Genomic DNA, 72,089 nt, shown 5'->3' on the forward strand with positions numbered 1-72,089 from the left:
GTGGTGCTAGTGGTAAAGAACCCACCCGCCAGTGCAGAAGACATGAGAGACACAGGTTTGATCCCGACTGGAGAAGGGCATGACAACCCACTCTGGTATTCTTGCCTGGAGAGTCCCATTGGACAGAGGAGCCTGGTGGGCTAAAGTCCATAGAGTCGCATAGAGTCGGACACAACTGAAGTGACTTAGCACGCACACACAGAACAAGCTATAACCTAAGAGATTAAAGGAAGTAACATGTGACAATGCTACAACAAAATGCAATACAAAGCATGTTTTAAGATTACAATCAGCTAGACACATTTTTACATATTTATGACATTCTTGAGCCAAAATATCACTGTATTTCTAGGTCTGCCTAAAATAGTGCCAAGTACAAAGTAAATGTAAATATTTGTTTTAATTGACCAATTTACAATTTTTACTTTTAACGTCAATAAAATTCTGAAAAGGTCCATTTCTACTTAATCGGGATATGCTATTGGAATTTGCATGACCAGATATTCATGCTGATTATTCTGCACAGAATTGTGTGAGAGGAGTGGAGGAGGACTTTCTTTGTATACATTTATAATATTTAGAGACCTGATTTCATTTCTAACTTTCACTTAAAAGCAGTTGAGTAAAGCAGGTTTTACTTTTTGGTCTCTTGAGCTAGTCTACTTGGTGCTGAGATTCACTGAATGTCTCCCAAGGTATGAAAATGAGCTCGCCCTTCACCAAAACACAGAGGCTGACATCAATGGGTTACGGCGAGTCCTGGATGAACTGACGCTCTGCAGGACTGACCAGGAACTGCAGTATGAATCCCTGAGTGAAGAGATGACCTATCTCAAGAAGAATCATGAAGAGGTAGGGGAAGATTTAGCTCTAGTTATTTTAAATACTTGGGGGTGAAGATTAAATGACAATAGTAACTCATGCTCCTTATAATAATTCAAACAGTGCCAAGGCATATAAAACAAAGAATTCCATGTCTCCCGCTCTGCCCTTCTAATCTCATCCCCCAAGATAATACAGGGTTAACACTTTGATCTGTATCCTTCAATTTTCTGGCTGTCACAGCCTAACCTTAGGAAATTAATACATTACTTTTCTCTACCATGTTCAAATCCAGGAATGTTCAAATCTCAGTCCTTTCAGGTATTAAGTATCTTGGGCAAATAGTTTAACCTCTCTGTGCTTCCATTTCCCAATCTGTAAATTAAGTCTGGTAATAGTACCTACCGGTTAGAGACGTTAATATCCCTAAACTGCTTTAGAACAATGTCTGGCATATAACAAGTGCTCAAGTGAGAGCTACTGTCCTTAAGGTGAGAGTTCCAAGAGGGCAGGGACTTTTATTTGTTTTCCACTGCTCTAGTCCCATCAACAAGCACTCTCACTGACATTTAATCGAGAATTATATGCTTGATGCAAACTACTATACATAACATAAACAACAAGATCCTACTGCACCGCACTGGAAACTATATTCAATATCTTTTTTTTTTTTTTTTGCTGCACTCCATGGTATGTGGGCTCTTAGTTTCCCAACCAGGGGGATCCAACTCATGCCTTCTGCAATGGAAGCTGGGTCCTAACCACTGGACTGCCAGGGAATTCCCTACATTCAGTATCTTGTAATAACATTATCCATAATGGAAAAGAATCTGAAAATGAATAGATATACATGGATCATTTTGCTGTACAGGTGAAACTAACACGACATTGTAAATCAAGTATAATAAAAAAAGTTTTTTAAATAAAGGAAAAAAGAATTTAAGAACTCTCTGATCTTTGTATCCACTTCTCACTCAAAAGGATAAAACACCTCTCTGTATGTTGTGGTGTTGGTTGTGGCTGTCTTAACAAATAACGAAGTAAATAGATGATTGGCATGACTACTGATCGAATAAGTCAACTTAAAAAAAAAATCATTCGTGCCTTAACTTAGACAACTCGAATTTAAGTCACAAACTGAGACCATCTAAAATAGGAACAAGAGCGCAGGTGAGCACACGCCGCCCTCAGGCCACAGTCAATGTTTCCCCGCAGGAGATGAAGGCTCTGCAGTGCGTGGCCGGAGGCAACGTGAACGTGGAGATGAACGCGGCGCCCGGCGTGGACCTCACGCTTCTGCTGAACAACATGCGGGCCGAGTACGAAGCCCTGGCCGAGCAGAACCGCAGGGACGCCGAGGCCTGGTTCAACGAAAAGGTGAGGGATGCCCAGCCCAGCCCGGCGGTACCCACCCCCACCACACCCTACCCCCACACCCATCAGCCTGCATCCCTCCACTCCACCCCCTCACCCCCCTGACCACACACCCCCCGACCCCGGCTACGCACCCACCCACCCCCTGGCAAGCTCAGACCCGCTAACTCCCGGGCTTTCGGCCTTGCAGAGCGCCAGCCTGCAGCAGCAGATCTCTGACGACGCGGGCGCTGCCTCCTCCGCCCGGGGCGAGCTCACAGAAATGAAGCGCACGGTGCAGACCCTGGACATAGAGCTGCAGTCCCTCCTGGCAACGGTAGGTGACAGCGCAGGTCGGCGACTCTAAAAAGTCTAACTAAACTTCTTTCCAGTCTCCCGGTTACAACTTCACCTCCAAATACTTAGTGGAGAGAGGAGAACAGACCCCGCCTAGACGCTCAGAGAGACAGACAGCACTGCTTCCTCCCTGAGGTCTCTGAAGTTTCCTTCCCGCCCGTGCTCAGTGCCCACTTCCCGAAATTGGTCCTTTCTTCAGCTGGATGCAAAGCAAACAGCAGCAGCATTGGTCCGCCTGACTAGTGGCAAACTTATGTCAGGCTGTCAGGCAAAGCAGAGCTGGTATCACCAGCATCTCCTAATATTGCTGAAATCCTGTTAAAGGCCACACTGTGCTTTCCACCAGGCAAAGAAGGGGACACATCTGATTCCATGTGAGGACTGTTAGCCTCTTCAGCCTCAGGGCATCCAGGGGAGACATCCCAACCCAACACACCCCAAAAGGCTTGGCATTCAGCCTTCTCTGGCACTTACTGCCAATTATTTCAAATATTTCCATGGACGTAGCCCAGGAGGAAAACGGCTTCTCTTCTCCAGTGTCTGCTGGCAGCATTCAACAGGCTTGGTTTTGAGAATTATGGCACATGTGGTGGTCTAGGGGTTCCTGTCCTCATCAGAGGTTTCATGCCCCCTGAGGACACCAGGTTGACACAAAGAGCCACTATTATACAAATGAGAACAGTAAGCAGAGAAGGAAAAGATTCTCAAAACAATAGGAAGACTGATTTGATATAGACACCCTAAAAAAGGCCAGGGCCTTCTTACCATATCATATTTAGATTAGAAACTTTACCACTCACTAACCCCATCTGAACAAGTGTGCCCCTCTCCTCCTTCACCTTCATCACCACTGCTGGCTGGTCCCCAAGACCCTCCTCCCTTCCACTTTGGGCCCCTGGAACCCTCCTCTCTTCCCCATTCCCTTCTTTCCTGCAACTAGAACCTGAGGACCTATCTTGCTGCTGTGCTCCTGAACACAAATCCTCCCTCTCGTTTTGGAGCTGCGCTGAAGGAAATAAATTCCTGAGTTCCCAGAGCAGAACTTTAAGCACTTTCACAGAGAAGTAATGATATTAGAAAGTAGCTAGATTCCATGCAGCCAGTAGTCCTGTAGTTTGGGCTCATGAAATAATCCATAAAAAAGCCCATCTTAACTTCCAACATAACCAAATAATAGAATAAGGGTGGCATGGAACCTATCTTCCATTCCTGAGATTCTTTTGTGGTCAGATGATTTCTATAGTTTGGAACACAAACTGTGAACACGCTGGGAGTTGTCTAAATATAATATCTCAATGCTTCACATGCTTCCTGTAATGTACAAACTTCTAAGTTCATCCTTACCTGTCTCCTCATTTACAAGCCAACCTTTACAGTAGGAAGATGTGAGATAGAGATGCTTATGGTCTGGTCTGATTTACAACAGTGTTAACAATGTTGACAAGGAGTATCATATGAGAACACTTTATCAGGGAAATTCAAGTTTTGAACACCTGAGCACACACCTCCCTGATATCTGCCACTTGTCGCCTCAGTGTCCTATTACCATCCTGTTCACCTTCCACTTCTTTTCCCTGGAAAGCCCAGCCCCACCCATGTGATGTACTGGTCAGCCTGTTTATCAAAGGCAGTGCTTCTTAGCTCCCTGAGACTCCTGTTTAATAATGAATCTTTTACAACTCCCTCTTTATAATCCTAAAAATGGAGTCAAGAGATAATGTATTTAACAACACACAAAAGACTTTTAAAACCAGTGTCATGCCGTAACAGCAATCAAGAGGAAAAATAGAAGTTTTAAAATAATATATATTTAATATGTAAACACTTGGGCCCAACTACCCTGTAATGAAACAGACTGAGGCTGACACCTTCTTTTCATGGATAAGTTTCATTTTAAACAACATAAGATTGGGAGTTGGTCCACACAAGAATACAGAGAAAATGAAAGAGTGGAAATAGGAGTGCACACTGAGGTAATAACTAATATCAAGAGACGTAATAACCACCCGGATGTGATACGATAATAGAAAGAGGAAAATTATATTAATTAAAGTAGAGATTACATGACAAGACAAATTACAGACTATGCAAGTGGAAATGAGGAGGTATAATATTCACAAGAGTAGAGTTGAAATAATGACCTGTCCTGGGTTAGGAAATATATCTCTTGGCTTGAAATCCCACCCATGTGAGGGCATTCATACAATCTCAAGTGCTTATTAAAAGGCCTTTGACTGATGACAGAAAATCAAGGATGAATTACAAAAAGAAATAGCAGCACAAAAAGCACTGGAACAGCGGTGGGGTAGATCTTTGGAGACAGTAGCAGAATAAGATTGAAAAACAATAGGCAACTCAATACGATCTCAAAATAAAATTGAAAGATTTCAAAATAAGATTGATTTCTTATTATGGTACCCCCCCAAACATGTTTTCATATAAAGATTGACTGTTATATGAAATAATATCTAAATATGTGAATGTCTGCTGGAACAATCAGAAATCCGTGGGCCAGGTATCTCATGCCAGGACATCCATCGGGCCTGGCCCCCCAACCCAGTAAACTCCACTCACTTCCCCTTTCTTTCCACCTCCTGTTTAACTGTGACAAGTGCCTCAGATTTCCAAAGCTCACCTAGGAAGCAGTACTGCCCTTTGCTGAGAAACACTAGTCCACGTGTCCTCCAAGTGGTCCTCCTTCATCCCTCGTTGTGACATCTTTTACGTTCTCAGAAACACTCCCTGGAGTGCTCCTTGACGGAGACGGAGGGCAACTACTGCGCCCAGCTGGCCCAGATCCAGGCTCAGATCGGAGCCCTGGAGGAGCAGCTGCACCAGGTCAGGACCGAGACCGAGGGCCAGAAACTGGAGTATGAACAGCTCCTGGACATCAAGGTCCACCTGGAAAAAGAAATCGAGACCTACTGCCGCCTGATAGATGGAGACAGAAAGTAAGTAATGCCATTAGAAAATTCAGTTTTACCATTTCAAGCCACAAGCATAGACAGTCATTCCCTTCCATGCCTCCAAGCCTCCCCACTTCCTTCCCATTGCAGAAAAGCATGGCCATCTGTTGCCTCAACTGTCCCCTCTTCCATACTTTGTACATCACAGCCGCATCTTCATCTGCTCTGGGTGATCCCAGTCATCCCTGCAGAAGTCTCCATTTGTTATCCTTTTAATCCTTGTGAGTTTCAAGCTTTATCCACCTTTCAGTTCATTCCTAACATCACTGCTGTCCTGAAATAAATGTACTCTTTACAACCCCCCAGGATCTATATGTAAAATGTATACTTTTTCCTTAAGTTTTAAATTCTTGGGTTTAAAACAAAAATCAAATGTAAACAAGATTGTTTTATATCCTCTCTTTAGATAACATTTAGTTATCTAAATGTTAGATTTAGATAACTAAAAATTGTAATATTTTCCTCTATAGAAAATGAAAATCTGTTTTAGGCCTACAAAGTTTGCTTGCATTCATTTTCATCCCTTGACTCAATGAATATTTATGAAGTGATGAACAAATATTAAAAAATAAATTGGATTTTTTTTAACAGCTCATGCTCTAAATCAAAGGGCTTTGGATCAGGAAGCCCGGGAAATTCATCTAAAGGTAATAAAATCTAGTTTTCCTTCTATTTCAGCACATATTTTTACATTAATGACAATCATACACTATGGCAACAGCCTGTCTATATTTAAGTAATTTTAATTAACGTGCTCTGAGCTTAAAGTATCCTGTTGAGTGGATACAACTATCCCAAACAATTATTATAAACCAATACTTAATTCCCTCAACAAAAACAGACATATTGTATTATGACAGTGGAATTCTTTGTCATGTAATATTTTAAGTTGAATATGTGTATTGCATATGTTTTATTTCTAGATTTATCCAGAACCACGCTGGTAAAGACGGTGGTTGAAGAGATAGATCAACGTGGTAAAGTTCTTTCATCAAGGGTTCAGTCCATTGAAGAAAAGACATCTAAAATGACCAATGGCAAGACAGAACAAAGAGTTCCTTTCTAGTTGTCACTTTTGAGAAAAGAATCATTTGGGGAAAGATCCTGCAAAACTTCATTATTCTAAATATCAAGGAGATAATAAAAACACTTTCTACCCTTAAAGATTACTTACCAAGAAAAAAATAATCCTGTTGTCTTAGTTACCTTTTTATAGGAAGTTGGGTGTTTGTTTTCAAATAAATAAAAAAGTAGATGTGTGCTTATGTCCATTCACTCATGACAAATAAATAATTGAGAGTTATTTTTTCCATGTCTAATTCATAGGGAAACATTTATGGAATATATTTTAACTTCCTTTTACCCTAGGTTTATATAATAGTCAATACCACATGGCATTTAAATATTAAACATTCACTAGGCATAATCTTTGTTGTTGCTGAGTCACTAAGTCACGTCCAACTCTTACGACCCCATGGACTGGACTATAACCTGCCAGGCTCCTCTGCCCATGGGATTTTCCAGGAAAGAATACCAGAGTGGGTTGCCATCTCCTTCTCCAGGGCATCTTCCTGATCCAGGGATAGAACTCACGTCTCCTGCATTGCAGGTCGACTCTTAATGCTGAGGTACTAGGGAAGCAGGCATAGTCGTTAAATCATTTTTACATAAGCAGGCAATCTGGAAGGAAATCAGTCCTGAATATGCATTGGAAGGACTGATGCTGAAGCTGAAACTCCAATACTTTGGCCACCTGATGCAAAGAAATGACTCATTGGAAAGGACCCTGATGCTGGGAAAGATTGAAGGCGGGAGAAGGGGACATCAGAGGATGAGATGAGATGGATGGCATCACCGACTCAATGGACATGAGTTTGAGTAAATTCCAGGAGCTGGTGATGGACAGGGAGGCCTGGTATGCTGCAGTCCATGGGGTCGCAAAGAGGCAAGCACAACTAAGCCAGCGACTGAACTGAAACTGAACTGAAGCAATCTGGAAAATTTTAGAAATTCTCCTGTGATTGAAAACTTCCACCTCTAGATGGCGCATGCGTGGTGTTTCACCTATGCTGCTGCTGCTGCCAAGTCGCTTCAGTCGTGTCTGACTCTGTACAACCCCATAGACGGCAGCCCACCAGGCCCCGCCATCCCTGGGATTCTCCAAGCAAGAACACTGGAGTGGGTTGCCATTTCCTTCTCCAATGCATGAAAGTGAAAAGTGAAAGTGGAGTCACTCAGTCGTGTCCGACTCTTTGCGACCCCATGGACTATAAAGCCTACCAGGCTCCTTGGTCCACGGGATTTTCCAGGCAAGAGTACTGGAGTGGGGTGCCATTGCCTTCTGAGCCTATCTCAAACTCATTTGGAGATCTGGATACTTATCAGGATACCATTCCCCATAATCAGGATAATCTCGAAAGATCTACGGCAAAGAATCTCATGCCAATGACTCTTTTCTAGAGTAGAAGTTGGCAAGCTTCTTCTTTAAAATATTTGGCCCAAATAGTAAATATTTTAAGCTTTGCAGGCCATAAGTTCTCTTTTTCAATGACTACTCAACTCATTCACTGAAGTAGAAAGCAGCCATGAACAATAGATAAGAAAATAAGCATGACTACCTTCCAATAAAACTTTAGTTATAGACACTGAAATTTGAATGGCCAATAATTTTGACATGTCAAAAAATATTTGTCCTTCTTTTGATTTTTTTCAACCATTTAAACATAAAAAACCATTCTTAGCTCATGGACTGTACAGAAACATATGGTGGGCCAGATTTAACCCACATGCAGCTCTTCTAGAACTTAAAATTTCATGAGGTTGATGAATACATTTTTCTATCTTTCTCGATCAAAGTGTATGATAGAGATTCCCAACAAATTTTAAACTCTGCAAAGGAAGAACAGCTCTCATATTTCTCAAATTTGTGATTGATTCTAATGAGAAGCTTTAATGAGGGCAGCAATTCTACCAAACAACCCAACAGTTATATGGGAGTTCAAAGAAGGGGCAAAAAGGATATTTATAAAACCTTGAGCCAAAGGTCACTAAATGAAGCAAATAGTAGAAATTGATGGGGAAATAATTCCCCAATGGTACAATGTATGGGCTTCTCAGGTGGCTCAGGAGTAAAGAATCTGCCTGCCAATGCAGGAGATGCAGAAGACGCAGGTTCAATGCCTGGATGGGGAGCTCCTCTGGAGGAGGAAATGGCAACTCGCTCCAGTATTCTTGTCTGGAAAATTCCATGGACAAAGGAGACTGGCGGGCAACAGTTCATGGGGTCACAAAGAGTCCGACATGACTAAGCAACTGAGCACACACAGCACAATGTATAGGGCCAGCTGCATAACTTGCAGGGCTCAGTGCAAAATGAAAGTGTAGGGTCCTATGTTCAAAAATCAGCGGAAAAAGTGTCACTAAAAGCACTAAAATAAGTGTTTTTTCCTTCTGCATTCATATGCTTGACATCATAATTTTGGAGTAGGATTTTTTGGCCATTTAATGTCATTAGGTGTGGTAAGTCACTCAGTCATGTCCGGCTCTTTGTGACCCTATGGACTGTAGCCCGCCAGGCTCCCTTGTCCATGGGATTTTCCAGGCAAGAATACTGAAGTGGATTGCATGCCCTCCTCCAGGGGATCTTCCCAACCCAGGGATTGAACCTGCATCTCTTAAGTGTCCTGCATTAGCAGGCAGGTTCTTTACCGCTAGCACCACCTGAGAAGCAATGTCATCCTAAGTACATAAAAATTAAAAATTTAAGCTATTGGCATGAATTTTACAGTTTCATATTGTGCAACGCCAGTTTTAAATCCAAATACAAGAACATTCAGTCAATGAAATTACACAATTCTTTCTCTTTTTTTGCTGATCCCCCCCACAGGACATGGGGGATCTCAGTTCCCTAACCAGGGATGGAACCCATGGCCACTGCAGTGGAAGCATAAGTCTCAGCCTCAAGACCACCAGGGAAGTCCACAACTCATATATTGTAGCTCATACATGCATATGCATTTTATTCTTATCAAAACAGTGGGAACACTGCATCAAACAAACTCAACTATTTTTTAAATTTCACTTTATAGGCTCACATTCTACCAACACTCTTCACCACTGGCTTTCTGATAAGTAAGACAAGACAGAAAAGGACACAGGGTCACCTTATCTTTCTATTTCACTGTTTTCAGGAAGTAGTTGGCTAATACAGGAATGTAATAGAAGTACATGATAGGGTTCCTTGATCATTCACGTATCTTAGAACACCACTGCCTCTGTCTACATTTAAGGCAAGTTCCATTTAAGTGGGAAGCCTGGCCTCTTGGGGTTGTTAGAGACCCTGCTTACTTGCTTATAGACATATATCATACTTACCTTGTACACACCATCAGGGAAATTTGTTCAATGCATTCTTGTATTGAAACCCCATTCTCTGGATCCTAAGCTTTCCTGTTTCTTGTTCATTTTTCCCTCTAGTGACTTCCTGACAAAGTTCAAGAGAGGTAAATTTTTTGAGATTTTTATGTCTGAAAATACTTTTATTCCATACTCACTCATGATTAATTGTCAAAGTAGAGAATTTTAGGTTTAATAGCATTTTCAGTTAGAATTTTGAAGGCTTTCTTCACTGGAATCATGGCTTCCAGGACCGTTTAGAAGTCCCGAACCATTCTGATTTCCTCATCCTTGGATACATGTTGTCTTTTCTTCCATGGTTCTTTGAAATAGTCTGTGCACGTGCCTGGCCGTGATTCTTTTTCATTTATTATTCATAGTTCTTGGTGGTGTCTTTCCATTTAGAAACTTGGTTCTTTATAAAATAGTTTCTTCATTCTTTCTCCCTTCTCTGTTTCAGGAAGGCCTCCTTAAGACTGTTCTTCTTAGACCAAGCATTTAATTTTCTAATCTTTTCGTTTATCTTTTTGTTCTACTGTTGGGGAGATTTTTAAAAGTTTATTTTCCAACCAATCTGTTGACATTTGGTTGTGGGAGTTAGCTTTTAATCCCAAGATCTCTTTCTTTTGCTCTCTAGTTCAACTTTGATGATATTCTATTCATATTTCAAATATGCAGTATTTTTGTTACTTCTAAGGATATTAATTATAATTATTTTCTTTTTAAAAGTTTTCTTCAGCTTCTTTGATTATCTGTTTCAAGAGTGCTATTTTTTGCTTCTTTCTTTGAATCTTTATCTTTCATATTGTGGTATTTTTCAGTATAAAGTAATCTTTGAAATTCTGTTCATTTTCAAGAGGAAAGCCTTAAGTATTTGAAAGTTCTGTGTGTACGTGTGTGTATTTCATTCCAGGACGGTTGTCAGGTGAGTTTCTTTTGTGGGAAACACTCAAATACCTGTATCTTGAGTTCTTTTCTCTAGGATTTTTCAGCTTCCCTAGAGAAGGCCCCAATAACCAGAGTTGGCTACATAATTTGCAGGGCCTAATGCAAAATGAAAATGTCATATTCCTTGCTCAAATTCAGGAAGAAGTTCAGCTAGAAGTACTAAAGCATCAATAGTTTTCTTTAAAAACATTTCATTACTTATATAGTAGAGGTAATAATGATACATGTTTAATGACAGAAACTTACAAGTCAAAAAAACATTTTTGATGTCCTAATTTTATGTAATACAATAAATTAATGCTTTATTAAAGTGATTTCTTGATTGATCAGCATGTTTTTGTGGCTTGCTTTTCTGAAAATTCACTTATTCGCTCATGAAAATGTATATTTTTATCAACTGCATTTTCAATCTATATAATTGAAAGGGATGTCAGTAATTCTTGGCAAATGCAAGATCTCTCAAGATCTTAAATAATCTCAAATGGAGAAGACAGCATGGAGCAAAGAACAAAATGGAGGAGAGGGAAAGGAGGAGTAAAATAAAAGAATGGACAAGTCAGGCAGGTAGAAGAAAAGTCTGAAATGTCAAGAGAAGAAGCTTCAGCTAGCCTATGGTTGATGGATTTAAACTGAAAGAGAGTAGAGGAAGGAAATAAATACTCATTGACTACCTATCATTGACAAGCATAGTTGCGTAACATATTTAGCTACCATTCAGTAGTCTCTGAATAATACAAGTAATGGCTCCATCTTAGTAATGAAAAACCAAGGCTCAGAAAGAATGAACTTTGCATTAGTACCACAGTTAGAAAAAATGGCAGAACTGATATGTGAATGCTGACATATCTGACTCAACAGCCCAAGTTCTTTCAATTACATGAATGGTGTGGTACTTCAGGACTGGTACTTTGGCCTCCTGACCATGATGGAAAGAAAAAAGACTTGAAACCAAAATTCCAATTAAGGTTCTAATAACTGAGCTGAAAGAAAATGACAGTGACAAAGACAAGGAAAAGAAAAATTCTTCAAGAGAAACTGCAGAAGTAGATTCAATAGTACATAGTGAATTACTGGAGACAGCTGGTATAAAATGAGAGCAATTATAATTTTTCTTAATAATCATGAGATGACTCAGGGTAATTCTACCAACAAATAACAGAGAAGGATGCCAAAGAACAAAGTGTGATGACAAGGTGACTGAGTTGAATGTCATGACAGAACGTCCAAGTAGGAATGTCTGATGGGCATAGTAAGGAATGTGTCCAGAGTGGGGAAGAAGCCATTGTTAGAGAATATGAAACCATTCACATAGAGCCAAAGCCACAAGAAGGGATGAGATCACTAAGGGAGAGAGGGTAGGAAAAAAAAAGCACGAGTATAAAACTGTAAAGAACGACACATTTTAGACCATTCTTTCAGAATCTATGAGTGGAAGAAAGAAAAGGAGCAGAGATGTAGCTATATTCTTGAAAGCAATCGTTTAAGGACTCAGTTAAGACTCAGGTGGTCAGTATCAAATGTGTCCAAGAGGGTATAGGAGAAGAAATATGAAACATGATGACTGGATTTGAGATGTAGGGTAATAAGTAATTTTTGTGGGATAAGTTTCAGTAAAATGATGAGATTAAAATTTAGGGGTGAGTAGGAAGTGAAAAGTGGAGGAAATGAATGCAGAAAATTTTTCTAGAAATAATGAAAGGAAGAAACATAAAAATACAAGAAATCCAGAAATAGAACAGGAATATCAGGTCATAGTCTAGTCCCTTCATTTAACAGATGAAGGAACTGAGGCCCATAGAGGTTAACCAGTACTGTTTGGGGGGTTTTTTTGTTTTTTTTTTTAAGCTTTAAAAATAGACTTCATTTTTTAGAGCAATTTTAGGTTTACATGGAAATTGAACAGAAAATACAGATAGTCTCCACATACCCACTCCTCCCAATCTCTCCCCCCACATTCCCCCACAGCTTCCCCTATTATTAACATCTTTCATTAAGTGAGGAGCACTGGTAACAACTGATGGACCAATACTGACATATGATTATTAACTAAGTCCATTATTATTAACTATGCTAAAGCCTTTGACTGTGTGGATCACAATAAACTGTGGGAAATTCTGAAAGAGATGGGAATACCAGACCACTTGACCTGCCTCTTGAGAAATCTGTATGCAGGTCAAGAAGCAACAGTTAGAACTGGACATGGAACAACAGACTGGTTCCAAATAGGAAAAGGAGTACATCAAGGCTGTATATTGTCACCCTGCTTATTTAACTTATATGCAGAGTACATCATGAGAAACGCTGGACTGGAAGAAACACAAGCTGGAATCAAGACTGCCGGGAGAAATCTCAATAACCTCAGATATGCAGATGATACCACCCTTATGGCAGAAAGTGAAGAGGAACTCAAAAGCCTCTTGATGAAAATGAAAGTGGAGAGTGAAAAAGTTGGCTTAAAGCTCAACACTCAGAAAATGAAGATCATGGCATCTGGTCCCATCACTTCATGGCAAATAGATGGGGAAACAGTGGAAACAGTGTCAGACTTTATTTTGGGGGGCTCCAAAATCACTGCAGATGGTGACTGCAGCCATGAAATTAAAAGACACTTACTCCTTGGAAGGAAAGTTATGTCCAACCTAGATAGCATATTCAAAAGCAAAGACATTACTTTGCCAACAAAGGTCAGTCTAGTCAAGGCTATGGTTTTTCCTTTGGTCATGTATGGATGTGAGAGTTGGACTGTGAAGAAGGCTGAGGGCCGAAGAATTGATGCTTTTGAACTGTGGTGTTGGAGAAGACTCTTGAGAGTCCCTTGGACTGCAAGGAGATCCAACCAGTCCATTCTGAAGGAGATCAGCCCTGGAATTTCTTTGGACGGAATGATGCTAAAGCTGAAACTCCAGTACTTTGGCCACCTCATGCAAAGAGTTGACTCATTGGAAAAACTCTGATGCTGGGAGGGGTTGGGGGCTGGAGGAGAAGGGGACGACAGAGGATGAGATCGCTGGATGGCATCACTGACTGGATGGACACGAGTCTGAGTGAACTCCGGGAGTTGGTGATGGGCAGGGAGGCCTGGCGTGCTGTGATTCATGGGGTCACAAAGAGTCGGACACGACTGAGCGACTGAACTGAACTGAAGTCCATTTCATTAAGGTTCATTCTTTGTGTTGTACATTCTATGGGTTTTGACGCACATATGATGACATGTATCCACCAACATAATACCACATAGAACAGTTTCACCGCCCTAAAAATGCCAATACTGTTATTTAACCTGGTTAGAAAAGAGCTTAGACAGAAAACCAATAAAGATGTAACTCAGGAGGGATAAGAATCAAGAGAAGACTATCTGTCTTCAAAGAAAAGCCCATTTAATTCCTTAATTTTCATTTTGTACCTGGCCTTCTTCCTCTGGTACCATGAACCCACTGGTTCTTGAAATTATTTTTGATCTATCCAAAAGGATCATTATTATCTATAGAAAACCATGACTATGATGGCTCACTTACTAGAGAAAAGGCAAAGTTCTTGCTTTGAGCAAGGGAAAAAGAAATTTGTGTGTCACACTATTTTATTCCTATAGGAACTTTATAGTCCTAAGGCCTGGAAGACAGGAAGGATTACTCATGCTAAATTTGAAATGCATCCCTATAATAATCTTGATAATACTCCTCCCTTTCTCATTTTGGAGATAACAAATAACCCCAAGGCAACTATCCACCTACAGAAATGGACACATTAGGGTAAAGGCATTCATTTAAGAAAAAAATACCTAATTATGAATACTTCAGATGAGCTGGCAAACACCATTTTGCTATGGGTAGCAGAGTTCACCAAGAAACACCCTGATAATGTGTATATAAAGGTACACGAAACTGTTTCAGTAGGACATTTGCCATCAGAGCTTACCTCCAGGAACAAGCAGGGCAGTCTAGACACCATGAGCGTGCGCTTTTCTTCTGCATCCAGACGCCTTGGCTCCTGCAGAGGACCTGGCTCTGTGCGGCTCTCCGGTGGTGGAGCCGGCTTTGGGGTCGGCAGCACAAGCAGTGTGCCAGGCTTTGGAAGCGGCTTCACCTGCGCCTTTGGAGGCAGCTCCTCTGCGGGAAGCTACAGCGGGGGGCTGGGCGGAGGAAGTGCTTCCTGCACAGCCTTCACTGGAAATGAACATGGCCTCCTCTCTGGCAATGAGAAGGTGACCATGCAGAACCTCAACGACCGCCTGGCCTCCTACCTGGACAACGTGCGTGCCCTGGAGGAGGCCAACTCCGACTTGGAGCAGAAGATCAAGGGCTGGTATGAGAAATTTGGGCCTGGTTCCTGCCGTGGTCTCGATCACGATTATAGCAGATACTTTACGGTGATTGACGACCTTAGGAACCAGGTAAGAAACACAGTGCCATGAGGTTTAGTACCTGTAAGGGTAATTAGCCGCACAGGCACAGATGCCTAAGTGATCACAGCAAGGCTTTGCTCTCAGCTGCTAATTTTCGGTAGTTTATTAATATTAAAACTAACTTATATTAAAATTCTGGTCTTCAAACTTGGCTTACTCATCATCTGGTATGTGGTATACATGTTTATGCTTTCAGAAATACTAAAATATCAAAAACTGCCCAATGTCTCCAGTTATATATTTACATAGAAAGTTTTCCATAGAAAGTTTTTTCTTTTTTAATGGGTAAGATAGAGAGTAAAAGAGGCTATACTTAAATTTTCCATTTTCAAGAATCATCTTCTTATTAGAGACAGGATGCCAAAAATATTGCTATAATTTTATAGTTGACTTTATTTCAAGGAAATCTGAATGTTTAAAAATATTTCCTCGTTCTTAACTAATTCTCCATTTATCAGATAATTTCTGCAACAACAAGCAATGCCAATATTGTCCTGCAAAATGACAATGCAAGGCTCACAGCTGATGACTTCAGACTAAAGTAAGTGGGGCTGAAAAGAAACCAAAACAGTTGCCTAAGCCTTTCCCTCTTTTATTTAGGCTATTTGAGGTCACCTCCATTCTTTGAGTTTATTTGTTTTAAACCAAATGCGTGTTCGAATGACTCACTGAATTATATATTTTATTGGAGGACTGACACAAATGAATGTCAAAGTCATACAAAAGGGAATTTTGAGTTTTCTCATTCTCTTGTGTCAAAGAAATTTATTTATTTTTATGATTATGAATAATCTACCTGAAGTTTGGAGTATATTTTAACAGTTGGACTCAAAAGCTTAGTTTGAAGGGTGTTTTGTTTTGTTTTATACAGTTTCTGCCTTAACCTTATTAATATCCTTTCTACTTTGAGTTTATTCTATTTTATTTTATTTGCCATGCCTTGTGGCATGTAAGATAATTAGTTCCTCCACCAGAGATGGAACCCTCTGCAGTGCAAGTGCAGAGTCTTAACCAGGAGACCAGCAGTGAAGTCCCTTAGCTTGAGTTTTATGATGACCTAAAAGGTGATGATGGGGCTTCCCTGGTGGCTCAGAGGGTAAAGAATCTGCCTGCAGTGCAGGAGACCCCAGGTTCAATCCCTGGATTGGGAAGATCCCCTGAAGAAGGAAATGGCTACCCACTCTAGTATTCTTGCCTGGGGAATTCCACGGACAGAGGAGCCTGGAGGGTTACAGTCCACGGGGTGGCAAATAGTGGGACACAACTGAGCGACTTAACACAAAAGGTGATGACTGACGTGATGACGCTTTCAAATATTTTTCCAAGGTTTGAAAATGAACAGGCCCTCCATCAGAGCGTGGACGCGGATGTCAGCAGTTTGCGCAGGGTCCTAGACGAACTGACTCTGTGCAGAACGGACTTAGAGATTCAGCTGGAGACACTCAGTGAGGAACTGGCTTACCTCAAGAAGAACCATGAGGAGGTAGGTGGTCTCTCCCCCCTGATTTCACAGCCTGCCTTCCTCCCAATGTTTAAAAATACATTTCATGGCATTGAAACATGTATAATATCATGTATGAAACGAGTTGCCAGTCCAGGTTCGATGCACGATACTGGATGCTTGGGGCTAGTGCACTGGGACGACCCAGAGGGAAGGTATGGGGAGGGAGGAGGGAGGAGGGTTCAGGATGGGGAACACATGTATACCTGTGGCGGATTCATTTTGATATTTGGCAAAACTAATACAATTTGTAAAGCTTAAAAATAAAATAAAATTTAAAAAAAAATACATTTCAGATGACAAATATAATATCTTGAATTCAAGAAAGAATTTGTTGATTTCTCCATATGGCTTATGGTCTGAAATGTTTCTGTTCATCTCCCTCCAAAGAAACCCTAACAGAAGTTTCTAACCATATGGATCTTGTCTGTCTGGCTCCTTCAGAAATATTCCGATCCCAACATGGTTTCTTTTAGGAGATGAAGGCTCTGCAGTGCGCGGCCGGAGGCAATGTGAACGTGGAAATGAATGCGGCGCCCGGCGTGGACCTCACGGTTCTGCTGAACAACATGCGGGCCGAGTACGAAGCCCTGGCGGAGCAGAACCGCAGGGACGCGGAGGCCTGGTTCAATGAAAAGGTAAAAAGCAATCTAGGGATGCGCTGACTTGGCACCCGGTGCTGATCCAAGCATCGCTCATAACAAGGCTCATAACGTTTCAGAGTGCTTCGCTGCAGCAGCAGATTTCTGATGATGCTGGCGCCACCACCTCAGCTCGGAATGAACTGACTGAGATGAAACGTAATCTTCAAACCCTGGAGATTGAACTTCAGTCTCTTTTAGCAACAGTAAGTAAAAATGACGCCAAAGAGTTGCTTTAGAAGTTGAGGGGAAAAGATCAGAGTTTTTCTGCCACCTGTTATTATTAATTTTCATTTCTATCCAGTCATCACTCTGCCTGAAATAAGATACATTTGCATTTTTCACAGTGGAATATCTTTGGCCTGAAAATTATACCAAGATGCTAATAATTGTGAAATGTTAGAATTAAAAAATACAATGATTTTTTAGGTACTCAAAAAGAAACAGGGGCTAAGTAAGACTCTGCACTCCCAATGCAGGGAGCCCAGGTTCCATCCCTGGTCAAGGGACTAGATCCCACATGCTGCACCTAAAGATCCCACATGTTACAACTAAGACTTGGCACAGCCAAATAAATAAATAAAAATAAATAGCAAAAAAAGAAGAAAACAGTTTTTACCCTGAGTCTTCTCTCCCACGTCAAAAGATCAAAAATCACTGTTCATGGAATGCAAAAACACACTTGCAACCATCCTAGTTTCTTTATCTAGCATTCCTTTGGGCCACTTAATTTTAATTGGAATACTCACAGGTTCCCTTTTAAGTGACATAAACAAGCAAAGTAGAGGCATGAAGGCTGCCCATAAAGCTCAACATGCATGACAATATTATTAATAATAACCGTTTTCATTAAGGGTTGCCCAGCACTTTCACCCACGTGAGTCCACAATAACCCTGGGGCTTGGGCAGACCAGACTTTATATTTCATGTTATTATTTCCAAGAGAAGAATCTGAGGTTCAAAGAAGTTAAGCAATCTTCCAAGAGTCCCACAGTCAGATACTAAGGTACCAGAACTTCTCTCCTAATTTTCTAATTCCTAAGTCTATTGTTTTTCTACTATGGCTAGTAAACTTCCAGAAGAGGTTGTAAATATATGTAAAATTCTTGCAGGTACAAGAATAAGACACGCTCATTGTCATCCCATGTAAAATTACAGCAAGCACCCATAAAGCCAATGAATCAAACTATTTAAAGCCTAGGAAGACCACTCTTTTCTTGGGATCATTCTACTTTCAGAAAATTTATGCAGAGGTTACCTTTTTTTATTTTTTTAAAGTATATTTTTAGCTGCCTTCAGTCTGCATTGCTGCACATGGGCTCTCTATATTTGTGGTGAGCAGGGGCCACTTTCTGGCTGCAGTGTGCAGGTTTCTCATTACAGCGGTTTCTCTTGTTGCAGAGCATGGGCTCCAGAGTGCAGGCTCTGTAGTTATGGCACATCCCCTGCATGTCAGGCAGATTCTTAACCACTGCACCACCAGGGAAATCCCAGGATTACTTATTTAATGTAAGAGCTATAATCCTCATGACACAAAGCTGCCACATGATTAGAAATGAGTTCACAAAGTGTAGGGGGACTTTAATTCCTGGAAACAGTGGCAAACTGTACCAAAGCACAGGGTAAGTGAGAGGGGACAGATCTTTAGACTGTGTCCTAGGAGAAAACAATTTTTCTAACACTCTTGGGGATATGAATAGCATTTACCACCAACTGTACTATTCTCCAATAGATTAAAAATAGTATAACATCTAATAAGGGCAACAGTTAGTATTAAACAAGAGGAATACGGTTATTATATAAGGATAACTCTCTCAATATCTCTTAAGTGCTTTGCCATATCCTAAAACAGTGACATCAACTACTAAATTATGTCTCACTGATCCTCAGAAACACTCCCTGGAGTGCTCCTTGACGGAAACAGAGGGCAACTACTGTGCCCAGCTGGCCCAGATCCAGGCTCAGATCGGAGCCCTGGAAGAGCAGCTGCACCAGGTCAGGACCGAGACCGAGGGCCAGAAACTGGAGTATGAACAGCTCCTGGACATCAAGGTCCACCTGGAAAAAGAAATCGAGACCTACTGCCGCCTGATAGATGGAGAGGATGGGTAAGTACTATTTACACTGAAAAAACTATTTTAAGGTTATTAAAGACTTCTTTGAAATCCAAAGTATCTATGATCTAGGTCATGTGTACATAAACTCTTAGTGTTAAGAGTTCAGTTATCTCCCATCTTAAATCATTCATCTTAAATCAGTTTCTTGCAAAACAGTGTCAAATATTTAATACATTATATTTTTATTTACATTTTATATACATTATATACATTATATACAATTTATATACATTATATAATATATATTATATATAATATATATATTATATAATATATACATTATATACAATTTATATACATTATATAATATATATTATACAATATATAAATAACATTTATATATTATATAAAAATACTTTATATTTTTACAGCTCTTGTGCTAAATCAAAAGGCTATGGTGGGCCAGGAAATCAGATAAAAGGTAAACAAAAGCTGGGTTGAACATTCAACATTTGTATTTGTTTCAAGGAATGAGTTATTTCCCCTTTATGAATTTGATAAGTTCTAACAATTTATATCTCATTTTACTTTTTTCCTTTTTAAAAGTGAAGTATAGTTGATTTCCAATGTTGTATTAAGTTCTGCTGTACAGCAAAGTGATTCAATTATATATATATACATATACATATTCTTTTTTAATATTCTTTTCCACTATGGTTTATCATAGATTATTGAATATAATTCTCCATGCTATACAGTAGGAACTGGTTTATCCATTCTCCATATAAAGGTTTACATATGCCAAGCCCAGCCTTCCAATCCACCCATCCAAACGCCTCCCCCTAGGTGACCACCAGTCTGTTCTCTGTATCCCTGATTCTGTTTCTATTTCACAGAGAGGTTCATTTGTGTCATCTTTTAGATTCCACACATAAGTGATATCATATGCATTGTCCTTGTTATTTTGACTTACTTCACTTAGTATGATAATCTCTTGTTGCATCCATATTACTGCAGTATATATGTCATTTTAGATCCATCTAAAGCCACCGTGGTTAAAACAATTGTTGAAGAAATAGATCCTCGTGGCAAAGTTCTGTCCTCTAGAGTTCACACTGTGGAAGAGAAGTCCACCAAAATCAACAACATGAAGAGTGAACAGAGGATGCCTTCCTGAGCCCAAAAGGATGCCCCTAAATCAAAATATCAAATCAAAGCTAGGTTCCTAAATAAGAGCCCTCATTTCTCTGCTTTTCTTCCAATGAACTTTTAAAAAAAAAATTATTTTTAGAATAGTAACATTTCTTTGACTTTCTCTGTGGTGGTGTTTCAATAAAAGTTCTTCCTGTTGCAAGTCATCTTCACTGGTTCTGGTCATTCTTTGCATTTTAAATATACCCCTCCTCCAACAGAAACTGAATTTGTTTTTAATTTCTTCTCTTTAAGGCAATGGTCTTCACAAATTAGTTGTTCAGTTTAATAGGCAAAAAACTAGTTGGTGTCTTTTTCACATCTTTGTCAAATTTTAAACCTTCCTTCCTTCAGTAAATACTTGTTAACCATATACCAACAGTAAGACTAAAACAGTTAATAAAATCCAATCACTGAGTGCAACACGCTCATAGAAGTAGAAATATAAGGAATTGAACAATCAGAAATAAATGACATAAAGACTAGAATGACATTAGAAAAGGTCAACAAAACTGAGTTGGTTTTTTTGAAAAGATAAAATTGACAAATCTTTAACTAGACTAACCAGGAAAAAAGAGAGAGGACTCAAATAAATAAAAGTATCAGTGAAAAAGGAGACATTACAACAGATGCCTGAAATACAAAGGCTCATAAGAAAACACTAGAGGGACTTCCCTTGTGGTCCAGTGGCTAATACGTCATGCTTCCAATGCAGAATGCCCAGGTTCTATCCCTGCTCAAGGATCCCACATGCTTCAACTAAGAGTTTCCATGCTGCAACTAAGACCCAGTACAGACAAATAAAATAAATATAAAAAAAGAAAATACTAGAATATTTATATACCAACAAAATGGATAATTTAGAAGAAACAAATTCTTAGAAACATACAATTTACCTAGACTGAATCATGAAGAAATAGAAACTTTGAACAGACCAATAATGAATAAAGAGATTGAACTGGTAATCATAACCTCTCAGCAAAGAAAAGCCCAGGACCAGGTGGTTTCCTGGTGAATTCTACCACTTAAAGAATCAATGCCTATCTTTCTTAAACTCTTCCAAAAAATTTAATAAGAGGAAAATTTTATAAACTCATTTTACAAGGCCAGCATTACCCTGATACCAAAGACAAAAACACTACAAGATAATAAAATTATAGATCAATATCTCTGATGAACATAAGTGCAAAAGTCTTCAACAAAATATTAGCAAACAAATTCAAGAGTGCATTAAGAAGATCATAAACCAAGATCAAGTGAGATTTATCCCTGGGATGCAAGATGGTTCAATACATAAAATCAATAAATATGATACATCACATTAACAGAAAGAAGGATAAAAATCATATGATCATCTCAATAGAGGCCGAAAAACCATATGACAAAATTCAAACACTTTCACGTTAAAAATACTCAAAAAATTTGATATATAAGGATGTATTCCAACACAACAAAGACCATATATGACAGTCCCACAGCTAACATCAAACTCAATGGTGAAGAGCTTAAAGCTTTTCTCTAAGATCAGGAACAAAAATCTTTTCTTCTAAGATCATGTGCACTCTTGCCACTTTTATTCAATACAGTACTGGAAGTCCTAGCCAGAGCAATTAGGTATGAAAAAGAAGTAAAAGGCATCCAAATCCAAAAGGAAGAAGCAAAATTGTCTCAGCTTGCAGATGACATGATCTTAAATATAGAAAACACTAAAAACTTCCTCAAAAAACTATTAGAACTAATAAATTCAGCAAAGTTGCAGGATACAACTCAACATTTTTTAAAAATCAGCTATAGTTTTATATACAAATTATCCAAAAAAATTAAACAATCTTATAAAAAAGAATAAAATATCTAGCAATAAATTTAATCAAAGAGCTAAAATATTTGTACACTGAAAACTATAAAACACTGATGAAAGTAATTATAGCAGAGGCAAATAAATGGAGAGACATTCAAGTTCACAGACTGGAAGAATTAATATTGTTAAAATGTTTCTACTACCAACATGATCTATAAATTCAAACAATCCCTATCAAAATCCCAACTGTTATTTTTTTACAGAAATAGAAAAAAATGCTAAAATTCATAGAGAAACACAAAAGACTCTTGATAACCAAAGCAATTCTGGGAAAGAACAAAGCTGAAGGTATCACACTTCCTAATTTCAAAATATATTACAAAGTTACTGTAATTAAAACACTAGTCCAGGTTCGATGCACGATACTGGATGCTTGGGGCTGGTGCACTGGGACGACCCAGAGGGATGGAATGGGGAGGGAGGAGGGAGGAGGGTTCAGGATGGGGAACACATGTATACCTGTGGCGGATTCATTTTGATATTTGGCAAAACTAATACAGTTATGTAAAGTTTAAAAATAAAATAAAATTTTTAAAAAAATAAATAAATAAATAAAAATAAATTAAAAAAAAAAAAAAAAACACTAGGGTAGATATATGCTGCTGCTAAGTCGCTTCAGTTGTGTCCGACTCTGTGCGACCCCACAGACGGCAGCCTACCAGGCTCACCTGTCCCTGGGATTCTCCAGGCAAGAACACTGGAGTGGGTTGCCATTTCCTTCTCCAGTGCATGAAAATGAAAAGTGAAAGTGAAGCTGCTCAGTCATATCTGACTCTTAGCGACCCCATGGACTACAGCCCACCAGGCTCCTCTGTCCATGGGATTTTCCAGGCAAGAGTACTGGAGTGGGGTGCCATTGCCTTCTCCCAGGGTAGATATATAAGTAGCCAATAAACACACAAAAGGAGGCTCAACTTTACTAATCATTAGGGAATGCAAATCAAAACTGAAAGGAGATACCACCTCATACGCAAGTGAATGACTACTGTCAAAAAAAAAAAAGAAAATAACAAGTGCTAGTAAGGATGTGGTTGCCAGGTGCTGGGAAGAGGAGGGAATGGGAGTTATTGTTTAATAGGTATGAGTTTCAGTTTTATAATACGAAAACAGTTTTGGAGATGGATGTTGGTTGCAAACATTGTGAATGAATGTATTTAATATCACTGAACTATACACATAAAATGATTAAGTGGTAATTTTATGTTTTGTGTATTTTACTGCAATTAGGGGCGGCGGGGGGGGCAGTATGGTGGGAGGGGAGAAAACAGACTTAAACCATTGAAACAGAATAGAGAGCTCAGAACTAAACTCACATGTATACAGTCAACTGATTTTTGACAAGGGAGCCAAGGATACATAATCAGGAAAGGACAGTTTTTTCAACAAATGGTATTGGGAAAACTGAATGTCCACATGTAAAAAGAATCAAATTGGACCCCTATCGTACACTTTTCATACTGTTCATAGAAGATGAGATGGTTGGATGGCATCACCGACTCGATGGACATGAGTTTGAGCAAGCTCTGGGAGTTGGTGATGGACAGGGAAGCCTGGCATGTTGCAGTCCATAGGATCACAGAGTCAGACATGACTGAGCGAATGAACTAAACTGATCATACACTATTCACAAAATCAACTCAACATGGATTAAAGACATAAATATCAAGACCTGAAACTATAAAACTCTTCAAAGAAAACATAAGGAAAAGCTTCTTGACACGGTCTTGGCAATGGTTTCTCAGATTTGATACCAAAAGCAACAGGCAATGAAACCAAACATATATCCAGGACTTTTTAACATAACTTCCAGGGGAAAAAAAATCAAAATAATGATAATGAACACTTGCTATGTGCTAGGGTCTATTCTGCGCATGCATGAAGCTCAGTCGCTTCAGTCGTGTCTGACTCTTTATGACACTATGGACCATAGCCCACCAGGCTCCACTGTCCATAGGATTCTCCAGGCAAGAATACTAGAATGGGTTGCTGTGCCCTCCTCCAGGGAATCTTTCCAACCCAAGGATCAAACCCAAGCCTCCTATGTCTCCTGCATTGGCAGGTGGGTTCTTCATCACTGGCACCACCCGGGAAGTCCATGGTCTGTTCTAAGCATCATTTAATTCTCAAAACAACACTATGAGGTAGATTCTATTAACACCCTCTTTTTACAGATGAGAACACTGAAGCAGAGAGTGGTTAGATAATTTGCCCAAGGTCACACAGCTAATAACTGGAGTTGCTGGAATGCTAACCCAGGCAGTCCAGCTCAGAGTCTGTTTGCTTAATTACAACATAACACCATGCTAGTGAGAACGTCATGCTTCCACCTTCCAGCAAGGAAAGGAATTAAAAAAAAAAAAAAAAACTACTAAATCATCCTAACTCCAATCAGTCTGAGATTAAGCAGTCATCAGAATCTCCTTCCCAAACAAATCAGGGAAGCCATTTTGTGAGAGGAATTAGCACACCAGAGTCTGATTCTCAGAAAAAAAAAACAAGAATCTGGTGACAAAACAAACTTTATCTGTGTTCAAGAAACACACTTTTCTAAACTTGGCTAGGAGAAATGTAGAATGTTAATTTTAAACAACAGCAAAAGATGCCAAAGCATATTTGAAATTAAATGCTAAATTTATCAGGGAAAAAATTAGCATCCAATCATTAGAATAAGATAATGTAAGGAATAACTTTATCCTGAAATAAGCAGACATTAAAACTGCCTAACTTAAAGTTTGTGTGTTCAATTATTTATGAGTACCTACACTGTTGTTCTTCAGTTGCTAAGTCGTGTTCAACTCTTCATGACCCAATGGACTGCAGCACGCTGAGCCTTCCAATCCTTCACTCTCTCCCGAAGTTTGACCAAGTTCATGTCCATTGAATCGGTGATGCTATCCAACCATCTCATACTGTTCATTGGATTCTACCTACACTATGTGTATTATATAACCCAATAGATTCTCAAGAAATGATAATGATATGCAGCTGAATACATGTTTCTTATCGTTAATAAAATAACCACTGTCAGGGAGAAATATATAGATAGAACTAGCCTAGAATATTTAACTCTGTCCCCCTCTTCTAGAAAGGACTAAAGCATGTCTAAACTTTTGTAGTAATTGTTAGTTTGGAGAAAATCTATGATTAAAAAATTCAAGAGGTTTGCCCTTGTGAGTAAATAGATAACAATGTTTCACTGAGTTTGGCATCATACATTCCAGTCCTGCTTTGATATAGAAATGCTTTATAATCTGTGTTGCCTCTTAGCTTCACAGCCAACTTGTCTTCAAAATGATTTTAATAATATATGCTTACCTTATTACACAAAAGATTATCACTTAATTAGTATTTATAAAAGATCTAGAGATAAGCAGATTATGCTAATAACACTTTGCAGTCTCATAATACCTCTTATCCACGAAACTCAAGACTTATCAACTCTTACACTGACAACATACTCTGTTTTTCTTTTCTTTTTTTTTTTTTCTTTACATGTTTTTAATTGAGTTGTTGAGTTGTTCTGGATACTCATGGGAAACATGGACAAAAAGGTTGAAATTTTGACCAGGTCACTACAAAATCCGTACCAAGTTTCTAAATATGAGCTGAATCTCTTATCACACATTGTTCTAAATGTGTCCCAATGGTCTCAGTTAGTTTTACCTTAATTATCTTTAAATACTTTGGGTCAAAAAATATGGATTTTTATGGATTCTGGTATACCAAATATCATTTAAAAACAATAATGTTGGATGTTTTTCAAAGGTATTCACTATCCGCAACATTGACAACTCTTATTCAGAAAAACTACTGTTTCAAAATTATCTGGACACATAATCAGTTAACCAATCAATTTGCACCATTTTAAGTGATGGACAGCTGACCCTGTCTGACATGTCTACTTTATTATAATAATTTAAATAATTAACACTTACAAAATGTTTGTGCCCATCCAACTGTGTTGTAATCATTAATTATTGGAGCTGCTCAACATTCATTTGAGACTTTTCAACGTTATTATTTTCATTTGCCCAACAGGGAAAAGAAGAACAACCAGACAGGATGACTTCCCATGGGCATCAAAGCAGAAGGAGGAAGACTCTGCTCACCAATGACAACTAATCTTTTATCTCGAGTACCATGATTATTGGTTTTCTAAGTAGTGATGAAAATCCCCCTCTTTTTCATATATTTTACTCCCTCTGCACCAACATGAAGCTCATTTCTCAAAAAAATTCATAATGTCTTAAATACATACATTTAAACTATAAAACATTAAACAATATTTTTGAATTAGAAAAATGAGCAATTTGGAGGCTCAGAAGTTACTTGAATAGACATTCTGTTCCTGGACTAAACCGAGAAATCTCAATACAAGTAATTTTTCTGTCAATGCCACATACTCACTAATTTTTAGTTAAATTGATAAGCAAAGTTCTGCAGGACTTTTATTTCTGTTTTTTTTTTTAAATCAATTAGAGAGCTCCCACTACCAAAGGATCACTATATATTGCGAGCGCCTGATTTGAATAAGAAAGAAAACATTCAATAACACATGAATAATAAAAATACTTCATAAGTATTTACAGAACAAAAGCGTTAGACATTGTCCATTTGAATTATGAATCTTTTGTTATATTGGAGGGAAAAAACAACTAAAATATATGTCAGAGGTCAAAAAGATGTACATTGACTCATACATAATATTGACTTTTAAAACTATGATTTGGTATTACTCTATCTGGCACCTTTTTTGTATACAAAGATATCCTTGGACCAGCTTTCCACCTACAGACTGGACACTGTTAAAAAATCACCCAATTATGAAAAACAACAATTAGCATGCAAGTAATATTTCATTACAGATCGGCATAGTTAAGGCTGAAATGACCTACTGAATCCTATAAAAGGCCAGCAGAGCCAGCTTCCATGGATGGTGTCTTTTGACTTTGCCCCTCTCTAAGAAAGGGTCGTTTGGTGCTGTCGCCATGTCTTTTCGACTTTCTAGTGGATCCAGGCGGCTCTGCTCTCCAGCTGGCACTGGTCGGCTAACTGGTGGAAGGACAGGCTTCAGGGCTGGAAATGCATGCGGTGGGTTGGGGGCAGGAAGCAGCTTCTCTGGCCCTCTTGGAAGCGTTTCTTCTAGAGGAAGTTTCTCTCATGGTGGTGGAGGGTTGGGAAGTGGTGTCTGTACTGGTTTTCTTGAAAATGAGCATGGCCTCCTCCCTGGGAATGAAAAGGTGACGCTACAGAACCTCAATGACCGCCTGGCATCCTATCTGGACCACGTGCGTACTCTGGAGGAGGCCAACGCTGACCTCGAGCAGAAAATCAAGGGCTGGTATGAGAGATATGGACCTGGTTCTGGCCGGCAACTTGCTTATGACTATAGTAAATATTTCTCAGTCACTGAAGATCTCAAAAGGCAGGTAAGAAAGATGCATACTACAGGCTTTGGGTGTGCATAACCTTAAAAACGAAGAATTGATTCATTGGAAAAGACTCTGATGCTGGGAGGGATTGGGGGCAGGAGTAAAAAGGATGACAGAGGATGAGATGGCTGGATGGCATCATGGACTCAATGGACGTGAGTTTGTGTGAACTCTGAGAGATGGTGATGGACAGGGAGGCCTGGCGTGCTGTGATTCATGGGGTTGCAAAGAGTCAGACACGACTGAGCAACTGAACTGAACTGAACTGAACCTTAAAAAAAAAAAAAAAAGATGTAATAGAAAACATGCTCAGCAAATTTGTGTGAATTTGCTAACTCTACATTCCCAATGCTTGGCACACTGCCTGGCAATAAGAATTTGCAGAATTAATTGATGAAAGAGAAATTGTTTCCAAATAGATAGAATTGCTTCATTGATCTTTTATTACCTCATACTTTTTGATGAAGAGTAATAAAACTGTCTGTGATTGGAAAAGTTTACATTTGGCTCTTAAACTCTGCAGAAAATCCAGATTTCTTTAAAATAGGAAAAAATGATACAAAATAGATGTTTTATGGATTAAGAAGAGAAGAATCACAATGAGATCTGAAATCTCCCTTGACTTTTGGACCTAACATTTTGCACCATTTATCCTATTTAGATTATTTCTGTGACTACCTGTAATGCCAGCATTGCTCTACAAAATGAAAATGCCAGACTGACTGCTGATGACTTCAGGCTGAAGTAGGTAAACATAAAGTAATTAATTATAATAAAAGTAAAAATACTACACTGGAGTAGAGAACATAATTTTTGCTTTAAAAAGCAACATGGTTTTATAAAGTCAGACTAGATCACTGAAGAGATTAAATGTGCCCTGATATGAAGCTAGCATAAATTTTATTTTTTTAACTTTTTAAAAACTTTTTTATTTTATATTGGAGTATAACCAGTTAACAATGCTGTGATAGTTTCAGGTGGACATCAGATGGACTCAGCCATACATATACATGTATCCACTCTCCCTCAAACCCCCTCCTATCCATGCTGCCACATAACACTGAGCAGAGTTCCCTGTGCTATACAGTAGGTTCTTATTGGTTATCCATTTTAAATATAGTGGTATGTATATGTCGATCCAAAACTCCCTAACTATCCCTTCCTCCCATCATTCCCCCCCGACAACCATAAGTTTGTTCTCTAAGTAGGTGAATCTGTTTCTGTTTTGTAAATAAGTTCATTTGTAACATTCCTTTTTAGATTCCACATATGAAGGATGGCATACAATATTTCTCCTTCTCTGCCTGACTTACTTTACTCAAGATGATAATCTCTAGGTCCTTCCATGTTGCTACAAATGGCATTATTTCATTCTTTTTAATGGCTGTATAATATTCCATCATATATATGTACCACATCTTCTTTATCTATTTCTTTGCTGTGGACATTGAGGTTAAAGCTAGCATAAATTTTAAAGAGTAGCTTTCTTCTACTGTTAAGCACATGGGATGCCAAAAGTCAACTCTGAAGAAACAGCTCCAAAATAATATTCATAAATCAATAGGTGCTCCAAAGTGTTTCATCATTTTGCTATCATCATCTGCTTCAGGGGTATGTACTGAACATTGGTATCTTTTAGTATATGAAACGTCTAGAAAAGTCATGCTTTGCACCTACCTATGATTATAGTTATCAAACATTTTAATAACCTTCCAGGTATGAAAATGAGCTTGCTCTGCACCAGAGTGTTGAGGCTGACATCAACGGTCTTCACAGAGTTATGGAGGAGCTGACTCTTTGTACAAGTGACCTGGAGATACAGTGTGAAGCACTCAGTGAGGAACTGACATGCCTCAAAAAAAATCACCAGGAGGTAAGGAACCCTGGCTTCCTGTGGTATCTGATGCCCTTCCTCAAGTCCACTGTGGATCTCAATCAAAAGTCTACCTTGAACAGATTTGTGATTGCCAGGAGGGAAGGGGGAGAAGGCAGGGATGGACTGGGAGTTTGAGATTAGCAGAGGCAAACTATTATATATAGGAGAGATAAACAGCAAAGTCCTACTGTATAGCACAGGCAACAATATTCAATACCTTGTGATAAACCATAATGGAAAAGAATATGAAAAAGAATCTGTAGGTATGTACGTATAACTGAGTTACTTTGTTGTATAGAAGAAATTAACATAACATTGTAAATCAACTCATGTGTATGTGTGTGTGAGCTCAGTCATGCCTGACTTTTTGCGACCCCATGGACTATAGCCTGCCAAGCTCCTCTGTCCATGGAATTTTCCAGGCGAGAATACTGAAGGCGATTGCCATTTCCCTCTCCAGGGATCCTCCTGTGCCAGGGATCGAACCCATGTTTCTTACATCTCCTGCACTGGCAGACAGGTTCTTTACCACTAGCGCCACCTGGGAAGCCCAAAATCAACTATACTCTGATAATTTTCTTTAAGTCTACCTTGATGATTAATACAGATAGCTTTTCCAGGAAATGAAAGTCATGCAGGGTGCAGCTGGGGGGAACGTGACTGTGGAGATAAATGCAGCCCCAGGAGTGGACCTCACTGCTCTGTTGTCCAACATGAGGGCTGAGTACGAGGACTTGGCGGAACAAAACCGTGAAGATGCCGAGGCCTGGTTTAATGAGAAGGTACATGTAGCAAATCACAGGCCAAGTGTTTGTTCAGGAGACCACCAAGCGGGTCACTAACCCATCTGACAATTATGCTTCAGAGCACATCGCTGCATCAGCAGATTTCTGACGATGCAGGAGCTGCTACGGCAGCCAGAAATGAGCTGATGGAACTGAAGCGCAACCTGCAAACCTTGGAAATAGAACTTCAGTCCCTCATGGCCATGGTTCGTAGGCATCATCTTGACTTGAATGTGTGTGTGTATTAAGTAAATACATACATATATATATATATGTGTGTGTGTGTGTTGTTGTTTAGTTGCTAAGTCATGTCTGACTCTTGCAACCCCATGGACTGTAGCCCGCCAAACTGTCCATGGGATTCTACAGGCAAGGATACTGAAGTGGGCTGCCATTTCCTTCTCCAAGGGATCTTCCCAACCCAGGGATCAAACCAGCATCTCCTGCATTGACAGGTGGATGCTTTACCACTGAGCTACCTGGGAACCCATATATATATATATATGTATATATATTAACATATAACTGAATATATATAACTAATTATATATCTGAATATACATAACTAATTATATTTCACTAAAATGTATTAAATAGACATGGACATATTATATATCAAGCATTTTTTCTATAAATATTACTTCTGATTCACCAATCCCAAAACTTGAAGAAGGAAAAACAAGAAGCTTTTTCAATGGAGAGCAAAAATTTTTTTTAATTTGGCTAATGTTGATTTTCAAGGGGAAAGATTTAGCCCTTGTACAAAATATTTCTTTCCACCTTGAGAATGTTTTTAAAGCATGAACATGTGGTTTATCTGTTACACGTGCAAGCTGTGCTTTGTTCTTATTTCAGAAACATTCCTACGAATGCTCCTTGGCTGAGACTGAAAGCAATTACTGCCATCAGCTCCAGCAAATCCAAGAGCAGATTGGTGCAACGGAGGATCAACTCCAGCAGATTCGGATGGAAACAGAAGGCCAGAAGCTTGAGCACGAAAGGCTTCTCGATGTCAAAATATTTTTAGAAAAAGAAATTGAAATGTATTGCAAACTAATAGATGGGGAAGGAAGGTAAATATCAACTTGTGAAAAACATGAATCACACATAGGCTAGGTTTTCTCAGTGTACATGTAAACCAATACTGTATCCTAGAATTTCCTGCTCTGAAGAACATCACTTAGCAATTTGTTACTGCATCTAAACAACATGAAAACAGGCAGCAAAACTCAATCTCTTAGTATGTAAAGTATCTATACCTAGTAATGTAGAGAACATTTAAATATGGAATACTGAGCAATGCCTAGACTCCAATCCAGGAGGAAAACTGCTTTCTTAGACTGAGCATTGAAGCATATTTCTTATAATAACACACTCTTGTGGCTTCACTGGTTAACACCCCGTTGTGTTGTTGTTTAGTCGCTAAGTCATGTCTGACTCTGAGACCCCATGAACTATAACCTGCCAGGCTCCTCTGTCCATGGGATTTCCCAGGCAAGACTACTGGAGTGGGTTGCCATTTCCTTCTCCAGGGGATCTTGGAGATCTTGGAGATCTTGTAGATCTCATTTCCTTCAACTAATGTTGAAGCCATATTTGAAACTAGAACTTCAGTTGAAACTAGCACTCCAAAACTTTTATTCCCCATTCATAGTTATTTATGAGCTCCCTAATGAAAGAAAACTGCAGTAATTTTCTTTTCTCTTCACAGAAAAAGCAAGTCCACATATTACAAATCAGAAGGGCGTGGGCCCAAAAATTCTGAAAATCAAGTCAAAGGTACAAGAGGGTTGTTTTTTTTTAACTTGGAATAACTCTTTTAAACTCCAGCAGTCGTATTAAATAAGTCACTTATTTGGAAACTAAGTAAAACTGTATATAAGTTTAGTTCTAGTGAATGAAGGGATAAGGTATCAGCGTTTAACATTCATATTTCATGTTCCTGTAGAACAGATGTGGTCAAATTATGAAATTACTGAAATGGGAAATCAATTCCCCCAACATTTTTCTTACTTAGAACCTATTATTTTCCCAGTTTCAATGTTTTTCTAGAAAAGCAACTTTATTTTAAACCACAAAAACAGGGCAAGTTGGTGTTTAAAAGAAGACATTATTTGCTCCAGGCCTCTACCTGCCTGATACTTCTTAATGCATGTTTCACTTATGTTTTCAAATACCCATTGTTCTAAAAGATAAGAAAGATTGTCTCAGGCCTTGCTAAGCACAGGTATTGAGTATTACATCTCAATTTTCAGCAAACTCGCAAACACTGTTTGTTTGGGTTTTTTAATATTTTTATTCATTTATTTACTTGGCCATGCTGGGTCTTAACTGCAGCATGTGGGATGTAGCTCCCTGACCAGGGATCAAATCCAGGCCCCCTGCACTGAGAGCAGCAGTCTTAGCCATTTGACCACCAGGGAAGTTCTGCAAACTGTTTTATACGAGCATACCCGTTATGACTAAATACCTTTCCACCTGTTAAGAATGAGTACTAAGCTTGCATTTATTTTATTTTAGACTCAAAAGAAGAAGCTGTTATCAAAACAGTGGTTGGGGAACTTGATCAGCTTGGCAGTGTCCTCTCACTAAGGGTCCACTCAGTTGAAGAAAAATCCTCAAAAATAAGCAATATTACAATGGAGCAACGATTGCCTTCTAAAGTCCCTCAATGAGGGGAAATGCTCTTAAAAAAAAAAAAAAAAAGTCTGCTTTTGTAAAATCCTATTGACCAAAACCCCAAGGAAACCATTCATTTCTGTTCTTCAAAATAAAAGGGTTAGAAGATGTTTTCCTTCTCTTCCCTTTCTCAGGTTCTTTGTATGTCATCCTTCCCAGGAATAGGGAAAAAAATCTTGCTTTGTCTCTGGTTTTTGCTCACATTTGGTGGAATCTTTATCGCCTCTTCATTAACAATTTTCTGTCCCAAGTTATTTTTGATAAATTCTGTGCTTTTGAATTTCCACAGTTGGTCTCAATGTCACAGTACTAAGGATATGCTAATAAAACTAAGTGCTTCACTTGTAGTCGTATTTACTCCAGTTCATGACAGGATGAATTGCAAAGAATGCCAGTCCTAATCTCTGGTCCCAAATCTGTCCCTCATTAACTTTGTAAATGACTGGTTCTCTTTGAGTTTGAGCTGCTGTGGATGTAATACAAAATGATACTGATTGAGCTTTAGACAGTAAAGCGTCTGCGTACAATGCGGGAGACCCGGGTTCAGATCCCTGGGTTGGGAAGATCCCCTGGAGAAGGAAATGGCAATCCACTCCAGGACTATTGCCTGGAAAATCCCATGGACAGAGGAGCCTGGTAGGCTACAGCCCATGGGGTCTCAAAGAGTCGGACACAACTGAGCCACTTTACTTTCACTGTCTTTTCTTTAGAATGCAGGGGTGATCGGCTAATGTTAGTTTTTTACTCTCGATAGCTGTTTTCCATTTTGCACTTAGTTACTTATTGACTGGGGTGGTTCTCAATCTTACTCATATCCTCCTACACACAAGATCCTGCCTGATAGACTAACCAAGTTATTTCAGACAGTGCAGCTGGGTGTAGACAGCAACAAAGTTCTAGGATATAAAAGTTTATTTCATACGAGTGATGAGGCAGAGAGCTCTGCAATAACCTAGATTTCCAATGTGAATGACAAAGTATCAATAAAGGGCTGTTTTGGCTTTTTTTTGAGGGGGGAGGGGGAGGATTGGTTTGTTTGACTGCACTGTGTTAGTCGCAGCACATGGGATCCAGTTCCCCAATCAGGGATCAAACCCAGGCCCCCTGCACTGGGAGCTTAGAGTCTTGGCCCCTGGATCACCAGGGAAGTCTCTCACTAAAGGGTTTTAACCAACTGGTATATACACCATGTGGAATTTAAAGTGGCTCACATTCAGTTTAGTTCAGTCGCTCAGTCGTGTCTGACTCTTCGCGACCCCATGAATCGCAGCACACCAGACCTCCCTGGTCATCACCAACTCCCGGAGTTCACTCAGACTCATGTCCATCGAGTCAGTGATGCCATCCAGCCATCTCATCCTCTGTCGTCCCCTTCTCCTCCTGCCCCCAATCCCTCCCAGCATCAGAGTCTTTTCCAATGAGTCAACTCTTCGCATGAGGTGGCCAAAGTACTGGAGTTTCAGCTTCAGCATCCTTCCCTCCAAAGAAATCCCAGGGCTGATCTCCTTCAGAATGGACTGGTTGGGTCTCTTTGCAGTCCAAGGGACTCTCAAGAGTCTTCTCCAACACCACAGTTCAAAAGCATCAATTCTTCGGCGCTCAGCCTTCTTCACAGTCCAACTCTCACATCCATACATGACCACAGGAAAAACCATAGCCTTGACTAGACGGACCTTTGTTGGCAAAGTAATGTCTCTGCTTTTGAATATGCTATCTAGGTTGGTCATAACTTTCCTTCCAAGGAGTAAGCGTCTTTTAATTTCATGGCTGCAGTCACCATCTGCAGTGATTTTGGAGCCCAAAAAATAAAGTCTGACACTGTTTCCACTGTTTCCCCATCTATTTCCCATGAAGTGATGGGACTGGATGCCATGATCTTCGTTTTCTGAGTGTTGAGCTTTAAGCCAACTTTTTCACTCTCCTCTTTCACTTTCATCAAGAGGCTCTTTAGTTCCTCTTCACTTTCTGCCATAAGGGTGGTGTCATCTGCATGTTTGATGTTATTGATATTTCTCAACTGCAACATATCTAGGTGCTAAGCCACACTAAGGTTGCATCTCCAGGTCTCAAAGATCATTTTGATTGCTATGTTTCCTACTCCCACATAAGTAGTTGACCTCTGCCCCAGCATAGTTTCTTGAACTGTAGCTACAGCTAGACGTTACCTTTTTCATGATCTTCTTCTGATAAAGGGCTCCAATTTTGGTAATGGAAGTCATAAGTTCAATGGTGGTGGATTGGGTTAGGTTAAAAGTACTTTCATGGTACGGGAAAGGAGGTGGGAGGGGGGTTCAGGATGGGGAACACATGTATACCCGTGGCGGATTCATGTTGATGTATGGCAAAACCAATACAATATTGTAAAGTAATTAGCCTCCAATTAAAATAAATAAATTTATATTTAAAAAATAAATAAATAAAAGTACTTTCAATTGCAGGACCATAATACTGCTTACTCCTTGGAAGGAAAGTTATGACCAACCTAGATAGCATATTAAATAGCAGAGATATTACTTTGCCAACAAAGGTCCATCTAGTCAAGGCTATGGTTTTTCCAGTGGTCATGTATGGATGTGAGAGTTGGACTGTGAAGAAAGCTGAGCGTGGAAGAATTGATGCTTTTGAACTGTGGTGTTGGAGAAGACTCTTGAGAGTCCCTTGGACTGAAAGGAGATCCAACCAGTCCATCCTAAAGGAGACCAGTCCTGGGTATTCATTGGAAGGACTGATGCTGAGGCTGAAACTCCAATACTTTGGCCACCTCATGTGAAGAGTTGACTGGAAAAGACTCTGATGCTGGGAGGGATTGGGGGCAGGAGGAGAAGGGGACGACAGAGGATGAGATGGCTGGATGGCATCACCGACTCAATGCACATGAGTTTGGGTGAACTCAGGGAGTTGGTGATGGACAGGGAAGCCTGGCATGCTGCGATTCATGGGGTCGCAAAGAGTCGGACACGACTGAGCGACTGAACTGAACTGAACTGAATACCAATGTCTTACATTTACGGACTGTGCTTTAATCTTTCTTTCTGTGAATTCACCATTTTGATCTTCATAAAGGCTTATAAGGTAAGTGTTTTTATTATTTTTATTTACATAAAAGGCATAAACATTCAAATAGATTAAGCGATTTCCCCAGAATTACACAGATGATGGGCGGTGGGGGATAGATTCAAATTCAGATCTCCCTTTCTTCCTCGCTGACCAGAGTCTTAATTGACCAGGAAAAAATCAATAACTTCCCCCAAGCACATTCTATTTCACCTAAGTTTCCATTGCCATCCAGGAATGTCCATCATCAACAGATTCTTGTGTGCATAGATGTATTCTTTTCCTCTCTGTTCACCACCCATCTCCAGCTCCTCTCCAGCAGCAACCTTCTCTGTCTCCATATGTATTAAGTCCTGGTCACTAGATATCCTCTCTCTTAGGCTGCAAGCTACTTCATTATGTCTTGTTACCATCTCACTCTGACTAGCAGGGTCATCCAGAGGCTCCATCTCCTGGGAACTGGAGGACCAGAGCCATGACTACAGCTCTCTCAGGACACCTGGCTAATCCACCATCTTAATACCACAATGCTGGGCCCTCTCTGTCTGCGACCACCAGTGCTAGTCCCTCCTGTTCCAAAGAGTGTTCTTATTCTTTCCAAAAACAAAATCTAACTCAAACTCACGTCCATTGAGTCGGTGATGCCATGCAGCCATCTCATCCTCTGCCCTTCCCCTTCTCCTCCTGCCTTCAATCTTTCCCAGCATCAGGGTCTTTTCAAAAGAGTCAGTTCTTTACATCAGGTGGCCAAAGTATTGGAGTTTCAGCTTCAGCATCAGTCCTTCCAGTGAATATTCAGGACTGATTTCCTTCAGGATGGACTGGTTGGATCTCCTTGCAGTCCAAGGGACTCTCAAGAGTCTTCTCCCACACCACAGTTCAAAAGCATCAGTTCTTCAGTGCTCAGCTTTCTTTATAGCCCATCTCTCACATCCATACATGACCACTGGAAAAACCAGAGCTTTGAGCAGATGGCCTTTGTTGGCAAAATAACATCTTGCTTTTTAATAAGCTGTCTAGGTTTGTCATAATTTTCTTTCAAGGAGCAAGCGTCTTTTAATTTCATGGCTGCAGTCACCGACTGCAGTGATTTTGGAGCCCAAGAAAATAAAGTCTCTCACTGTTTCCATTGTTTTCCCATCTATTTGCCATGAAGTGATGGGACTGGATGCCATGATCTTAGTTTTCTGAATGTTGAGTTTTAAGCCAACTTTTTCCCTCTCCTCTTTCACTTTCATCAAGAGGCTCTTTAGTTCTTATTTACTTTCTGCCATAAGGGTTGTATCATCTGCATATCTGAGGTTATCATATTTATCCCAGCAATCTTGATTCCAGCTTGTGCTTCATCCAGCCCAGTGTTTCTCATGATGTACTCTGCATAAAAGTTAAATAAGCAGGGTGACAATATACAGCCTTGACGTACTCCTTTCCCAATTCGGAACCAGTCTGTTATTCAATGTCCAGTTCTAAAAATGTCAATGGGCACTCTTAATTGTTAACTACCAAACCTTGTCCAGCATCCATCATTCAGACCTTGGCTAACAGAATATGTCCTAGACATTTCACCATCAGGCCCTTGGAGACAAATATTTTACAGAACAGGCTGAAAAGGTACTGCCCTGAAAAATCAGGACCAGTAAGAGCTCATGGCCTCTGGAGTAAAACACAGCATGGAGGAACCAGGCAGAATCTCCCTCCTCAGTCCTACAAGGACAGCAAAAACACAGACAGGCAAGATACAAACAGTTTTGTGCTATATTAGAACTTTCTAAGGACATCTGAAAGGCCCTATTTTGTCTCCAATTCAGATATTTCAGATGTTCCCTGAGCCCCAAGGGCTGATGCAAGAGTCATAGTCTTGAATGTGACCAATTTGAGGCTACACCCAATCATGGTACAGCCAGAGTACTGCCATCTTCTTTCCGAAAACACACCATACTGAACATGTATGGTTCTTCTTCCTTCCCACACCCCATTTAAACATGAAAAATGTATAAAACCAAAAAGATAGAAAAAAAATAAGAGAAGAAACAAAGATGGATTTTTTTTTTAATTTGGAAGAAAGAAAGAAAGAAAGTGGCAGAAGAAGCCTCAATAACAACAACAAAATGCATGTTCCTGGAACTAGTCAACATCATAAAATCCAACAGAGATTCAAGGCTTAGAAGAACCAGGTTATGATGGAGGACTGGGCTGAAGGATGAAGCTGAGGGCACGGTGACTGACAGAGGAGAAAGTACCATGATAATAATGACACATACCCTTCAAGAGCCCTCATTAGCACAAGGGCACAAAGGGGGCCCTAGAATTAGGTTCATATGGCCACTTTTTGTAAAATTTGCAAAACTAAAATAATTTACCCCAATTGGTGAAATCTGCTGTCTGTTTCCATGCCAACGTCCCTTCCATCATCAGTTTCCCTCAGATCTGGTGGTATTTGGATATCCACAAGCATTCTGAGGGCCGTTCTAAGATAAAGGGACCATTGTTATTATCCAAATGTAACATCTGAGAGGGAGCAAAAGCTACTATTAATCAGGCGCACTAGTAGGCATGAACTGATCTGTTGTAGGCATATGAATATAGAGTCACTGTAAGTGGAGAAAAAATTGAGTTGCACATGGTGGGATATATTTATGAGGTTTTCATCATTTCCATGGGAGGCTTCTAGCAGAATCCCACTGCCCTGATGCACTCAAACGTGAATGCATTTCAGTTGTCTTATGCTAAAAGTGAAAGAAGTCAGACTTAGGGATACATACTGTATGATTCCATTCACATGACATTCTGGAATAGGCAAAACTATAGACATAGAAAATTGATCAGTGTCTGTCTGGAGCTGGGGCTGTGGGGATAGGCTGATGACAAAGGGGTACAAAGGAATTGGGGGATGAGTAACAGAACTTTCTATATCTTGATTGTAGTGAGTGTTACATGACTATGAATTTGTCAAAACTCATAGAGTATGCTTAAAGAATGAATTTTATTATACATACATTAAACCTCAACAAATCTGGCTAAAATGAACTAACAAAAAGCTTTAAGAATTCTACCTTAAAGAAAAATGAAAACATGTCTGGCATTATTAATAACAGCAAAAAGTAGGAAACAATCTGAAAGTTCCTAAATAAGATAGTGGTTAAACAAATTACTTAATATTAGGTTTGGCCCTGAGTAACAATAACAAAATAACATGACTTTACACAGATAGAAGTTTGTTTCTCTCATACATAAAAATGCAAAAGTAGGCTAATCAGGGCTGTGGATGGTAGCTTCGTGCCTCAGGGCATCCTCTGGGGCCCACATTCCTTTCAGTTTTCCACTCTGCCATACCCAGGATATGGTGCCAGCTCATAGTCCAAGACGACCCTCCAACCCTCATACGCAGCCATCACACCCTGAACCAGGATGGAGGAAATGGAGAAGACAGGACAAAAGATGCGTGTCTGCTTTCTCATAAAGTTTTCTAGAACTTGCCACATATACTGCTTACATCATCAGTTCAGTCGCTGAGTCGTGTCCAACTCTTTGAGACCCCATGAATTGCAGCACACCAGGCCTCCCTGTCCATCATATCAGCTACTTAATTACATTGCCACAGCTGGCTGCAAAGAAAGCTAGAGATAGTAGTCTTTCTTGTGGCGAGCTATTGCCCAGCTAAAATTGAGGGTCAGCCAACGGTTTCATCCTCATTGGGCACCCATCTGTGCACTAAAGTGTATTATGCAATGTGAACAAAACAAGTTACAGAACAACACATTTAACACATAAGACTCACAGATAGCGTGTGTATTTTTACATGCTGTGTATGTGTGCAAATGAATAGAAATCGATTTGGAAGGGTGAAAACATCTGAATGGGTAAACTGCAGTTTCCTGAGAAAGCAGGGAAGACAAAAGAGAGGGGAAAGTAAAGAAGGACTTTAACATTTTATTCTATAGATATTGCTATGTGTGTTTCTATCAAGAATATTTTCCTGTTGTTTTATGGCAGAAACTAACACAACGTCGAAAAGCAATTAACCTCCAATTTAAAAAAAAAATCATATATTTGTGCAGAGAGTAGAATGGTGTTGCCAGGGACTGGAGAATGGAGGAAAAAGGGTACATAATTTTACTTAAAAGATGAATTAATTCTGAGGATCTAATGTGTAGCATAATGACTAAAGTTAATTATACTGAATACTTGAAATTTGCCAAGAGAGCAGATATTACATGTTCTCACCAAAAAGAAAAAAAAGGTAACCATATGAGGTGATAAATGCATTTACTAACTTGATTGTGAGAATAATTTCTCACAATTTTATTACAATTCTGTAATACTGTATTGCAATTTATGCATTACAATTTTGTCAGTTGGATCTCAATAAAACTGGGAAAATGCAAAAAAGCAAAATGGCTGTCTGGGGACGCCTTACAAATAGCTGTGAAAAGAAGAGAAGTGAAAAGCAAAGGAGAAAAGGAAAGATATAAACATCTGAATGCAGAGTTCCAAAGAATAGCAAGAAGAGATAAGAAAGCCTTCTTCAGTGATCAATGCAAAGAAATAGAGGAAAACAACAGAATGGGAAAGACTAGGGATCTCTTCAAGAAAATCAGAGATACCAAAGGAACATTTCATGCAAAGATGAGCTCGATAAAGGACAGAAATGGTATGGACCTAACAGAAGCAGAAGATATTAAGAAGAGATGGCAAGAATACACAGAAGCACTGTACAAAAAAGATCTTCACGACCCAGATAATCACGATGGTGTGATCACTGACCTAGAGCCAGACATCCTGGAATGTGAAGTCAAGTGGGCCTTAGAAAGCATCACTACGAACAAAGCTAGTGGAGGTGATGGAATTCCAGTTGAGCTATTCCAAATCCTGAAAGATGATGCTGTGAAAGTGCTGCACTCAATATACCAACAAATTTGGAAAACTCAGCAGTGGCCACAGGACTGGGAAAGGTCAGTTTTCATTCCAATCCCAAAGAAAGGCAATGCCAAAGAATGCTCAAACTACCGCACAATTGCACTCATCTCACATGCTAGTAAAGTAATGCTCAAAATTCTCCAAGCCAGGCTTCAGCAATATGTGAACCGTGAACTTCCTGATGGTCAAGCTGGTTTTAGAAAAGGCAGAGGAACCAGAGATCAAATTGCCAACATCCGCTGGATCATCAAAAAAGCAAGAGAGTTCCAGAAAAACATCTATTTCTGCTTTATTGACTATGCCAAAGCCTTTGACTGTGTGGATCACAATAAACTGTGGAAAATTCTGAAAGAGACGGGAATACCAGACCACCTGATCTGCCTCTTGAGAAATCTGTATGCAGGTCAGGAAGCAAGAGTTAGAACTGGACATGGAACAACAGACTGGTTCCAAATAGGAAAAGGAGTTCGTCAAGGCTGTATATTGTCACCCTGCTTATTTAACTTATATACAAAGTACATCATGAGAAACGCTGGACTGGAAGAAACACAAACTGGAATCAAGACTGCCAGGAGAAATATCAATAACCTCAGATATGCAGATGATATCACCCTTATGGCAGAAAGTGAAGAGGAACTCAAAAGCCTCTTGGTGAAAGTGAAAGTGGAGAGTGAAAAAGTTGGCTTAAAGCTCAACATTCAGAAAACGAAGATCATGGCATCTGGTCCCACCACTTCATGGGAAATAGATGGGGAAACAGTGGAAACAGTGTCAGACTTTATTTTTCTGGGCTCCAAAATCACTACAGATGGTGACTGCAGCCATGAAATTAAAAGATGCTTACTCCTTGGAAGGAAAGTTATGACCAACCTAGATAGCATATTCAAAAGCAGAGACATTACTTTGCCAACAAAGGTTCGTCTAGTCAAGGCTATGGTTTTTCCTGTGGTCATGTATGGATGTGAGAGTTGGACTGTGAAGAAGGCTGAGCGCCAAAGAATTGATGCTTTTGAACTGTGGTGTTGGAGAAGACTCTTGAGAGTCCCTTGGACTGCAAGGAGATCCAACCAGTCCATTCTGAAGGAGATCAGCCCTGGGATTTCTTTGGAAGGAATGATGCTAAAGCTGAAACTCCAGTACTTTGGCCACCTCATGCAAAGAGTTGACTCATTGGAAAAGACTCTGATGCTGGGAGGGATTGGGGGCAGGAGGAGAAGGGGACGCCAGAGGATGAGATGGCTGGATGGCATCACTGACTCGATGGACATGAGTCTGAGTGAACTCCGGGAGTTGGTGAGGGACAGGGAGGCCTGGCATGCTGTGATTCATGGGGTTGCAAAGAGTCAGACACGACTGAGCAACTGATCTGATCTGGGGGATGGGAATTTCCTGGAGATCCAATGGCTATGACTCCATGCTTCCGTGATCAAAGGTCCAGGTTCAATTCCTGGTCAGGGAACTAAGATCCTGCTTACTGCACAGCCAAAAAAATAAATAAAATAAAATTTTTAAACTGGGGTGGGGAGGAACAGACCGTAGTAAAGTTGATCAAGCCCACTACACAGATATCAATTGCATTTCTTAGTACAATTTGTCCAGAAAGTATGATTTCTAAAAGATATCTTTAGCAATATTAGATAAGTATCTGGAAATAGTTCTTTAAAAAGGATGCAAAAGCATACTATGAAGAAATCTGTACCTTTTCACTGAAGAACATTAAGGAAGACCTAAATAAATGGAAAGAATATTCAACTTTTTGGATAGACATACACAATATCACAGAGATGTCAATTTTCTTCAAATAGCTTTATGGATTTCAGGCAAATTTGGGCTATTATTGCATTTGAGAATCAGGTTTTAAATTTTATATGAAAGAGCAATACAGAAGGAATATTTGACTTGATGGCAAATAAGAACAAAGGAATACTTGCCTTACCAGATACCAAGTTATATTATGGAGCAATGGTAACCAAAACGGTATGTTTCTGCACCAGGCCAAAAAATAGTAACAGTTGAATCCCCACCTAAGTGAAAGTGAAGTCGCTCAGTCGTGTCTGACTCTTTGCCTACCAGGCTCCTCTGTCCATGGGATTTTCCAGGCAATAGTCCTGGAGTGGATTGCCATTTCCTTCTCCAGGGGATCTTCCCAACCCAGGGATCTGAACCCGGGTCTCCCGCATTGTACACAGACGCTTTACCGTCTGAGCCACCAGGGAAGTCAACAATCCCCACCTAAATGAAGCTTTATTGAGGACTTTGATTTCCTGACTTACTGAGGCACTGGACAGTCTCTTTATGACAATATGGCATGGCGTTGCAGGCAGAGGGTGACACTATTCTGCACACAGTGCTGAAATCATTATCCATCTTGGAAAAGTGAAATTTGATTACATACCACAGAATATACAAAAATTATTCCAAACTACCAAAGCCTTAAATGTGAAAGGCAAAATATTTCGAGTATATTACCGGAAGACACTTTTAGGACATCGTAGAGTTAATCACTTCCTTAAGTTAGATAAAATAATCCCAATCGAAAAATGAAGAGTGATGTGTGTGTGTGTGTGCTTAGTCACTCGGTCATGTCCAACTCTTAATTCAACCTATTTAAAAATAAGATGATAATGAGTCAATATCCAGAATATAAAACAAACTCCTACAACTTAACCAAAAAAAAAAAATCCAACATGGTATTTTAAGTGGGCAAGGACTTAAGTAGACATTTCTCCAGAGAAGATATGTAAATGGCCAACAAGGACATGAAAAGCTGCCCAACATCACTAATCATTAGGGAAATGCAAATCAAAATTACAATAAGATACCACCTGATATGGTTACTATCAAAAAAAGGAAATAACAAATGTTTGTGATGATGTGGAGAAATTAAAATCCTTGTGCACTATGTATGGGAATATAAAATAGTGCAGCACTATGGAAAATAGTACAGTATTTCTTCAAAAAATTAAAAATAAAATTTCCATATGATATAGTAATTCTATTTTGGGGTATGTTTCCATGAAAAGGGTACACAAAGACTGGAACAGATATTTATATATCCATGTTCATAGTTGCATTATACACTATTTAAAATAGCTAAAAAGTGGATGCAACCCAAGTGGCCACTGACTGATGAATGCATAAACAAAATACATGCGATGGAACATTATTCAGGCTTAGAAAGAGAGGAAAATCTGATATATGCTGCCACGTGGATGAACTCTGAAGACATTTTGCTAAGTGAAACAAGCCAGTCACAAAAGGACAAATAATGTAGGATTCTACTTATCACAATGTCAGAACAATAACTGGCACATAGTAGGTTCTAAATGAATGAAGGAATTAACCCATATTTTCACAACAGCCTCACATAATAAATATTCATGGAAATTTTGTCCATAAGCCAATTTCCAGATTTTTTTCCCCCAAATTGCCATTATATTTAGAGTTTTCAATGAATATGTGGGAATCCACATCTAGAAAGTAGCTTACTGATGACTTCCACCTAAGCGAAACCACCACGAAGTAGAAACAGGTGAAATATTTCTTTCCAGATTTTTGCTTCAAATTTTGCAAGGTCAGGAAATAAGTTAATGTCCTTCCAAACTCCCACAACCCATAACAGCAATTAGGGGTGTGTTCCTAATTACCAAAATGGATGTGAGAAGACAACTATACCCAGACATAAGTACATGTCAGCAAAACACCCTGCATGTCAGCCAAAATGGAAATTAACTTCCCACCAGAAACAGCAGCAACAGTTGAGGAGAAAAGTCAGTGGTTGAAGATCCAAGCTGCGGAAATAATGATTGCTGTCCTGTCCTCTATTTATGTGGAAAGAACTGTAAAAACAGAAGCAGTAAAAGTCTCAGAAACATCAAAATCTACCTTGGCCTAACAGCCCAAAACCATGACACCAAACTTTTATTCAGTGGTGGACTGGTGAGTTTTTATCTTCTAAGGAGGGAAGTGAGGAATGACTCACTCACAATTTTAAAATGTAATAAGGAACCTGAAATTGCTCCACCCAGACCCATTTCTCAGATAACCACCAACCTGGGGGCAACTGCCCTCCTACAGAAATGAGCCAGGCAAAGTTAGATACTAATTAGGAAAATTCATCTAATTAAGCTGACTTGCTGAGGCTGGCAAGCGGTGTTTAACTCTATGTAGGCAGAATTTCATCCAGACACACTTGAGCATTGTCTATAAAAAGGGCAACAGACGAGCTGGGATGGGCAGTCTCTCCACTCCGGCTTTCATAAGCACATCTCTGATACCATGTCTCTTCGACTTCCCAGTGGATCCAGGAGGGCCAGTCCCCGTCCCACCACGGGCTCACTCAGGCTCTCCGGTGGGGGAGCCAGCTTTGGAGCTGGAAACGCTTGCAGCATGCCTGGAATTGGAAGCAGTTTCTCATGTGCCTTTGGGGGCAGCTTGTCAGGAGGAAACGCCTTGGGGGGCAATCCCTGTGCTGGCTTTACTGTGAATGAGGGGGGCCTCCTTTCTGGCAATGAGAAGGTGACCATGCAGAATCTCAATGACCGCCTCGCATCCTACCTGGAGAATGTTCATGCCCTGGAGGAGGCCAATGCTGACCTGGAGCAGAAGATCAAGGGCTGGTATGAGAAATTTGGGCCCGGATCTTGCCGTGGTCTTGATCATGACTATAGTAGATACTTCCCGATAATCGAGGATCTTAAAAACCAGGTAAGAAATTATACTTTGCCATCCTTTTTATGTACTTTTATTTCCAAATGTTCTTTTTCTTTCTTCACTGAATACTAAAAACATTTCTCATTCCTACTTGTGACTTCTTAAAGGGAATTTCAATTTAGCGTTGGAAATAAGCACTAAGTAGATTCAGTAGTTATGATGAAAATGTCACTAACTATCTAGTAACTATATTTAACTTGGATTATTTCCATTTCCTAATCTTAAACACACACACGCTTTTTGGTTTTTACCAGTTATGATAAATTGCCTCTAAAAAGTCAAACTCCCTGCTTCCAGATCATTGCTTCCACCACCAGCAATGCCAATGCCGTTCTGCAGATCGATAACGCCAGGCTGACTGCTGATGATTTCAGACTCAAGTAAGTAGCCTCACAGAGTGAAAAAAAAAAAAATCACAAGGTCAATGAGAAGCATTTCATTAAATTTATTTTTTGATCCCTCATTAAATATTACCAACTCTGGTTCCAACACTGTAAAACGCTTGGACTTAAAACAAACAGAATGTTATTCTTTTTTTATTCTTTGGCTATGAAATATAAAGTATGAACTGCTATCAAAGCAGTGTGCAAAACCGTAGTTCTTTTTCTGCCAAGGAAATATCTCAAAATAATTATGATACAACAAATTTTGAAAATGTCTCTTGTGACCAAATGTGTCACTTTATATTTTTTTAACCTTTTATTTTGTATTGGGTTATAGCCGATTAACAATGCTGTGATAGATTCAGGTGAATAGCAAAGGGACTCAGCCATATATATACATGTATCCATTCTCCTCCAAACTCCCCTCCCATCTAGGCCAAATGTGTCACTCCATAATTCCAGAATTCTAGCATTTGATCATTGATCAGTGACTACTTCTCCAATCATGAAATAAACTGGAAAATCATTAACCCTCTTTAAGGTATGAAAATGAGCTGGCTCTTCATCAGAGCGTAGAGAGCGATGTTAATGGGCTTCGCAGAGTTCTGGATGAAATCACCCTCTGCAGAACAGACCTGGAGATTCAGTATGAAACCCTGAGTGAAGAGCTGACTTACCTCAAAAAGAACCATAAAGAGGTAAGAGCTGACTGCCCACATATTGCCATCCCTCTGCAGACACTATCCATCTAACAGGAGATAATGGACTTGACTTCTTAAGTAAGAAACTGGCACTAAAGATCCATGATCAGACAGACATGAGGCCTGAGTGGTTCGTAGCAGTGGTGAAGTATTAGTCCAGATTCACCTCTGATCTTGCATCAAATTTCCCAAGGCAGGGAGGGGGAAAGAATCTTCTTTTCCATACCAATCAGAATTACAAAAGCAATGTTTCAGCTAGGCAATTATGGCTAAGTTAAAACAGCATACTTAGGAGATTACATCTAATTAGATAAAATAAATATACTTTAAGGATATCTTAAGGAAACCAGATTTAGATTTCTATAAAACAGTGGCAGATTTAAAACACATAAATACTTACTTTGTACACATTTAAGCATATGTCCTTAATGTATAATCTTAATATATGTAATAGATATAAACTTAACATATATAAAAATAAGAAAACTGAAACTAAACATATAAAAATGTACACTTCCAAATAAACATACATTTCCAAAGTGGTCACTATTGGAAGTTAGATTAAAAAATCAGACCATATAGCCATAACTCTGGACACATTTGGGGGAATGCTTTCAGAACCACTGTTTTCTGAGAAATCTTTATTCTTTGAAATTGAATTTATTTTAAAATAGTCAAGAAAGTTCTAAGAGTCATGCCAAACCTCAAAGCAGGATATCAAGCTAAAAATGCAATTTGATTATCCATGAGGCTGTCTTGAAACAGTATCTAAAGAACCTTAATATGAACATACAGGTTCAGGAATGTTTATAGCCCATGGTAGCTACGTAATAATTTTTTTTTTTTAATCTTTGCATGCACCACTCAGCATGTGGTATCTCAGTTCCCCAACCAGAGATTGAACCCGTGCCCCCTGCAGTGGAAGCTCAGAGTCTTAACCACTGGACCACCAGGGAAGTCCCTATAACAAATTTTTGATGTATGCAATTGATTTTTTAAATGATTCACTCACAGACAGACCCACCTGCATCTTTTTTTATCTTTTTCTTTTTCTGCTTGAACTGAGGAAGTTTTCACTAAATCCTCAGAAGTAAAAACCCCACCTGGAGAAAGAGAAGGTATACAGATCACCAAGAAAAAAGAAAGCCTCATTATTGTCATTAGGTCCGATTCAGGGCCCCGGACATGGGCAGGCAGGACGGTTTCTGCAGTAGAGACCTAAGCTGATCCCTACTGTTTCAATGTACACAGTCTTAGCAGGGATGTCTGCTATCCACAACCTTAGAACTGAGTGCATCCCAACAGCCCACACCTCGGATGGGATAATAAGTAGACTTTGGCTGCAAAATTGATTCCAGCTTCTTTGATGATGACAATGATCATAATAACTAGCATTTGTTTAGCATTTATACACCAGATAGTATTACTAGGTCTTATCACTAATAATTCTGTCACATCTTTCAACCACCCAGAGAAGGATATTTTTTTATTCTTATTTTATCTGAAAATCAAGACTAAAAAATTAAGGATTTTCCCAAGTTCACTTAACCACTATAGGGCAGAACCAGAGTTCATGCAAATATCTGTCTGACACTCAAGTCCATCATGACACTAGTCTTTGTGTAAGCTTAATAGCCTAACCAACAGCTAGGATTCTTTACAGGAGTAGGTTCTCCCTTTATTAACTGCAAATAAACAAATATGTTTAAATTGTAAATATAAATATATAACAAATATTTGTTTATAATTATTCAGAATTCTTTAGACTCAGCTCTTGGATCATGTTCCTACTGTCTTAGGTCAAGAGAACTGATTAGAGAACACTTCAAAGCTGGTCTCTTAAGTAAAATGCAGACCAGTGCATCAAGGTGGAGACATTTCAGCCATAAATAAATAGAATAAGAGATAAGAATAACTAACTTTAAATATCTTAGGGATTTTCATTTAGGAAAGGAAGAAAGACTCTTTTCTGTGCAGCAGAACTAAAATCGATGAATTGGAGTTATAGGAGCAGGAATTAAATTGACCAGAAGGAAGAGCTTTGGAGCAATTAAAACTTTACAAGAATAAAACACATTACTTCATGAGACAGGAAATACGAAATGTAGAGGCAGCTGCACAGCCTGGGAGGTAGACCAGGAAAACTCTTAAGAGCCCTACCAAATCGAAGCCTGTAGACTTTCTAGACATCCCTACACAGCTGGGCTGAACGCTCTTCCGCCTCCAGGAAATGCAGGTTCTGCAGTGCGCGGCCGGAGGCAACGTGAACGTGGAGATGAACGCAGCGCCCGGCGTGGACCTCACGGTTCTGCTGAACAACATGCGAGCCGAGTACGAAGCCCTGGCCGAGCAGAACCGCAGGGACGCTGAGGCTTGGTTCAACGAAAAGGTGAGCCTTAACCGGAAAACACCCCCACTGCTTTTGAGTACTGTTCACAAAACTAAGATGTGCTCCCTCCTTTACACCTTGATAGAGCGCTTCGCTGCAACAGCAGATCACTGAGGATGTGGGAGCCACCACCTCAGCCAGGAATGAGCTGACAGAGATGAAGCGCAACCTCCAAACACTAGAAATTGAACTTCAGTCTCTCCTAGCCACGGTATGAAAAGGCTGATCTCTTATCATCTCCTAGGTTATCTTTTTCCTTCTTTTTTTAAATTGATGCATGCTGTGTTAGTTTGAGGTATAGAGCAAAGTGATTCAGATATATACATAGACTAGCTGCAAAACTAATTCCAACTTCTATGATGATATAATGATCATAATAACTAACATTTAATATGTGAATATTACATATATATATCTTTTCCTGATTCTTTTTCATTATAGATTATTACAAAATATTGAATATAGTTCCCTGTGCTGTACAGTAGGAACTTGTTGTTTATCTATTTTCTATAAGGTAGTGTATATCTCGGAGAAGGCAATGGCAACCCACTCCAGTACTCTTGCCTGGGAAATCCCATGGACGGAGGAGCCTGGTAGGCTGCAGTCCATGGGGTCACTAGGAGTCGGACACGACTGAGCGACTTCACTTTCACTTTTCACTTTCATGCATTGGAGAAGGAAATGGCAACCCACTCAAGTATTCTTGCCTGGAGAATCCCAGGGACAGGGGAGCTTGGTGGGCTGCCGTCTATGGGGTCGCACAGAGTCGGACACGACTGAAGTGACTTAGCAGCAGCAGCAGCAGTGTATATCTGTTAAGCCCAAGATCCTAATTTATCACTCTTCCCCCTTCCCGCTTTGGTAACCATAAATTTGTTTTCTATGCCTGTGAGTCTGTTTCTGTTTTGTAAATAAGTTCATTTGCATCACTTTTTAGGTTCTACATATAAGTAATATATATTTGTCTTTCTCTGACTTACTTCACATATATGATAATCTCTAGTGGCGTCCATGTTGCTGCAAATGGCATTATTTCATTCTCTTTTATGGCTGAGTAGTATTCCATTGTGTATATACACACCACATTTTCTTTATCCATTCATCTCTTGATGGGTACTTAGGTTCCTTCCATGTCTTGGCTACTGTAAATAGTATTGCTATGAACATTTGTGTGCACGTATCTTTTCAAGTTAATATTTTCTCTGAATATATGCCCAGGAATGGGATTGCTGGATCATATAGTAACTCTATTTTTAGTTTTTTAAGGAACCTCCATACTCTTTTTCCACAGTGGCTATACCAGTTTACATTCTGACCAACAGTGTAGGAGGGTTCCTTTTTCTTCACACATTCTCCAGTTTATTTGTAGACTTTTTGAGGATGGCCATTATGATCGGTACAAGCTGATACTTCGTTGTAGTTTTGATTTGCATTTCTCTAATAATTAGTGATGTTGAGCATCTTTTCATATGCCTATTGGCCATCTGTATTTCTTATTTGGACAAACGTTTACTTGGGTCTTCTGTCCATTTTTTGACTGGGTTTTTTGTTTTATATCGAGCTATAGGAGCTGTTTATATATTTTGGGAATTAAGCTCCTATGTTCCCATTTTAAATGTGTGCCAGTTGATGTTAAAAGCCTTAACTGTGTTGAGAATATATCCATATATCAAAAAATATATATTTTTATGTAGTTAACTTAGAACATAAGAAAAGAATGGTATTTTATGTAACAGCTGAAACAGCATCATCGATATCTTTTGGCATATTCTACCAAAAAAGAAAAATTTGCTGATTTTTAAGAGTGTCTTCTTAACTATGTGTCAGTGTGAAATCTGAAACAATTATAGGGAGAGGTAACAAAAGGAAACAGTCATCTATTAAAGCAAATGTCTGCATATCTGTATATCTATCCCAGCTTCTTTACTGTTTCCTAACAGAAACACTCCCTGGAGTGCTCCTTGACGGAGACGGAGGGCAACTACTGCGCCCAGCTGGCCCAGATCCAGGCTCAGATCGGAGCCCTGGAGGAGCAGCTGCACCAGGTCAGGACCGAGACCGAGGGCCAGAAACTGGAGTATGAACAGCTCCTGGACATCAAGGTCCACCTGGAAAAAGAAATCGAGACCTACTGTCTCCTCATTGGTGGAGATGATGGGTAAGTGGAATTCTTTACAGAGAAAATGCAATATACCAAAATCTGCTTGAACTTAGATACCTGGAAAGTGAACATAAATTGAAATGACCATATTTATGATCATAAATGCAAAATATTAAGCATGATACATGACTGCCAAGATACAAATTAGCCACATCTTACAAAACCAAGGTGCCACAAGCCCTGTTATTTAAGGTGAGAAGATTTTAAAAACCACCTCGTGTGGTTTTTAGCTACCTAAAGCAAAGTAGCTTCAACTGTGTGACCCACTGAAACTCTTCTCACCAAACAGCTAAAGAAAACAAGAGTAAAAAAAAGAGGGGGACTTCCCTGGCAGTCCAGTGTTAAGACTCTATGCTTCCACTTTAGGGGGTGCAGGTCGCTCTCTGGTCAGGATACTATTAATAAGAAAACAAAAGAGTGACTCTACAGTGAAAGTATTTCTTTCTAAGTCACTCTCCTATGTGACATTTTCAACAATTTGTGTCCACAGGGCTTGCAAATCTGGAGGTTACAAGACTAAGGACTATGGAGTCGGAAATATGGGAAACCAAATGAAAGGTAATTAAAATGGAATTCTGGTTTTGTGTTATTCTACTTCATTTTCAGTGCACAGCTTGACTGTTTTCATATTTCCAGGCCTCAGCAAGAACAGATGTAACAAAGGACTGTAGTAGATACCAGTGTGTGCTGGATGTCTAACTTTAGTGATGTATGCTAATTTTAATCAAAGTGTTTTGTCATCACGTTTTTAGTTAACCAAGAAATCAAAATTCCCCAAAAATGAGTCTGATTATTTGTGCTTCCTGCATAGTCCTTTCTATATAAAAATTCTATTATTCCTTTAATTAATATAACTTATTATTATTTTTCCACTTTTTACTGTGGTAAAATACACAGAACATAAAATTTACTATCTTAACTATTTTAAGTGTATAGTTCAGTGGCATTAAGTACATTCATATTCTTGTGCAGCCACCATTACCGTCTATCTCTTTTCATCTTGAAAAAATGAAACTCTATTCCTGTTTAAAAAAAAAACAAAACTCCCCTTTCCTCCTCCTCCCTCCAGTTTCTTCAACTCCCATTCTACTTTCTCTTGCTATGAATTTGACTACTCTAGGTACCTCATATAAGTGGAATCATACCATATTTGTCTTTTTGTGGTTGATTTATTTCTCTTAGCATACTATCCTCAAGACTCATCCACATTTTAGCTATTGTGATTTTATTCATCTTGTTTCAACGCTCTAAAAAGTTCCTTTTAAATTTTGAATTTTAGATCCGGTCAAAGCCATTGTGGTTAAGAAAGTCCTTGAGGAGGTAGACCAGCGCAGCAAAATACTTACCCCCAGGCTCCACTCCCTGGAAGAGAAATCTCAAAGCAATTAATCCGATACACAAGAGACAGCATATGCCAAAAACTCTCTGAGAAGAGAAGGCATAATATATCTGTCTTGGAAAATGAGCAAGTCTTAAAAAAAAGGTCTGTCCTCTTATCTTCCTATTACTGAAATATAATCTCTGTCTGGGCAATCATTAGCATTATCAATAGTATCTTCCTATTTACCTGGAAGAACATCACATATAAATATGATGACTCATTTGATTACCCTACAGAAAATGTTGTCAGTTCTTTTTAGTCAATAAACCTTCTTCCTTTAGCAAGTTATCACTGGTGGTATTGTCTTATCTTTAAAATGTTCATGTCTGTGGTACAGATGTGCGAACATCTAACAGCTCTTGATCTGCATGAAAACTTTAAAAAATAATTTAAGATTTCTCCCTGGATTTTCATGAGGCTTTCCCAATAACTCAATATGAGATAAACTCAAAAGGAATAAAAATTCTTCCACTGAACCCCCCGTCTGCCATCCTTTGACATATAGCAAGTCTATTCCTTTTCACAGTAGTACATTTCAGGTTCATCTATAAAACAATAACAGTACTTCTCTCTAGTGGTTATTATAAAGATTAAACAAATAAATTATCATAAAGTACACTTAGGGGTAAGCACTCAATAAATGTTAACTCATTTTTTAATACTCAATATTTATAGGGATTAATTTTCAGATCCTTTTTGAATAAATATTTAAACAATATTTCAAATGTAAAGGAGGTTAATCAAAAATTCTGGCTTAGAATTTAAGTTCTTTTAATGGAGTACTTCATTTGTATTACAACGTACACTTAATGTTTGTAACTCTCTTGATCAATATCTCCAAGAAAGGGAAATAAATTAGATAAACTGAAAACATAATTTCCTCAGATCAAATATTACATTCAGCTGGCTCTTAATACTCTATAGATACCCATGTTGTAATATATTCATAAAAATTTGATTTCAAGATCCATCTGAAAGTGTTAAGCAGATAATAATAATTATTATTAAGCAGATAATAAGCACTAGAGTTATCCTTGAATTATTTTTATTGTATTCTTCTAATGAATCCTAGGCAGAGGACACTGGAGCCATAATGCCTAATTATGTTCCCTATTAGATTATAAGAAATACAAATATTACAATATTAACTAGTTTGGAAGCATTTGAGAGGAGGAGAGCTTACTTTACACATTTTTACCACCACTGCCAAACCCATGCCTTGTACCATTGCTGCCCAATAACTGTTTCAATAATAAGTGTTTGCCTTGACCTGAAACAGGGGACTCTGGGCCCCTAAGCCATACTTCTCTGATAGCAGAGGACAAAAAAAAGAGGATATTAATGGGTACCTAAGGAGGCCACTGCTGCTGCTAAGTCGCATCAGTTGTGTCCAGCCCTGTGCAGCCCCATAGACGGCAGCCCACCAGGCTCTGCCGTCCCTGGGATTCTCCAGGCAAGAACACTGGAGTGGGTTGCCATTTCCTTCTCCAATGCATGAAAGTGAAAAGTGAAAGTGAAGTCACTCAGTCCTGTCTGACTCTGAGTGACCCCATGGACTGTATAGCCTACCAGGCCCCTCCATCCATGGAGGCAATTTTCCAGGCAAGAGTACTGGAGTGGGTTGCCATTGCCTTCTCCGACCTAAGGAGGAAAGAGGGCGTAATAGGTCCCTAGATGGACCAAGGTTCTGTGCCCCTATATCCCTCAAGGTGAGGGGTCTTACAGAAGCAGAAGATATAAGAAGAGGTGGCAAGAATACACAGAAGAACTATACAGAAAAGATCTTCCCTACCCAGATAATCACGATGGTGTGATCACCAATCTAGAGCCAGACATTCTGGAATGTGAAGTCAAGTGGGTCTTAAGAAGCATCGCTACAAACAAAGCTAGTGGAGGTGATGGAATTCCACTTGAGTTATTTCAAATCCTAAAAGATGATGCTGTGAAAGTGCTGCACTCAGTATGCCAGCAAATTTGGCATAAAAAAACTCAGCAGTGGCCACAGGACTGGAAAATGTCAGTTTTCATTCCAATCCCAAAAAAAGGCAATGCCAAAGAATGCTCAAACTACCACACAATTGCACTCATCTCACACGCTAGTAAATGATGCTCAAAATTCTCCAAGTCAGGCTTCAATAGCACATGAACTATGAACTTCTAGATGTTCATCTAAGCTGGATTTAGAAAACGCAGAGTAACCAGAGATTAAATTGCCAACATCCATTGGATCATAGAAAAAGCAAGAGAGTTCCAGAGAAATATTTACTTCTAACTTTATTGACTTTGCCAAAGGCTTTGACTGTGTGGACCACAATAAACTCTGGAAAATTCTTAAAAAATGGGAATACCAGACCACCTGACCTGCGTCCTGAGAAATCTGTATGCAGGTCAGGAAGCAACAGTAAGAACTGGACATGGAACAACAGACTGGTTCCAAATTGGGAAAGGAGTACATCAAGGCTGTATATTGTCACCCTGCTTATTTAACTTATATGCAGAGGACATCATGAGAAATGCTGGGCTGGATGAAGCACAAGCTGGAATCAAGATTTCTGGGGAAAATATCAATAACCTCAGATATGCAGATGACACCACCCTTATGGCAGAAAGTGAGGAGGAACTAAAAAGCCTCTTGATGAAAGTGAAAGAGGAGAGGGAATAAGATGGCTTAAAACTCAACATTCAGAAAACTAAGATCATGGCATCTGGTCCCATCACTTTATGGCAAATAGATGGGGAAACAGTGAAAACAGTGGAAACAGTGGCTGACTTTATTTTGTGGGGCTCAAAAATCATGGCAGAGGGTGACTGCAGCCATGAAACTAAAAGACGCTTGCTCCTAGGAAGGAAAGTTATGACAAACCTAGACAGCATATTAAAAAGCAGAGACATTACTTTGCCAGCAAACGTCCGTCTATTCAAGGCTATGGTTTTTCCAGTAGTCATGTATGGATGTGAGAATTGGACTATAAGGAAAGCTGAGTGCCGAATAATTGATTCTTTTGAACTGTGGTGTTGGAGAAGACTCTTGAGAGTCCCTTGGACTGCGAGGAGATCCAACCAGTCCATCCTAAAGGAAATCAGTCCTGAATATTCCTTGGAAGGACTGAACTGAAGCTGAAACTCCAATACTTTGGCCACCTTATGTGAAGAACCAACTCTTTTAAAAAGACCCTGATGCTGGGAAAGATTGAAGGCAAGAGAAGAAGGGGACAACAGAGGATGAGATGGTTGGATGGCATCACTAACTCAATGGACATGAGTTTGAGTAAACTCCGGGCGTTGGTGATGGACAGGGAGGCCTGGTATGCTGCAGTCCATGGGGATGTAAAGAGTCAGACACAACTGAGCAACTGAACTGAACTGAACTGAGGGGTCTTAATGTCTCTCCAAGAGCCAGACCCCTGTTCAAGATGTGTGTCTGCTAAGTCACTTCAGTTATGTCCAACTCTTTACAACCCCATGGACTGTAGCCTGTGTCGCTGCTCTGTCCATGGGATTCTCCAGGCAAGAATACTGGAGTGAATTGCCTTCCACTTCTCAAGGGAATCTTCCCAACCCAGGGATCAAACCTGCGTCTCTTAAGTCTCTTGCATTGGCAGGCAGGTTCTTTACCATTAGCACCACCTGGGAAGCCCTTGTTCAAGATTTATCCACATAAGATGTTGCAAGCTGATAAGCTTTGCTGAAGAAAAAAATTATATTAAAGGGAATGAAAGTGATTAGGATGTATGCTTATAAGTACAAAAAAAAAAAAAAAAAGAAGTGAGGTTATTTTAAAACTGGGGTTTTCCAATTGGCACCTTGCTTTAGTCTTGTTTTCCAGTTTGTGCTTTAGTTAGTTTTGTTCTGATAGATATAATTTTTGGTTTCCTTTGTTCTCTGGGTCGATCTATTTTATTTTTGTTGGACTGTTTTGATTTTGCTTATGGGTGTATATGTATATGTGTATATTCAGTCACACATTTTGTTGTTATAAGCCTCTGCCTCTACACTGGGCTTTTGCAGTTCTGAGGAGTTTTCTTTTTTTTGGTTTTCTTTTTTCTTTCTTCTGGTTTTTTTTTTTTTTCTTTTTTTTTTTTAATTTAAATTTTTCATTTTTTAAACCCATTATATTTTTCTACATTTATTCCTTTGTTTGCCTTTCCTACTGTTCTTTTCCCCTTGCAGTTAATCTTTAAAGTATATAAATCTTCTTCATCTACCTCTATTTAACTTTGCATATCTATTCTTTCTTTTCTTTCTTTCCTTTCCTCTCAACATATTTGTTAGTTTTGTTTTCATTGCTTTATTCTCCACTTGGCACCTTGCTTTAGTTTTATTTTCCAGTCTGTGCTTTAGTGAGTTTTATTCTTAACTGGTAAATATAATTTTTTTTATTTCTTCTGTTCACCAGATCAATCTACTGTACTTTATTTTTGTTGGACTGTTTTGACTTTGCTCATGGGTGTATATGTATATGTGTATATTCCATTATTTTAATTATTATTTGCCTGATTTTGTACCTGCCATTTGTCTAGGGTTCATCTTTGGTTTCTCATTTTTGGATATTTGTTTTAATCTCACTCAATGCTATAACAAACCACTTGTGGAATCTTTGCTCCTGACCAGAGATCAAGCTCTGAGCCTTCGGAGTGGGACCACTGATTCCAAGACCCTAGACTACAAGAGAACTAACCCTAGGGAGTATCAAATAGTGAGAACTCACACAAATGAAACCACTTGAATACAAGACCCAGCATCACCCAACCACCAGTAGCACCCTGTGCAGGACGCCTCATCTAAACAAAAAAAAAAAAATATCAGCAGACAGGATTACCACCTCACTCAGCCTTGCCTCTCAGAGGAAAAACAAACAAACAGACAAAAACTCAGCACAAATCTCACCCAGTATGAAACTTACACAAGCCACCTTAGGAGGGCAGAAACCAAAAGGAAGAAAGAATTCAACCTTTTTCAAGGAAAGAATTCAACTTTCCTTGAAACTTGGGAGATGCTAATGGTAAGTCTCTTCAGTTGTGTCCGACTCTGTGTGACCCCATAGACGGCAGCCCATGAGACTCCCCAGTCCCTGGGATTCTCAAGGCAAGAACACTGGAGTGGGTTGCCGTTTCCTTCTCCAATGCATGAAAGTGAAAAGTGAAAGTGAAATCGCTCAGTCATGTTCAACTCTTAGCGACCCTGTGGACTGCAGTCTACCAGGCTCCTCCATCCATGGGATTTTCCAGGCAAGAGTACTGGAGTGGGGTGCCATTAATGAGACCTCAAACACCATAAGCTAATAAATAATAATAATGAAAAGGCAGAGAAATACTACACAAATAAAGGAACAAACTAGAAACACAGAAGTCTGAATAAATGAAGAGGAAATAAGCAAACTACCTGAAAAAGAATTCAGAATAATGATAGTAAAGATGATCAAAAACCTTGACAACAAAATGGAGAAAATGCAAGAATCAATTAACAAAGACCTGGAAGAATTAAAGAATAAACAAAGAGACAAACAACACAATTACTGAAATTAAAAATACTCTAGAAGGAATCAATAGCAGAATATCTGAAGCAGAAGAACAAATCAGTGAGCTGGAAGATAAAGTGGTGGAAATAACTTCTGAAGAGCAGAATAAAGTAAAAAGAATGAAAAGATCTGAGGATAGTCTCACAGACCTCAGGGGCAATATCAAACTCACCAACATTCAAATTATAGGGGTCCCAGAAGAAGAAAAGAAAAAGAAAGTAAATAAGAAAATTTTTGAAGAGATTATAGTTGAAAATCTCCCCAACATGGAAAAGGAAATAGTCAATCAAATCCAAGAGGCACAAAGAATCCCATACAGGATAAACCAAGGGAGAAACACACCAAGACACATACTAATCAAACTAACAAAGACTAAACACAAAGAAAGAATATTAAAAGCAGCAAGGGAGAAGCAACAAGTAACATACAAGGGAAACCCCATACACTGAACATCTGATCTTGCAGCAGAAACTCTGCAGGCCAGAAGGGAATAGCAGGATATAGTCAATGTATTGAAAGGGGAAAATCTACAACCAAGGTTACTGTACTGAGCAGGATCTCATTCAAAATTGATGGAAGAAATAAAAAGCTTTTCAGACAAGCAAAAGTTAGGAGAATTCAGTACCACCAAATCAGCTTTACAACAAATGTTAAAGGGACTTATATACTCAAGAAATACAAGATAAGAAAAAAGATCTACAAAATCAACCCCAAAATATTAAGAAAATGGCAATAGGAACATATGTATCAATAATTACTTTAAATGTAAATGCTCCAACTAAAAGACACAGACTGGTTGAATGGATACAAAAACAAGGCCCATATATATGCTATCTACAAGAAACCCATTTCAGGCCTCAAGACACATATAGACTGAAAGTGAGAGGATGGAAAAATATATTCCACGCAAATGGGAAACAAAAGAAAGCTGGAGTAGCAATCCTATCAGACAAAATAGACCTTTAAAAAAAAGAATATTACAAGAGATAAGGAAGGACACTACATAATGATCAAGGGATCAATCCAAGAGGAAGACATAACAATTGTAAATATCTATGCACCCAACATAGGAGCACCCCAATACATAAGACAAACACTAACACACATAAAAGGAGAAATTGACAGTAATACAATAATAGTAGGAGACTTCAACACCCTACTCACACCAATGGAAAGATCACCAAAACAGAAAATTAATAAGGAAACACAAGTCTTAAGTGATACATTAGATGAGATGGAGTTCATTGATATCTTCAGGGCATTCCATCCAAATGCAGAAGAATACACCTTCTTCTCAAGTGCACATGGAACATTCTGCAGGACGGACCACATCTTGGGTTACAAATCAAAAATCTCAGTAAATTTAAGAAAATTGGAATCATATCAAGCATATTCACTGACCACAATGCTATGAGACTAGATATCAATTACAAGAAAAAAAAAACTGTAAAAAACACAACCATATGGAGATTAAACAACATGTTTCTAAATAACCAACAGATTACTGAAGAAATCAAAAGGGAAGTCAAAAAATTTCTAGAAACAGATGACAATGAAAACACAACTCAAATCCTATGGGATGCAGCAAAAGCAGTACTAAAAGGGAAGTTTATAGCAATACAATCCTACCTCAAGAAACAAGAAAAACATCAAATAGACAACCTAACTTTACACTTAAAACAACTGGAAAAAGAAGAACAAAAGCCCCCAAAATTAGTAGAAGGAAATAAATCATAAAGATCTGAGCAGAAATAAATGAAAAATAAATGAAAGAAAAAATAGTAAAGATTAACAAAACTAAAATCTGGTTCTTTGAGAAGATAAAATCGACCAGCCTTTAGCCAGACTCATCAAGAAGAAAAGAGAGAAGAATCAATTCAACAAAATTAGAAATGAAAAAGGAGAGGTTACAACAGACAATGCAGAAATACAAAGGATTATAAGAGACTATCATGAACCACTATATGGCAATAAAATGGGTAACCTGGAAGAAATGGACAGATTCTTAGAAAAATTCAATCTTCCAAGACTAAACCAGGAAGAAATAGAAATTATGAACAACCCAATTACAAGCACTGAAATTGAAGCTGCAATCCAAAATCTCCCAAAAGACAAAAGCCCAGGACCAGTGGCTTCACAGGAGAATTCTATCCAACATTTAGAGAAGAGCTAATGCCTATCCTTCTAAAACTCTTTCCAAAAATTGCAGAGGAAGGAACACTTCCAAACTCATTCTATGAGGCCATCATCACCCTGATACCAAAACCAGACAAAGACAACACATAAAAAGAAAACTACAGGCCAATATCACTGATGAACATAGATGCAAAACTCCTCAACAAAATTTTAGCAAACAGAATTCAGCAATGCATCAAAAAGCTCATACACCATGATCAAGTTGGGTTTATTCCAGGGATGCAAGGATTCTTCAATATATGCAAATCAATCAATGCGATACACCATATTAACAAACTGAAAGATAAAAACTTTATGATAATCTCAATAGATGCAGAAAGAGCCTTTGAAAAAATTCAGCACCCATTATGATCAAAATTCTTCAAAAAATGAACATAGAAGGAAACTACCTCAACATAGTAAAGGCCATATATGACAAGCCTACAACAAACATTATTCTCAATGGTGAAAAACTGAAAGTATTCCCCCTAAGATCAGGAACAAGACAAGGGTGTCCACTTTTGCCACTAGTATTCAACATAGTTCTTGGACTCTAGCTACAGCAATCAGAGAAGAAAAAGAAATAAAAGGAATCCAGATCAGAAAAGAAGAAGTAAAGCTCTCACTGTTTGCAGATGACATGATAATGTACATAGAAAACCCTAAAGATAGTATCAGAAAATTATTAGCGCTAATCAGTGAATTTACCAAAGTTGCAGGATACAAAAGCAATGCCCAGAAATCACTTGCATTTCTATATACTAACAATGAAAAATTGGAGAAATTAAGGAATCAATTCCATTCACCATTGCAACAAAAAGAATTAAATATCTAGGAATAAATTTACCTAAAGAGACAAAAAAACTGTACACAGAAAATTTTAAGACACTAATGAAAGAAATAAAAGACAACATAAACAGATGGAGAGATATTCCATGTTCCTGGGTAGGAAGAATCAATATCATGAAAATGACTATTCTACCAAATGCAATCTACAGATTCAATGCGATCCCTATCAAATTACCAATGGCATTTTTCACATAACTAGAACAAAAAATTTCACAGTTCACATGGAAACACAAAAGACCCCAAATAACCAAAGCAGTCTTGAGAAAGGAGACTGGAGCTGGAGGAATCAACCCTCCTGACTTCAGATTATACTACAAAGCTACAGTCATCAAGACAGTATGATACCAGCACAAAAACAGAAATATAGACAAATGGAAAAAAATAGAAAGCCCAGAGATAAACCCATGCACCTATGGGTACTTATTTTTGACAAAGGAGGAAAGAATATACAATGGGGCAAAGACAGCCTCTTCAATAAATGGTGCTGGGAAAACTGGACAGCTACATGTAAAAGAATGAAATTAGAATACTTCCTAACACCATACACAAAGATAAACTCAAAATGGATTAAAGACCTAAATGTAAAACCAGAAACTATAAAACTCTTAGAAGAAACATAGGCAGAACACTCGATGACATAAATCAAAGCAAGATTCTCTATGACCCACCTCCTAGAGTAATGAAAATAAAAACCAAAGTAAACAGGTGGGACCTGATTAAACTTAAAAGCTTTTGCACAGCAAAGGAAACTATAAGCAAGGTGAAAAGACAACCCTCAGAATGGGAGAAAATAATAGCAAGTGGAACTACTGACAAAGGATTAATTTCCAACAAGCAGCTCATACAGCTCAATACCAAAAAAACAAACAACCCAATCAAAAAGTGGGAAAAAGACCTAAACAGACACTTCTCCAAAGAAGACATACAGATGACTAACAAACACATGAAAAGATGCTCAACATTGCTCATTATTAGAGAAATGCAAATCAAAACTACAATGAGCTATCACCTCACACCAGTCAGAATGGCCATCATCAAAAAGTCTACAAACAATAAGTCTGGAAAGTGTGTGGAGAAAAGGGAACGCTCTTGCACTGTTGGTGGGAATGTAAATTGATACAGCCACTATGGAAGACAGTATGGAGATCATATGACCCAGCAAACCCACTCCTAGGCATATACCCTAAGAAAACCAAAATTGAAAAAGACACATGTATCCCATTGCTCATTACAGCACTATTTACAACAGCTAGAACATGGAAGCAACCTAAATGTCCATCGACAGATGAATGGATAAAGAAGTTGTGGTACATATACACAATGGAATACTACTCAGCCATAAAAAGGAGCGCATTTGAGTCATTTCTAATGAGGTGGATGAACCTAGAACGTATTATACAAAATGAAGTAAGTCAGAAAGAGAAAGATAAATATCTTATTCTAACACATACATACGGAAGCTAGAAAAATGGTACTGAATAATTTATTTACAGAAACAGACATAGAGAATAAACCTATGGACATGGGGAGAGGGGAGGAGAGGGTGAGATGTATGGAAAGAGTAACATGGAAACTTACATTACCATATGTAAAATAGAGAGCCAATGGGAATTTGCTGTATGGCTCAGGAAACTCAAACAGGGGCTCTGTATCAACCTAGAGGGGTGGGATAGGGAGGGAGATGGAAGGGAAGTTCAAAAGGGAGGGGATATATGTATACCTATGGCTGATTCATGTTGAAGTTTGACAGAAAACAACAAAATTCTGTAAAGCAGTTATCCTTCAATAAAAAATAATTAAATAAATAAAAGAAATTTTAAAAGACAAGCAAAAAAAAAAAAAAAAACTGGGGGCTTCCCAGATGGCTCAGTGGTAAAGCTTCTGCCTGCCAATGCAGGAGACAAAGGAGATTTGTGTTCCATCCCTGGATAAGGAATATCCTCTGGTGGAGGAAATGGCAACCCACTCTAGTATTCTTGCCTGGAAAATCCCATGGGTAAGAGGAGCCTGGTGGGCTATAGTCCATGGGTCACAAAGAGTCAGATGCAACTGAGTATGTATTTTAAAACTGGGGAATATCAACCCTTAAGGAGTAGTTGGAGGAACAAAAATCTATGAATAACAATAAATAGGAACAGTCAAAGAGGTAAAAAGAATCAGTATGGGAAATTGTTTTGATTGGTTCTCCTATTGAAAACAACTAAAAACTCTGTATAAAATCCTTTTTAAATCTTTTTGAAAGCATTAATGAACTGATACTAACAAAGAAATTCAGATCAACCACTACATGAAGGAGGGAACCTAAGAGGTAAATAGAGACCTGAAGCTGGCTTGAACTTTGAAGCACTGCTGAAGCTATGAACTTGGACTTCAGTTTATATGAACCCACAGAGTATGAAAGTCAAGAGATAAAGCACATCACTTGCCTACAGGGGGAAGTATAAACAGAGGGCCTCCTCTGTAAGTGTGAGCCCCAAAGGGCCATGCATCCAGTGTAAGCATGACTGAGAAATTAATTCACTCCCTCCCAGGGTTACACGGAAAGTTTCCTGTTTCAACCCTTTGCATAAAAAAGAGGAAAAAATTACCCTTTAGAACATACAGTTACAAGTCAAACTTCAGACAGATTTGGAGTCAAAATTCACATTATCTGGCTGTTTCAAAATAACTTTAAGCTGAGAATTCCATTTAAGAGGATCCCTGTATCTACTGGTATCCTTCCAGATGACCTAATGGAAGCAAATAAAAATTTTCTCTGGATAAAGCCACCATCACCCCAGGCCTCAAAGGATTCTCCCAAATAAAATTTTAAGGAACATGTATTTTTCATGATCAAAAATCAACCCAGGGAAACAAGGTGCAATGAGAAAAAAAACCCATGAAAACAAAGATTAAAACAGAGAGTATTTAAAAATATGATGAATATATTTAAGGAAATGTTTTAAAACCTTGAAATATGAGCAGAATCCTAAAATATGAAAAGACAAACTAAACAGATTTGAAAAAGACAAATGTACATGTCTAAATAGAAAGAAGACAAGAAATGAAATATAAAACCTCAATGTTTAGATTCAGGAGTGGATAAGACACAGTAGAAAAGAATATTAGTAAATTGCATTCTAAAGGAATTATCCAGACTTGAGCACAGAAATAGTGTATATAGTTTAGCATGTATATAGTCATAATGTTCATATATGTGAACAAATATATTAGAAGATCAAGATACACAGGATAAAGTAGGACAGCAGTATAAAAATGGCATGAAAATTTGAACAAGCTCCTCACTGTAGAGGAAACCCATACATTCCATAAATATATGAAAATATATTCACCCTCATTAGTAATCAGGGAAATGCAAGTTAAAACCACGAGATTTCATTTCACACATGCTCCAGCTTGACAAATATCAAAAGTCTCACACTATCAAGTGTAGATGAGGCTGTAATAGAAATTCTCATATTCTTGTGGGGTTTTAAAAATACAATCACTTTGAAAAACTGTTTGGTTTTACCTAATCAAGTTGGATATGTGCATATTCTATAACCCTGCCATTTTACTCCTAGGTTTAGAACTTCTAGAAACCCTCAAACATGTGCACCAGGAGACATGTCCAAGAATATTCATAGCATCACTGCTGATAATAGCAAAAAACTAGAAACAGCCCAGATAGTCATCAAGAGTGGAAATGGAGTAATAACCAAGGCTTATTCATACCAAGGAATAGTATCTCATTAGTAAAAAATAATGAAGTATAACCCCTTCACTGTGGTGTACCACCCAGATCCTCCTTCAAAGAAAGACTTCTTATCTCAGCTATGAGTATTGGAAACAGACATTTTTCAGTCATTGGTCCCCCAGAGATAGTGTTGGCTACAGGGAATCACTCAAGATCATGCCCCCTCCTGGAGTGACCCACATCCAATGGCTGAGTGGTTCAGGAGCACAAAGGCATGGACATCTCACCCCATCTCAGGACAATACTAAGCTCCAGGGTGCCTCATGGAAGTTCACCTTCTCCTTATACCCAATCTTGTTTCTTTCTTCCCTTTCACAGGTAAGAATTTCAAGGGCAATCGTTAATGAACACCCTGTACAAGTACAGGGGCTTCCCTGGTGGCTCAGATGGTAAAGAATCTGCATGCAATGCTGGGGACCAGGATTCGATCCCTGGGTCAGGAAGATTCCCTGGAGAAGGGAATGGCAACCCACTCTAGTACTCTTGCCTGGAGAATTTCACAGACAGAGGAGCCTGGAGGGCTACAGTCTCTGGGCCACGACTAAGGGACTGACACTTTCACTTTCTTTCACCTGTACACAGAATTCACCTTCAATTCTGCTTCTCAAGGAACCCAACCTACAACTGCCGCACTCACCAACCCTGAGCAATTCCAGCAATATAAAGCATGTGAAGGAAGCAAGTCCCAGAAGGGTACATTAGGTATAATTCCATTTGCATGATGTTCAGAACAGAAAAACTAAATAACGCATTGTTTAGAAGAACATCAATGACAAAATTGTTTAAAAGAAAAAAGTTTAGATAATGTGTTGGTCAAAAGGTACAAACTTATGGTTATAAGATTAACAAGTTTGGGATGTAACAAGACAGCATTGTGGTGATAGCAAATAATACTGTATCATATACTAGAATGTCACTAAGAGAATAAGTCTAAATGTTCTCACCACAAAAAAAGTATAGAAACAGTAACTATCTGACAGATGGAGGGCCATAGTTATACTACAGTGGTTATCATTTTGCAATTTATCCATGTATCAAATCAATTCATTGCGCACCTTAAGCACAGAATTTTTATTATTTTATTATTTTGTATTATTTATTTACCTCAATAAAGCTGGCAAAAAGAAAACTTTAGATAGTGATGACATCTGAGCAAGAATGAGAAGAAATGAGGAACTCTCAGATACAGGTATGTTTCATTATCATTATTTAAACTATGCAGATAATTTTTAAATCCTTACCATATAAGATATTTTACAATAGGGACTCCCCTGGTGGTCTCGGTCTCATGGTTGTGACTCTGCTCTTCCACTGGAGGGAGCACAGGCTCCATCCCTGGTTGGGGAACTAAGAGCCCACATGCCACATGGTACAGCCAAAATAAATAAATTTTTAAAAATTTAAGACACTTAATGATTAAAAATGTTTTAAACAGATGCCAAAAATGATGCCAAGGTTTTAAGGAAACATAACTAGAAAATAACAATACTGTTGGGAGAAGTAGCAAAGTGACAGGGGGTGTCAGTGGAATGGAAGAGGGTGAGATGAGTCTGGAACGTGAGCTTTGAGATCAGGACAAGCGAATTGTTTCCCAAAGGAAGAAAGCAAATAGGAGCAGGAGATGGGTTTCAGAGACCACAGGAGGGAGGTGATCACTGAGGCCCTGAAGGTAGATGAGAATAAAGAACTCTCCAGAGGGTGAAGAACCGAGGTCTCGCTGAGCAGGAGAGAAGGACACAGATAGTGATTAATTAGGAAAGCAGGTCAGGGCACTTCCCTGACGATTCAGTGGCTAAGACTCTGTGTTCCCAATTCAGGGGCCCAGGTTTGATCCCTAGTCAGGGAACTAGATCCCACATGCGGCAACTAAGGCCTGGTATAGTCAAATAATAAATACATAAAATATATTTATTTTTTAAAGAACATCAAAGAACTGATGGATTTATATTCATTTACAGTAATAATCTAACAGGAAGAAAGGTGTCTGTGTGTGTGTTAGTCGCTCAGTCATGTCCGATTCTTTGTGACCCCATGGACTATAGCCCTCCAGGCTCCCCTGTCCAAGGGATTCTCCAGGCAAGAATACTGAAGTGGGTTGCCAAGCCCTCCTCCAAAGGATCTTCCGGACCCAGGGATCGAACCCGGGTATTGCGGGGAGCTGCCCGTGAGAACGGGGTCCTTTGTTCGAAGGACACAGCTCTGGGAGCTGCCTCAGTCCTTGAGGGTTTGCTTGCAAACATAGCTCTCTGTCCCGCCACCCCAGAGATTAGGCGCTTATTTACTGCAGGCACCTGGAGTTCTGTGCAAACTTCTCACGCACAGAGAAATGTTATCTGGTGTAAGAAATAATAACGGTGCCATTCCCATGCTCTCAAGATTTCTTGTGACTGTAAGATGTGTAGGTCAAACAAAGAAAATGTTAACTGTCTTGTCTTTCTCACGCTCTTCTGTATAAATATGAGATGCTGAATAAAGTTGGTGTCAGACTGTGTCCCTTCGTGGAGACGTGTCTGAACCTCTCGACCCCATCTTTGTTATAGATTTCTCTTGCTTTAGTTTCTTTTCTCAGCCCCGCCGTGCACGTTCTCGGGACCTGATCGACTTTGCCGGCTGGCACCGGCAGGGTATCCTGTATTACAGGCAGATTCTTTACCGTCTGAGCAATATCAACACTGACAAGTAATAGTCATTATTTCTGCAAACGTCTCTAATTTGTTCTTTTAAAACAAATATCACCATGCTGTTTGGAGAGTACTCACAAACATGAGTGAAAATTATAACTGATACTTTCCTATTTTTAGCATGAAATAATTCCAACCTGGTGCCATTTCTCTTCTGATCTTTGTAGAACAATGTAGATAGGTCAGTGTGAGCGAAGATATCTGTTATTCAGTGGACAAATAGGAAGACATTATTGCTGCCACGTGCCTTAAATATGATAAATAGAGTGGGAGCTTGTGGACTGTATTTTTGAAAACTTTTTTATAACATTTGACAATTTAATGCATGTAAAATATCTTCTTGTTTGTTTGTTTTGGCTGCATGGCATGTGGGATCTTAGTGTCCTGATCAGGGATGGAAGCCAAGCTCCTTGCATTGGAAACATGGAGTCTTAACCACCGGACTGCCAAGGACTGCCACTGGAAGTCCTTGGTCTGTATTAAAATTATACCCAGTATTTAGTTTAGAGGTGTGACTGAGTGACAACACAGAGAAGCCAATACCACTGAAAGAAGTTTTTATTACCTATACTTCCCGAGAGAGGGGGGCGTATCTCAGCACACAGGGCCACACAGGGAGAACCTGCGTAGGTCAAGAGGAAGAAAGGAGCAAGAAGAAGGCCAAGGCCAGAGCCTGTATGTGGTTTCTGCACTAAAATCAAGGCAGGTCAGCTTAGGTTTGACTAGAGTAACTCCCTCGGGTTTGGGGCTGTGGAGGGTCTCTATGTGGCCCTGTGATGACATAAGTGCCAGGGGAATAGGGGCTTGATGATAGACAGTCATATAAGAAGTTGATTGGTGCTTTCGATTCAGGATTGGTTAGTGTGCATATAAAAGAGGTGCTCCTAGCTGAGCCCTTTGCTAAAATTAGCTAGTCCTGGGCCAGAGAGTTTTAAGATGTCTGAACATCATGAAATACAGAAATAAAAAGTATGATGAATACAGGGATAAGGTGGTTTCTTCAGATAGAAAAGTTATTTGAGACCTTTCAGAGGGGCCAGTGTTGAGCTGAGGCCCAAATGGACACGAAGCAGCCGATATTGGGAAGCTCTGTGGGAGGGCAGAGCTAGCACGGGCAGGAGGAAAGTGGGCATGTTACAGAAGTAGAAGAATGGCCGGTGTGGCAGGAGAGAGCAACGGGGAAAGAGGTTCAAAAGACACCTTGGAGAAGCTGGACTTTATTCAATGAGGAGCCATGGGAGGTCCAGACCTGAGGGTGCCATGAACCTAGAAAAATCACTTTGGTGCCTGTGTGGACAATGAATCGTAGGAAGGCAGGAGCAGTGATGCCAAAATACTGACTCTCTGTACACCAATGCCGAAGAGAAATACGGAGACTGAGTTTTGGAGGAACGAGAAAGAGGAGCTTTATTCTTTGCCAGGCAAAGAGGGGACACAGTGGGCTAGAGCCTCAAGAACTATGCCCACTTCCCCGGGGAGGAAATAGAGAGACATTTTTGTCATGGTCCGTGTGTGGGTTGGAAAAGAATTTCCAGACATGAGACAGAATAAAAGGGAAATAAAGTTTATTAGAGTGGGAGACGCTGTTAGAACAGCGGGCCAGCTCAAGGGATAATCGATGTTGAACAGGGGTCTTTAGTCCACCTTTATACCCAGGGTACAAGGAGCGGGATAAGGGTCTTTCGGGTCATTTGCTGATTGGATGAGGCATGTGTACTGCGTGGGGGAAGAGTAAAGCAAATACCTTCATCCCTGTGTGGGGTAGGAGGGGAGACAGGTTATACTGCTCAGGAGGACCTGAAATCCGTTCATAGTTACAACCTGGGGGAGGGAAGGACAGAAAGGGTCTGGTGTTTCCGTTCCTGCATTCCAAGACCCTCCTTGGTTTTATCTGCTCTTTCGTCCTTGGGTCACCACAGTTTTATATTCTAATGAAGGTCTTGTGCGTGTGTTTTTCTCGTGCAAAATTTCAGAAAACAGCCACTGCTAGCATCAGAAAACTCCCAGTAACTGAGGTTGCTCTTTTCTGAAGATATAGGCCAAAGACTTTCTTTCTGAAACAAAGAATACTTCAAGGGAGTACAGCAGGAGAAGAACGCTAGCTGCAGAGTATAATTCACATGGAGTCAGGGAGTAATTAGCTTCGTGAAGGATAAGTCCAGCTCCAAGTGTCTGCTGTTGTTTAGTCGCTAAGTCATGTCTGAGTTTGCAACCCCATGGACTATAGCCCACCAGGCTCCTCTGTCCATGGAATCCTCCAGGCAAGAATACTGGAGTGGATTACCATTTCCTTCTTCAGGAGACCTTCCCAGCCCAGGGATCAAACCCACATCTCCTGCATTACAGGCAGAGCCTTTACTGCTGAGCCACCAGGGAAGCCCATTTGTGACTAACAGCTAAAGAATAATCACGATTGCTGAATTCTTTCAGGCCTGTTTATGTTGTCTCCCCAGCCTGTTTACTGTTTTCTTATTTACCTTTTTCTTTTACATCAGAAAAGTCTCACTTTTATTTAAGAAAAGCCTCATTTCTGTTTTTGCTGCAAGAGTGGCAACAGAAAGGCTCTTGCAGTGACCTACACAAGAGACTACGTGGCCTGGCTTTGAAGACTCCTCCCCATTCTGCTGGAAGTCCTCCCAAAACACCCATCCACAGCACTAGGTCCATATCCTCACCCTGTGTTATAATTGCCTGTTGCCTTTCTAGCTCATGATCTGGCCCACTGGAAGCTCTTGAGAGCAGGAGCTATTTCTCTCATCTCCAATTCCTTAGCACCTAGCACAGGACCAGACTCAGAGCTGAGTGAATGAAGGATGTGTCTCAGGCTTGTACCAAAACAACTCAAAGCTGCACCTACGGCCTAAAGGAAACATAAATAATTAGTCACTGAAACAGTTTAGGGCCAAAATAAACTTTGATCTCTCCACTCTGTACCATATGTGGCATAGTAAGCATCCAAAAGGCATCTATGAGAATGAGTGCAGAGAATCAGATCATCGATTTGGGGGACAGGGGTGGGGAAAGTTATACCATAGTTTTCCTAAGATAATTTAGGCAAAAGTTTTGCCTCTGAACTGTACTGTAGCAAGAAACCATTCTATGGGAATATGGCCAAGCTGCAGGGAACGACGAGTGCCGTGAGGATGTCCTAAAGCTGTGATCTCAACTCCTGTTTCATGTCTGTCCCTTTGAGATAAAAATGAAAGCAACATGCCAGCCCCCCAGAGAGTCTGATATGCCTGCCCTTCTCCCTGATGCTGAGAAAGATAGAAGGCAGGAGGAGTAGACAACAGAGGACGAGATGATTGGATGGTATCACCAACTCGAGGACATGAGTTTGAGCAAGCTCCGGGAGATGGTGAAGGACAGGGAAGCCTGGCGTGCTGCAGTCCATGGGGTCACAAAGAGTTGGATATGAACAATAGCTCCAATCCTGGCTGAGAACTGTTATTACAAAAAGTTATCTTGAAGGCTTTGGGTGGATTATGCCCTGCACTGAGGTTCCCAAAGGTTCAGGAAGGACTATAGGAGTGCTGGTACATATCATAAAATACCAAAATATGTCATGGAGTTGATAAGTAGCCACAGACTCCCTGAATGCCCTCATTATGGTCCAAGGGCTTCCTCCATGACCCCCTTCCCACACATGAGGCACAGCAGGAGCCTCCAGAATCCCACCCCAGACTTCTCAGCCATTGGTGTTTGTTCTGATTCATCAGCGCCCCTGCCATATGATTGTTAAATATCTTGAATATCACACCTTGTTTTATCTGTATTTCTTTGGGTTTTTGTCTGTTTGTTTGCTTTCTTGCTCATGTCCTTAGGAAAGCCTCAGAGAACCATTCACAGGCTCAGTAGTGAGTGGCTCGGTGTACAGAACTATGTTCCAAGTGGTCAGTTTTCATGGCAAGAAACAGTGGCCAGAACAAGAGCTCTTTGACAATTCAGACTGTAGTTAAGTAGTCCTGGCTTCAGCTGGCAGGTCAGGCCACCTTAACTTAGACCTTCTCCTTTAATTTATCTCAATAAAGCTGAAGCTCAAATATTTTGGCCACCTGATGCAAAGAACTGAATTGGAAAAGACCCTGATGCTGGTAAAGATTGAAGGCAAGAGGAGAAGGGGATAACAGAGGATGAGATGGTTGGATGGCATGACTGACTCAATGGA

At 39.5% G+C, this 72,089-nt stretch overlaps 4 protein-coding genes across 6 annotated transcripts in view; all 4 read left to right on the top strand.

Moving 5' to 3' along the window:
* KRT28 (keratin 28) overlaps positions 1–6,763 on the top strand; it is an 8,099-nt gene extending 1,336 nt beyond the window's left edge. Inside the window, exons 3-9 of one of the 2 annotated variants that reach the window (XM_044938986.2) lie at positions 696–852; positions 2,038–2,199; positions 2,387–2,512; positions 5,266–5,483; positions 5,589–5,719; positions 6,090–6,145; positions 6,422–6,763. In XM_044938986.2, the coding sequence (XP_044794921.1) occupies positions 696–852; positions 2,038–2,199; positions 2,387–2,512; positions 5,266–5,483; positions 5,589–5,719; positions 6,090–6,145; positions 6,422–6,445 (874 nt within the window). In that variant the 3' untranslated portion in view covers positions 6,446–6,763. The remainder of the gene's footprint in view (positions 1–695; positions 853–2,037; positions 2,200–2,386; positions 2,513–5,265; positions 5,484–5,588; positions 5,720–6,089; positions 6,146–6,421) is intronic. The other variant, XM_025280162.3, reaches the window with a different exon arrangement.
* Positions 6,764–14,718: 7,955 nt separating this feature from the next.
* On the top strand, positions 14,719–20,800 carry KRT27 (keratin 27). Of its 2 annotated transcripts, XM_006068637.4 has the most exons (8): positions 14,719–15,231; positions 15,702–15,784; positions 16,570–16,726; positions 17,221–17,382; positions 17,466–17,591; positions 19,276–19,493; positions 19,874–19,923; positions 20,477–20,800. In XM_006068637.4, the coding sequence occupies exons 1-8, from the start codon at positions 14,788–14,790 to the stop codon at positions 20,617–20,619; spliced, it is 1,383 nt and encodes a 460-aa protein (XP_006068699.4). In that variant the 5' UTR covers positions 14,719–14,787; the 3' UTR covers positions 20,620–20,800. The 2 variants fall into 2 exon arrangements, with proteins under 2 accessions (XP_006068699.4, XP_044794920.2); XM_044938985.2 differs by lacking the exon at positions 19,874–19,923 and having other exon boundaries at positions 20,477–20,672.
* Positions 20,801–27,387: 6,587 nt separating this feature from the next.
* Positions 27,388–33,604, top strand: KRT26 (keratin 26). The gene is made up of 8 exons (XM_006068636.4): positions 27,388–27,920; positions 28,585–28,667; positions 29,640–29,796; positions 30,420–30,581; positions 30,665–30,790; positions 31,440–31,657; positions 32,296–32,363; positions 33,105–33,604. Exons 1-8 carry the CDS (start codon positions 27,480–27,482, stop codon positions 33,257–33,259), a joined length of 1,410 nt encoding a protein of 469 aa, XP_006068698.4. The 5' UTR covers positions 27,388–27,479; the 3' UTR covers positions 33,260–33,604.
* An 11,848-nt stretch (positions 33,605–45,452) lies between these two features.
* On the top strand, positions 45,453–53,250 carry LOC102390593 (keratin, type I cytoskeletal 25). Its single transcript, XM_006068635.4, has 8 exons — positions 45,453–45,941; positions 46,245–46,327; positions 46,872–47,028; positions 49,259–49,420; positions 49,506–49,631; positions 51,361–51,578; positions 52,072–52,139; positions 52,861–53,250. The coding sequence occupies exons 1-8, from the start codon at positions 45,513–45,515 to the stop codon at positions 52,968–52,970; spliced, it is 1,353 nt and encodes a 450-aa protein (XP_006068697.3). The 5' UTR covers positions 45,453–45,512; the 3' UTR covers positions 52,971–53,250.
* The last annotated feature ends 18,839 nt before the right edge of the window (positions 53,251–72,089 follow it).

The sequence above is a fragment of the Bubalus bubalis genome, chromosome 3 (assembly GCF_019923935.1).
Source record: "Bubalus bubalis isolate 160015118507 breed Murrah chromosome 3, NDDB_SH_1, whole genome shotgun sequence".
In the NCBI taxonomy this organism is placed as follows: Eukaryota; Metazoa; Chordata; class Mammalia; order Artiodactyla; family Bovidae; genus Bubalus; species Bubalus bubalis.

Excerpts from the sequence above, each read along its gene's own strand:
- KRT26 (XM_006068636.4), top strand. The coding sequence starts at position 27,480 with ATGTCTTTTCGACTTTCTAGTGGATCCAGGCGGCTCTGCTCTCCAGCT. Across the intron at positions 29,797-30,419 it reads TCAAAAAAAATCACCAGGAG|GAAATGAAAGTCATGCAGGG; the intron begins GTAAGGAACCCT and ends TAGCTTTTCCAG. Across the intron at positions 30,582-30,664 it reads AGGCCTGGTTTAATGAGAAG|AGCACATCGCTGCATCAGCA; the intron begins GTACATGTAGCA and ends ATTATGCTTCAG.
- KRT27 (XM_006068637.4), top strand. The coding sequence starts at position 14,788 with ATGAGCGTGCGCTTTTCTTCTGCATCCAGACGCCTTGGCTCCTGCAGA. Across the intron at positions 15,232-15,701 it reads TTGACGACCTTAGGAACCAG|ATAATTTCTGCAACAACAAG; the intron begins GTAAGAAACACA and ends TCCATTTATCAG. Across the intron at positions 17,383-17,465 it reads AGGCCTGGTTCAATGAAAAG|AGTGCTTCGCTGCAGCAGCA; the intron begins GTAAAAAGCAAT and ends ATAACGTTTCAG.
- LOC102390593 (XM_006068635.4), top strand. The coding sequence starts at position 45,513 with ATGTCTCTTCGACTTCCCAGTGGATCCAGGAGGGCCAGTCCCCGTCCC. Across the intron at positions 51,579-52,071 it reads CTCATTGGTGGAGATGATGG|GGCTTGCAAATCTGGAGGTT; the intron begins GTAAGTGGAATT and ends TTGTGTCCACAG. Across the intron at positions 52,140-52,860 it reads TATGGGAAACCAAATGAAAG|ATCCGGTCAAAGCCATTGTG; the intron begins GTAATTAAAATG and ends TTTGAATTTTAG.